At 38.5% G+C, this 72089-nt stretch overlaps 5 protein-coding genes across 12 annotated transcripts in view; 3 read left to right on the forward strand and 2 right to left on the reverse strand.

The window, feature by feature from the left end:
* The window catches only part of LOC113531283 (MOB kinase activator 3B), a 25403-nt gene extending 25041 nt beyond the window's left edge, over positions 1-362 (forward strand). For all 4 annotated transcript variants that reach the window (XM_026921896.3, XM_053230673.1, XM_053230674.1 and 1 more), the window contains one exon: positions 1-362. This exon is cut by the window's left edge and continues 1452 nt beyond it. The gene's annotated coding sequence lies outside the window, so the exon portion shown is untranslated.
* Positions 363-3336: 2974 nt separating this feature from the next.
* Positions 3337-30787, reverse strand: tek (TEK tyrosine kinase, endothelial). The gene is made up of 23 exons (XM_026921895.3): positions 30423-30787; positions 18910-19209; positions 18027-18137; positions 16868-17056; positions 16612-16743; positions 15738-15875; positions 15528-15653; positions 15174-15319; positions 14547-14691; positions 13508-13666; positions 12240-12374; positions 11466-11759; positions 10320-10631; positions 10097-10233; positions 9097-9307; positions 8191-8301; positions 7753-7943; positions 6712-6825; positions 6524-6594; positions 6383-6423; positions 5120-5216; positions 4934-5033; positions 3337-3891 (listed from the first exon to the last, which is right to left on the reverse strand). Exons 1-23 carry the CDS (start codon positions 30517-30519, stop codon positions 3817-3819), a joined length of 3432 nt encoding a protein of 1143 aa, XP_026777696.3. The 5' UTR covers positions 30520-30787; the 3' UTR covers positions 3337-3816.
* Positions 30788-37915: 7128 nt separating this feature from the next.
* ift74 (intraflagellar transport 74) lies at positions 37916-65424 on the reverse strand. Of its 2 annotated transcripts, none has more exons than XM_053230671.1 (20): positions 63749-65424; positions 59557-59687; positions 57908-58043; positions 57777-57825; positions 57136-57234; positions 56989-57049; positions 56708-56767; positions 56544-56605; positions 49394-49532; positions 49106-49168; positions 48638-48781; positions 48496-48536; positions 48338-48417; positions 46197-46250; positions 45983-46080; positions 45672-45798; positions 41412-41575; positions 40392-40517; positions 39435-39495; positions 37916-38364 (listed from the first exon to the last, which is right to left on the reverse strand). In XM_053230671.1, exons 2-20 carry the CDS (start codon positions 59674-59676, stop codon positions 38249-38251), a joined length of 1800 nt encoding a protein of 599 aa, XP_053086646.1. In that variant the 5' UTR covers positions 59677-59687; positions 63749-65424; the 3' UTR covers positions 37916-38248. The 2 variants fall into 2 exon arrangements, with proteins under 2 accessions (XP_053086646.1, XP_053086645.1); XM_053230670.1 differs by lacking the exon at positions 63749-65424 and adding an exon at positions 60041-60297.
* Positions 49559-56217, forward strand: LOC113531107 (leucine-rich repeat-containing protein 19). The gene is made up of 5 exons (XM_026921604.3): positions 49559-50495; positions 52060-52135; positions 52318-52687; positions 53531-53761; positions 54853-56217. The coding sequence occupies exons 2-5, from the start codon at positions 52064-52066 to the stop codon at positions 55215-55217; spliced, it is 1038 nt and encodes a 345-aa protein (XP_026777405.3). The 5' UTR covers positions 49559-50495; positions 52060-52063; the 3' UTR covers positions 55218-56217.
* fsd1l (fibronectin type III and SPRY domain containing 1-like) overlaps positions 62067-72089 on the forward strand; it is a 29228-nt gene continuing 19205 nt past the window's right edge. For 3 of the 4 annotated variants that reach the window (XM_026921600.3, XM_026921601.3, XM_026921602.3), the window contains exons 1-3: positions 62067-62225; positions 71117-71212; positions 71346-71477. In XM_026921600.3, the coding sequence (XP_026777401.1) occupies positions 62211-62225; positions 71117-71212; positions 71346-71477 (243 nt within the window). In that variant the 5' untranslated portion in view covers positions 62067-62210. Of the gene's footprint in view, positions 62226-71116; positions 71213-71345; positions 71478-72089 lie in introns of those variants that run through there. The other variant, XM_026921603.3, reaches the window with a different exon arrangement.

The following is a 72089-nucleotide window of genomic DNA, read 5'->3' on the forward strand; positions in this document are numbered from 1 at the left end:
CTCAGTGCTCAGTGCTCGCAGAAGTGAAGTGCTCTGTTGGTATTTTCACACAGTTTGCAGTGCGCTTTGCTTCGATTGCCATCATTAATTGTGAATTATGTGTAGATCACAGTCATTTCGTGCCGTCTGGTCATCAGTTCAGCAATGTACACTAGACATACGTCAAATAGTACGAGTATGAGTAAATGAGCACGGTATTGGGCCGATACCTGAGAGCAGCATGAGTATCGATGCATCCCTAACATAACCGTATGCTAAAATTAATAGTGAAGCAACCAAAATGAGATTTCTGAATTTATATAAATGCAGATTTTTTTTTCAATTCCAGTGCTGTTTGTGAATCTCTGCCAGGTTTTTTTTTTTTTTTTTTTTTTTTTTTTTTTTTTTTTAAGTTATCTTTCTTTTACGTGTTGGTGTCTGTATTTCCTCCATGTCCGATTTGTTTTCATTGTTGGTAACTGTGTTCCTCAACACTTCTTTTCTTACAATGTGTGGTCCATATTTTCTGATTTTCCCAATTCCTACTGACTCTTGACTGTTTAAGATTTTGAGAGTGTTTGAACTCTTCATGCCTTATAAATATGACTTAATGAAGTAAAGAGATTGTGTTTTAAGTCATTAATGAGGTACATTTGAATGAATAAATTTATTAGAGCCTGAAAACAGAGACGCAAATGTTTGAGCTTAGTAATAAAGATAACTATGTTTTAATGACATTAAATGAACATGGAATCAAAATACAGATTCTTCTATTCTTCACTCAGAAACTGAGGGGTGTAAACTTTTGCACTTGATCGTAGCTAGCCAGCTAGATACCACACAAATAACATCTACTCAGTGGTTGAACTTGAGTGACCTGTATGGTAGGTTTACCTAATTAAATGGCTAGTGTAGCTTTTAGTGTGGGTCCTTAACCAGCTTAACATTCATGACCCATTTTTTAGTCTGTATTGATGTTCTGAACTTGCTAACTAGCTTGCCAGACATTATTAAAGTATGCTAGGTACCACTCTTTCACCTAGACAGTTCAGTTTCTGAGCAGCCAAGTCATGGAACTGGGCAGCACACTGAATCTTCCACTTGCTCTAGCTAATAAATGTATCATTTGTCCATCTCTGGTCTGTTTTTATCATGTGAGTTGTGCTAAAAATATCTCCACTGCAAACAGTGTTCTACTGATTATCCTCTAAAACTTGCCTCCTAGCAGTTGGGCTAACGCCTCTGTTGCGTCACAAGGACAGAAATAAGGAGCCAGCGTTTCTATCTTGCGGGTTAAAATCTCTGCCGTGTCTCCTGTAAGCTCTTTAGAGAACACACTCTCACTGATTGCCTGTTTGCTCTGGATAGTGTGAATATCTGCTCCGTAATCCCTTCTAGGGCATTTCAGATGATCCGTCTACGCTTTGAGAGGAAGATTAGACCTCAGACTTACCTTCAGCAGGTTTTCATGACAGATTTGTAAGCTGAGCTGTATATAAGGCCAAGTTTTCCAAAGCAACCAGACGGGATGGAGATTCTCTCCGTGTGCTAGGAAGTCAGCTCACGCTCTTCGTGAAGCGATGCTCTGGAGAACACTTCTCTCTCTACAGCTGCGAGCATCAGGACGTCTGTGACTCAGCGATGGGGGAGAAATTGGCATCATCCGGGCCACCCCTGTGCGTCCAGATCCTCTCCACCGTGGCCCTGGTCTGCTTCGGGCTCTACTGCATCGCCAAGGGCGTCTCCTTCGGCTTCTTCAACTGGTGGTACATCCTCGGAGCCGCCAGCCTGGTGGCCACCGGCTTTGCTGCGTTCCGGGTCTACGAGGTGTTTGTGATCCTGGCGCAGAGGGAAAAAGCCGAAGCTGACTTGTGCAGAAGAACGCCCTGAGATCAGTTTGGATGTTATGATCCGTTATGATTATAGTTCGAATGGACTATGGACTGGGATGGAAATTCATGAAAGGACATTTTCTTTAAGCACAATTTATACAGAGGAACTTTCTTCAGTTTTGAACTAATTTCCCATAACCTACTGCCTTGTTCATCTACTGTAAAAATGTTAAGTGTAGAGGTTTTGATTACTGTAGATTGGAAATGCTCATTGAAACCTTAAATCCAACCAAAGAGATAGCTTATTAAATTCATAAACTTGACTTCAAACACTTAGAAATGTTATACATCCCTTTATTGTCTTAATATTTATTTAACTAATGTTTCATTACTTTTGATTTTTACTCAACACTGATCAGCAATTTAGATGAAGCCTTTGAGTCAAAGTGCATTGCTTCTCGCTTATTTTAAATATTTTTGCAGCATTTATCTAGAAGGCATTCTTCAACATGCTTTTGTGCTGCATTGTGTAACTTTGTGAAGAAATAATTGGAAGTAACGTGACACGTTCAACAAATCATGTTATTACCCACCTAACAGAGAACATCCAATAACATATTTGAGTTTCTAGGAAGAACTAACGTCCCTGCAGTGTTCTGCAAGCATTCACTGTAATAAAGGTTTGTGTCAAAGTGTTCTTGGAACAGTGCTTACATTTTCTCGAAATGGTTTAACATTCTTAGAAACTTTTACCATTTTTAGGACAAAAAGTTCGTCATTTTTAGAAAAAGATAGGCAGCTGAGTCTTGGCTTTGGGAGCAGATCCATTTCACACATGGTGTGGTCTTTCTGCAAAAAAGTGCAACTGTGGAAACACTTAGAAGTGAGACGAAAGTCTAAAATTTCACAATGTCATTCGAGTTTGAATCCCACATCTGAGTTTTACTCCTAAAAGGTATAAATGCCACAGTCTCTGGTTGGAAATGACAGCTTTGTTTCATCAGAACCACACGGGCCAATCACACACATACACACATCACACACTCTCTTAGCTCTTGTATAAAAAATAAGGCAGTTAAAGCTCTCCTCTGCTTGTGTTGAGTTTTCCTATCATGTTCTGTGGGTTACTTTGTAAACATTTTTGTCATACAAAAAAAATGAGAGTTGAAATCCAAACAGTAGCTCTCTGGCAGTCTGTGGCTTTGAACTTACAACCTTCCGGTTATACATTTCATCTTAACTGCTGAGTAAATGCTGAGTTAGTAGCACTAATCATAGGTTTTGTCTCGATGTGCTTAGTCAGCTAAAAAATCCAGAATTAATGAGGCACAGGTCTGTGCAAAAATAACTGCAGTGTGAACGACAATAACAGGAAAACATGAAATGATCTACTGCTATGTTTATGATCCTTGAAGAATTTTTTTTCTCAAGATTTTGGATTATTTGATTAATAAAGGAAGCAGAGGATGATTTAATATCGTTTTAACATTCACTGTTTGCAAAAACAATCATTCTCACTCTCTGAGTGATTCATTTCTTTTAATCTGTAGTGTTGCAGAATTTCACAATCCTCTTACCCAAGCGACAGCGTTTCATAACAAGAAGTTTATTGGTCCGTTAAAAGCCATTGAAAGTTATCCAACATGTTTGCACAATGCCCAATATACAGCAACCAAAACTTTCAAAATGGCTGCCACGTCCAGCTTCGGATTTTGAAAACACATCTACAGTTTTCATACTGCAGAACAGCACACTCATTCACTCACTCATTCACTCACTCACTCACTCACTCATTCACTCACAGCATCACAACACAACACAAATGAGAATACACAGCTGTATGAGCCAATACTTCAGTAAGTAATCACAATAACAAGGAAGGAAGACACAATGTGTGCAAAAAAGAGTTCTAGTCCGTGAATCCTGATCACAGGATTGCATAAACTTTATGATACATGTCCGCTGCGCAGCGTGAACAGCAATGCAGGAGCACAGGGAGGTGAAATCAGCCAGCCTCTTCAGCAGAGCAGTCGATTCCCGCATAGGTGAATTTCTCATACAGCGTTGTGTTCACATACGTCTGCAAGAGAGAGAGACGACGAATGGGAAAGGTTAGTTTTAATAACTAATCATTAGGTTAATACTGTGAACGCAGTTAAGAATCGTTTTCATGTTACAGAGTCCAGAGTTTCACTCTTTTCGCTATTTATTACTTTTCCCTTCACTTTTTATCACAATCACGTGACAGCTACCAATCTATTAGGGTGAAGGCTAACACTTGGCTTCTTAAACTCTTGCTCTTGCTACTCAATTATGACATGGCAAAAACTCAGGCTGTTTCTCCACCGCACATTCCAAAACGAAATAAGAACTGGCCCACGTAGAAACCAGCGTACCGTGGGCTTCAGTTTCTAGTTTTCCATCAACGTGGGAGACAGCTAGAACTGGAACAGATGGTTGATTAGTTTCTATAGCAGCAGCTCTGACAAGAGTTTTATTGTTCTTTTCAATTACATTACTGTTTCTACAGTAACAACTCATTCATAGCAGACACGCCACATAGGCTAAGATTAAGGGAAAAATTTTTTTAAATCCAGCCTGAAACATCAAACAAAAACATGTAAACATATAGACATTGTAAAGTTTTCTATTAGGAGATGTTTATTTAACATTTATGGAAGGAGTCTCCAGTGTTAGCGCTTCTCTGTAACAAGCTGCATCTTTTTGTTGTCATTAATTTGAAGAGAGAGAAAAAAGAGGCTGGTGAGGAAATGACTGTATATACCATATATAGCTATAAATAGCTATTATAACATAACTGATACCAGGATCTAACTTTTCTTGCAGTCATTCCACAACATTAATACACAACTATAAATGAATAAAAAGTGTCATATCATGTATCATTCTTTAATTAATGACAATTAATTAAATGACAATTTAATTAATTAACGGCAATTTGCTGTGCTGTAAGAGGAATAAAACTCTTCAGAGCATGCTGGTAAAGGAAAATAATCAGGTCCAGCTTTCTGGTACCAAAAGGTTTTGTATTGTGTGCAGTGGAAAAAGGCCAAAAGGAGTTGAAGAATATCATGATGTTGCACTGTGTGCTGCTGCTTCACCTTTCTCTCCTCCAGCATGCGATTGAGCGACACCAAGATCTGAGCGAACGACGGTCTCTCATAAGGCTTCTCTCTCCAGCACTGCCTCATCAGCTCATAGCTACAAAAAAGAAAACAGAAAACTGATTATTAATGTGCTTATTAAGTAACTGTGAGGTAGGATTAATGTCTGAAACACACACTTACACTTCGTCATCACAGTTGAGTGGTTTCTCCAGGCGATACCCCTGAGGCAGTTTCTCATAAAGCTCAGCACAGGTCATGCCACAGTACGGCGTTCCACCTGCAAAGCAGCGTCACTGTGAGATAAACCTTAATAATCAGTATTAACACTTTCACTGAGATACATATTAATAAAAAGATTTACCTTTAGCAAGAATATATATGGAAGAAAAGAGAGACTGTCCTGTTTTTACGTCTGTGTTATACACTATATGGCCAAAAGTTTGTGAACGTCTGATCATCACACCCATAAGAGGTTCTTCCCCAAACTGTTACCACAAAGTTGGAAGCACACAATTGTACAGAATGTCTTTTTATGCTGTAGCATTACAATTTCGCTTCACTGGAACTAAGAGGCCCAAACCTGTTCCAGCATGACAATGTCCCTGTGCACAAAGCGAGCTCCATGAAGACATGGTTTACCAAGTTGCGAGTGGAAGAACTCAAGTGTCCTGCACCTTAAACTAGACCTAAATTCCAGACCTAAATCTGGAATGGGATGTTCTTTTGGCCATATAGTGTATATAATATCACAAACCAAGTAAGAAAGAAATAATACACAACAGGGCATGCTGTTATAGGAAAACAATCAACAACAGGGTGGTGTGATGCTGGTACTGCCCTGAACTGTTTTATTACTCTTACACCACAACAATTTGCCAACCTTAAAAATGTGTATTTATTAAAGGCATGTCTTACTTTTTATCCATTTAAAGTTGCATTTGTATTTAAAGACAAAATAACACAGTCATGTTACTGAGATACCAAAACTTAATACAAACCTGTGAGCTGCTGTTATTGAAAACTAAGCACCTTCTGACCAATCAGATTCGAGAATTCAACAGCACTGTGGTATAAAATAAATGCCACAAAACTTGTAATCGTTGGCAAAATGTTGTGGTGTAAGAGGAATAAAACACTTCAGGATGTCCTGTTATAGGAAAATATTCAGCGTTGATTGTTTTCCTGTAACAGCACACCCTGTAGTGTTTTATTCCATATTTGTATGTCACTGTTCTTACACATATTATAGGGAAAATTATTTAAATGTCTTTTGTTTTCTCAATATTACAACTTTCCTCAAAGAAAGAAAATAAATCATCCTTTTTTCTTTTCCAATTGGACTATTTATTAGAGATTGTATCATACGATTCTCTCATGTAGTCTGGGATCATGTTGTATAATAGTATTGTTTTAATATAAAAAGATCTCCCAGTGTGAACACACCTAAACTCACCACCTCCCAGAGAAGCACTCCATATGACCACCTACAAGTCAGAGAGAGAGAAAGTAGGACCAGTTTCAATCTCTACTACTTGTGTTAAAGGTCTGAATTATTAGAAGCTAGAAGGATGTGGAGTATCTTACACATCACTGTTGGTTGTATACACACTGTAGTTGAGAGATTCTATGGCCATCCATCGCACAGGTAATCGGCCCTGTACACATAAAACAGCGATGATTTGTTCTCCAGTTAGCTCCATATGTTATAAGCAATTATATGACTATATGTATAAATATTATCACAGCAAAGCAGGAATCTAACAAGACGTTACCATGGTCTTCTTCACGTACACCTCTTGTCCTCGCGAGAGCCCGAAATCGGCGATCTTTGCGACGTAGTTTTCACCCACCAGGATGTTTCTGGCTGCTAAATCTCTGTGGATGAACTACAAGAAGCAGCAGATTATTCTTATTAAAGGAATACTCTCACTCTAGTAATTCAACCTGTTCTTTACTTACAGCATGTATAAGCTAAGTGTGATTAGCACAGATCATCATTTTGACACATTTCCCTGTAGTGAGAAAATAACTGAAAACATTCACTTATTTAATGGAAGTCTAAGGGCAGTTGTTGCAGTACATAAACATTTATGCAAAATTTCTTTTCTTTCTTCACAGTTTTTCTTCAGAGATAGGACTACTTTTTCAGAGGGTAGAATTTGTAGTTGTGAGTGTAGGCTGATTGCACATGATCACCATAAAACCTTCCGGAAAGTGCCAAGCAACCAGAATTTTTAGTGCATTGTGCCGGATAAGACCACATACGAACTGCTTTACTAAGATTTTACATCATCTCTTTCTCAGATTTTTTACAGTTGTAGTGACTTTGTGTCATATTGTTGTGTATCGACAGAATTCAACAACTGCGCTTAGACTACCATTAGTTTCAATGGGTTTCATTTGAGTTTCAAGTAAAGCATTTTTTTTTCTCATTACAGACAGATGTATGGACGCTCTCACCTGTGGTATTCATATGTAATAAAATACAGTAAATCCTTTAAGCAAATTTAGCTCACATTACACGAGTATGAATGTTTCACGTTATCATATCATGTTATCTGGATTTTTGAAATGTTGAAGAATATTTCTACACACTGTTTGTACTTCAAATTTTTGTCCTGTCATTATCGGTCCCGGTATGGCATAGAGTTAATGATTTAATTATTTCAGATCACAAATCCCATCTGTAGCTCACAGCCTAGGACATTCAAATATCTTATAATATAAAGACGGCATGTTTTCAGAGAATCTGAGAATTTCCAAGAATTCTGCTGGCTCTGGATTTCCCATAGAGACACTGCTGGATTGCTGACCTGTTTCTGGCTCAGGTAGTCCATGCCTCGAGCCACGTCTGCAGCAAAGTGTAGCAGCTGCTGGGAGGAGAGCGTGGAGGCTGTGCTGTTAGCAATAGCAAAGGCTGGGTCTGTTTCCAGCACACGACTTTTCCTGAGGAAATCCAGCAGGTTGCCATGAGGAGCATACTCAATAGCCAGATACAAATAACCTGAGAGAGATGCAGAGTTCAGCTGTTGTTAGTCTTCATCAACTTTGAGGTAATTCGTTGTTTCCTGACTCATACTAGCATTTGCTGCATCCCCAGTGTTTAGCTGTGGATCACTCTGGGCAACACAGCAAAGTGAAAGAGCAGAACTGACTGCTCAGGTGCCAAATATTTTCAAGAAATAGGAAGAGGAACATGGGAAAATAGGAAAAAAACAATGCTTGGACCCTGAAAAGCGAGGGATACACACCTCGGTGCTCGCAGGCTCCCAGCAGGTTAATGATGTTGGGGTGATGACCCAGTTTACACAACACCTCCAGCTCACCTGCAAAGTCTCTGTGATCATCTTTAGAAGCGTATTCTGAGAAACAGAAGAGTTGTTGAGTAAGTATTAAAAAAGACGCCATGCTAACACCTTTTTTTCCCCTGATTTTTTTAAACTCTTGGTCAATTCTCTTAGGGGACAGAGAGTATGAAATTTCTCCCACCCAGAGAGCGTGGCCAGTTTCGCTCAGTTGGACTCCCGGCCACAGATGGCTGTGGCATCATCGGGATTTGAACTTGCAACACTTTTTTAATTCTTCTGATGATGTAAAATTTTCTCAACAGCCTCTGATGAAGGGGGATGAAGACACTGCAGTGCACACACCCCTTAATTGGCCTCAAATAATATTCTCTCCCTGTACAAAGTCTGGATGGAATGATGACCGATCAATCTGGGACAACCTGTCATCGTATGTAGCTGTGGCCAAATTCTGGCCATTTATTTTTAATAAAAAAACTTTGGCATTTCACTTTAAGAACACATAAATATAGTTCCTCAAAATGATTTATAAAAATATATTGAGAGAAAACACCATTTCCTCTCAAGTTTGCTTGGGATGTTTGATCTGATAAGTTTTAAAGCCCTTGTAGCATATTCCAAGTCACTCCCTGCCTAATATTAATGGTGTTACTACTTGATATTTCTTATTTCTTGCACCCACATTGGTATCAGTCACACCCTGATCACAGCTATTCACCCTGATCACACACTTTCTTTATTCCCAAGAAGAAAAAGACCATTGAAATTTTATTTAACACAAAAACAGATTTAGATTTTTACCAGTCTAAAGAATGAGCACTAAGCCAGCAGAAGAGTTTAAAGACTCCTGACCTTTCATTCTCTTGATGGCCGCGTCCATCCTCAGACCGTCCTTCTTGATGCGAGCCTTGAGCACCTGGCCGAAGTTTCCCTCTCCGATCACATCCTGGAACTTGATGTCGTTCCACTCCAGCATTGGGTAGGACACGGCCTGCGTCGAGCTCGTCACTTTCTTCTGAGTGTTTAAAGACCCGGAGCTAAACTGGACCACGGGTTCCTCTCTCTGAGAGACAAGAGACACCGCTGTTAGATGTTAGAGACAAAACGTATGTGATCTTGTGACAGCTGAGTTTATGTGAAAAACTCTGAGGGGTGGTGGGCTGTTAGGAAGGGTGTGGGTTCAAATCTCAAATATGGCTGACCCTGCGTTCTGACTCCTTATTCCTTCCAAGTTGGGATACAAGTAGAAGTGCATACAGTTACGTGCAAACGTTTGCATACTCTTAGGATATCACGAAGAAGGTAAATTGTTGAAAAAAGTAAAATGAACACAATTTTATAAAATACAGGAATATTTTCCTTTTTTCATACAGAATCCTGGTGGGGTGGGGGCTCAAACTTTTGCACTGTCCTGTATATATATAATGATAGTAAGGTAATTTTTTTTTCATTCTCTTTAAAAGGAAACTGACATTAATCTGTTTGTAAAATATTTGTACATGATCACAAAACAACAGAAACAAAAATTTTTTTCTATTAATTTTAAATGGATAAAATGAAAATGGTAAATTTCTTCCATAAACATGAAAACTGTTAAAAAAAATCTGACCCTAATTATGCCACACTATCCAAAATGTGCTTTTAATTTTTTAAATAAAAACTGTCTCTTTTTCTGGGTGGGGGAGCAGCTTTCCTCAAGGGGACCAGCCAAAGGTTCCCACAAGGTCAAAACTGTCAGATATTCCATGCTTGTGGAAACACTTGGTCCCCACCAAGAAATAAAAACATGCCCACACACACACACGCACGCGCACTCACACACACACACACACACACGCACACGCACACTCACCATGCGTCTCTGAAAGGAGGCTCTCTTCAGCTGGAGCACGATGCAGAAGGCCAGCAGGATGGTGAGACAGGTCATTCCAGCAGAACCCAGAATGGCGTAAAACAGCATGTTTCCATCAGCTCTGAACCCGTACCGGCCTGAGAGAAAATATAAAGCTACCTTAAAGAAAACTACTGTGTGCATGCATTCTGTGTGTGTGTGTGTGTGTCTGTGTGTGACTCACGTGAGCTCTCCTGTGGTGTTAGCGTCCTCAGAGAGACTTGCTCCTTCTTCTTGCTCTCTCCCATGTTATTAATAGTCCAGATCTCCAGTAGATACTCAGTGTCAGCCCTCAGCCCTCTCAGCATGAAGTGCATGGAATTCTGGGACGGCTGCACCCCAAGATCCACCTGCTGGCTGTACACCGCCTCCTCCGTCTCCTGGTAACGAATGATTATCTTGGAGACAGAATGGCCCTCGGCGATGGACCAGCTGAGGATGGCCGAGGAGTCGGTGATGTTGGAGGTGGAGACATCATACGGAGCAGGAGGAAGTTCTGAGTAAAAAAGGGAGGAGTTTAAAGAGAAAAGAGGTTCTGAGTTAATGATTATAGATCTTTTAGTTCATGTTATAATGTTGGCTAATTTGCCAATAATTGGTTGACGTGTGATAAACTAAGTGCCTGTTCCTTGACCTCGTGTATTGTCTGCTGTTTTGGATCTGTTTGCAATTTGCCAGCTCTTTTAACAAAATTTCCCCCAACTGGCGCCATCTCTGCCACCTGACAACCACCCTGATAAAAACTAATACAGACAGCAAAATGTATCTTTAGCTATCTCGTTTTGTAAAAAAAAAAAAAAAAAAAGAATTATAATAAATTTTCAAATATTACGAATTTTATTGCTAAAATATTTAATATTTTTACTGAAAATGTTGAATAAATGTACTAAAATAATTCCATTTTTTAAAAATTATTTTCTTCCATTTATTTTCTTTTTTCTCCTTTAAGATTTTATCACTACTTCCCAAATATGATGCATTCTGGATACTAGTGTCATTATTACATTTAATAGCGTATGTTATTATGTCTATTATTTCCTTACTTCTTCTGGGAAATGTTTTGAAACTTATTATGGATTTAATAATATTAAGGAAATTGGTGCAAGACGTTGAATGGAAATGTGTAGATATAAGTTAAAACATTACTTGATGGAGGTCTCAAAACAACAAGCCCATCTTGTTTTTGATTCATTATTTCATATATCATATTTCCATCTGCACACTGTTCTTCAGAGATTGTATCTACCGCTATGATCCTAATATCCTATTAAAATGTCTCTCCTCGGACTATTACACGTTGGTCCAAATTCATACTGAGCCCCTAATTTACCATCACTGAGGGTCCAGGCGCTGACCGTGGGACAGATGTGACCCGCTGCCCTGCTGCTCAGACTGACCCTGCACTTGTACTTGTGTCTGGGTCTCAGTTCGTTTAGCTGGAAGCCGGTGGAGTTCAGAGGCAGCTTCCACCTCCATGCTCTGCTGGCGTCCCCTGCCTGTTCACACACCACCTCGTAACACCAGTCGTCTTTAGCCAGATCCGTGACAGGGGCAGAATCCCAGGACAGGGACAGAGAGGTCTGATTCAGCGGGGTCAGTTTCAGCCCTGTAGGGAGGGGCAGATCTGCAGGAGAGCGAGAAATGGGTGTCAGTGTGGCGTTACATAAAACATAACACTCTAAATAAATTTTAAATAAGTTTAAAGATGATGTTTTTTTTTAAAATAAGTGTGAAATAAATGTCAAGAGATAAAATCAGTCCCCGAGGAATAAGCTGGAGCGATGCAGAAATATGATTAATTATGAATATAGGTCTAAGGATAAAAAAACAGCAGCAACAAAGTAAATAATAGTTTACAGATAAACTATTTAGTGGGTAAGTGTGAAGTACAAAATTATTGGTAATTATTTTCTTTTTATTACTTAAAAATTTAGCTAATTAATTATTAACTGACCTCCTTTTCTAACATTAGCTAAAGTTTTTTTAGCTAGCTTAAAGCATATTCACTAACATTAGCTAGCTTTTGTTCACTTTTGGGATCAATATGTCATGAAGTGATGGTTCCGTATGCGTGTGTGTGTGTGTGTGTGTGTGTTTGTGTTACCAAGCTTCTGTGTATAGAAGCTAGCCTCAGGTCCTGGATATCCAGTCCCTCCAGGTCCTCGTCGACTTAACTGCACAAATGCGATGTACTGAGTCATGGGGGAGAGATTCTCCAGCTTCACCTGAGAGCCAATCACTTCACACACACACACACACACACACACACACACACACACACACACACACACACAAACACACACACACACATACACATCCAGGTCTAACTACATTTCTAGGTTTCAACAGTCATCACTACACTTGAATATTGAAATCAATCTTTCCCTAGCCCTTTTGTCCATTAAATCTCATTCCGTGCAACACACAGATACACACATGTTCACTATATGGCCAGACGTTTGTGTACACCGTACCATCACACACATACATATGTGTTTGTTGAACATCCCATTCCAGATTTATTCCCCCTTTGCTGTTACAATAATCTCATTCTTCTTGGAAGGCTTTCCACTAGATTTTGGAGCGTGACTGTTGGGATTTGTGTTCATTCAGCCACAAGAGCATTAGTGAGGTCGGGCGCTGATGTCAGGTGGGGTTGAGGTCAGTGCTCCAACCTTGGTAAACCATGTCTTCATGGAGCTCGCTTTGTGCACAGGGACATTGTCATGCTGGAACAGGTTTGGGCCTCTTAGTTCCAGTGAAGGGAAACTGTAATGCTACAGCATACAAAGACATTCTGTACAAGTGTGTGCTTCCAACTTTGTGGCAACAGTTTGGGGAAGAAGCACATATGGGTGTGATGGTCAGGTGTCCACAGACTTTTGACCATATAGTGTATATACAAATATACATACAGATCTGACTGAAAATACAATCTGAAACACATAAAAGACAAACAGTTCCTGAATAAGGAAATCGTCCTGGAACTAACTGTCCTTTTTTTTCTCCCTCAGACAACAAAAGCACCATTACGGAAAAGTGACATCATTCACATTGTTCTTCATGGCCATCATTTATTTTGGATCTGAGACTGATCAGAAAATGTTTAGCTCATCAGACAGATATTTTTATACATTGTTTTGAATCTGGCACACAATAGAAATCAGCCATAATGTGTGAGCTTTGCTGATTGAGCTCTGGCCGGTGGCATGAAATATTCCAGGGAGGGAACTGGCTAGAAGGGATTTACTGTGTTTGTTATAGTGACAAAATAACACAATACAAATAACAGCTACATAAAAAGTGATTAAAGTTTCTCATTAAACTTTCTGATATAAAATGGCGAACACGGTGAAGAGAGAAGGCTGCTACCTTTCACCGTCTCCCATGTGGACGAATTGGCCTGCTTGTAGGTCACATTGACTGAGGTGATAGGTCCATCCCCGGTGTACGGATCCTTATTGACCAGCACTACCAGATGGTACGGCCCACTGCTGTTCAGGGAAGGGGGGTACTGAGGCTGTGGAGGAACTGAAACACGAAGGAACATCAGGTTTTTGGCCTCTGAGCTCAGATCAGTTATCTAGTCATGTTGAGCAACACTTCATTAGAAGAACTGCAACAAAAAGATAAAATCTGAGATCAGTCTATCATCCAACAGCTCCGTCTGGAGCCTTTCGCCATGCTTACGGTTGGGATTTGGTTAAAAAACTGGAAGACTTTCGACCAGATGATAAGGATAAGGAACAGACCTTTTGTCTTGATTAAGCAGTAGGGCTGGGACAGGGTGAAAAGTTCAGTGAAATGTTTTTAGTTAAACTACAAGAAACAAGTTCAAGTTAAATCCTCCAGAATTAGAAAAGCTAAGGAAGAAATAGATCTAAGTGAACTGAAAAATATGTGAAAAAAAATTACCTCTAACAGAAAAAGCTGCATCGTTTAATACTGTTAAACACGGATTTGAAGCAGTTTTAAATAATGTCATCCTAAATAGTATCAAATGAATAAGACATTACAAAATTATTGTAATAAATTTTTGGGTTTGGGTTATCTTTTCATTTTTCATTCAGCACTCAGTGTTTTATTCAATAAAACTAGACCAATGTTGATCTGAATAATATTACATAGACACCATATTGTATTTTTAGGAATCCTATTAAGTAAAACAAGACAAAATATTCAATAAAAAAATTCACTTCTGCAATTTTAACAAGGGTGTGTAGACTTTTGATATCCACTGTAGCTAGGTAGCTCATCTTAGATCTTCTAATCTAAGATCAGATTGGACATTTTGTCTTGTAGAGGACTGAACACAATGAGGTTCAGATGATCTCCATGATGACTTCCGAGCTTAGATCAGTTAATCCTTCATTGACGGTCACAGTAAGGCTTTGGATGTGCAGGGTCTCACCTCTAACATTGACGATGAAGTCTTTCTCCACCTGAACGCTGGTGGTCTTCACCTGACAGACCCAGCGTCCACTGTCAGCCACCGTGATCCTGTCCACCCTGAACACGGACGTACTCTGGTCTTCCACTGTTTCTGTGTCCATGGCCTGGTCCAATATGAACACAAAGACAGGAAGAGTCTCTATGAAAAGCCTCTATAGAAACCAACCAAAACAAAGAACAAAATCTATTCCACCTCTAGCATCTCTGTCGATCAAGCATATCTTGTTGTTAACTGACTGTATTACTGACTGCTTTATGTCTTAACATTGAGAATTAGTTCCATGTGGCCTACAATGGCTTTAGAACCATTCAAAGCAAATTAAATCTAGCCAACATGAGCCAACTATCCAGAAGTGTATTTCTTTTTTTTTTGTTTTTTTTTTGTTTTTTTTGTCGAAGCTGTGTGACATATTGGGCTTAAGTCATTTTTGATTTGTGTTGGAAAAAGTGATTTTTCTCCCTTGAGGAAAATTTGAAAAAGCTTGAATTTCACTTTATGAACCCAGTTCTGGGTAAAGCCAGCTTCTAAATGGAAAAATAAAGCCATGAGGCTGCTCAGAAGTTAATGAGGATCGCTGGATCTTACGTATACAATGGTCTTGTCTGGCTTGAGCAGGATGATTTCTCCATGTAAAGGTGCTGGTTGGCCGTGGACAGAGCAGTTCACGGTGTACGGTGCACCAGAGTTCAGCTCTGTATCTCTCAGACTGCTTATGATGACTGGAGCTTTGTCTGGCAGGAACCAAACAACAAAAATACGCTTTTATCACAAATTTAGGTTGTTAAATAGGTTCTAGTTCATCAACCAAAGAGAAAATCTCAGTTTATTCCAGTGATGAGAAATTCAGGATATTGTAATACATATAGGGTATATGTCTTTTTTCCAATGACACCAAATTCAGTATAATGTTATATTAATGTTAATTAGTTCTGCTCTTGCCTTCTTTCTCACATCGGGCACCATGTCTCCCAGGACACACACACCCTCTGAAGCGGTCACACTTCCCGGCCTTGTCACACACACACTTCAGTTTGCAGCCAGCGCCGTAGTACCCAGGTGCACACGCTGCAGATATGGACAGTATGAAGTTTATATATGATCCAAATGAACATCTAATTAGGAGTATAAAATAAACCTAATTGTTGTTACCCTCACTGCAGTTTAGACCCTTCCACCCAGAAGCACACGAGCAGCCATATGGGTCTCTGAGGCAGAACACCAGAGAGCGACACTTTCCGTCTATACAGCGCTCCTTACACGTCTTCCCAAAGCGGCCCTCACCACACACTGCACACATACACACAGTACACACAAATATCAATCTTCAAATCAGAGCAGGGCCATACGGTGATAAGATATTAATATCATGATATACAATATGAACATGACACTTTTCTGAATATCAAGGACATCATCAGGTGTCAGTCGTTTTCTTACTCACTATAACATGTAACTAAATGTAAAAACTATCCCATTCTTTTTCCCATTTTCTCTCTTTTTTCTCATTATATGCTGCAATGTTTCAGGAACACTGAGTAAAGTCTCAGAAAGTCTATTATTTTTAAATAATTCACAAATTCACAGAGATTTGTAGGATGGATATGCCAAATAATTTAAGAATATTTCTGGAAGGAGTCTCCAGTGTCCGTGCTTTGTAATGGTCAGTAAGTTTTCCACCATGGCAAAGTCTTCAGGACTTTCTGGTTTGTCTGTAACAACTCATGAGAGAAAAGAGAGGCTGGAAAGAATGTTTATAGCTGCTATACTAATAACTTGGTTTGTGGATGTTTCCTAACATTCAATTTAACTACAACATGGATGTCATTTACTGACTAATAAAAAAAAAATCATAATCGTTGGTATAAGAGGAATGAAACACTTCAGGATGTACTGTTATTGGGTAATGATATTTTTCGTTCCGTATTTTATTCTTACTGCTATATTGCCTCTTTAATATTACATTTAATCCTTGAGCCTGAGCCAAACTAAATCTGTGGTATATTTACAGCACTGAGTGTGTTACCTGTCTCACAGGTGGGACCCTTAAAGCCGGGCGGACAGATGCACTCTCCTGTTTTATCATCACACACTCCTCCGTTAGTGCAGGCCGGGCATAGCTTAGTGCAGTCAGAACCCCACATGCCCTCCATGCAGCCTGAAAGCGCACACACATACACACACACACACACATATGCAGAGTTAAATGCAGTATTTTACCACCCCACGCTACAGAAAGTTCTAGATGCATGTGTGTATTGTATACTGAGTGAAACACTGACTCCGGACAATGAGGTGAGTGATGGCGGAGGTGGGCAGGACTTCTGACATGTAGCGGATGGTGTAGAGTCCTGCATGTGACTGCTTCACGTCGCTGATGAGGTAGGGAACTGAATCTGTGATATCCCCTTTGGGCACGGAGTGTGCGAAAGATGGGTCTTTGTTAATAACATCTCTGAAGGATTGTAATGCTGTTTAAGGATGAGAAGAGGAGAGAAGTTAAAATAAACAGCAGGAATTGCATTAAATGTTTTTTAGAGAGCAGGGAAAATCTGATTTATTCATTAAAACTGAACAAATCTGAGCAGACTGTGTTTGAATTTGTTCAAATAAACTTATGGGTTGCTCTAAGTGTGTGAACACTGGTGTGTGAGTGGTGTGAGGCACCAAGCTAGCTACCAACATGGAGATCTCACTATGGGTTATGTTTAACATAAGATCCATGTTCAGTTACAGTTCTCAGTGTGTATTCCACAAACAAAAGCAAAAAAGACAAAAGGTTTTTAAACCAAGAATGGAAACAGACCATATCTTCACTGTTCCAGGTCAGAGTACACTCTTACAACAACAAGGCTAAATCTATAAGATAACTCTAGAACCTTAAACGGTTCTTTGGGTTGTCCATCTTGGGGAACCTTAAATATTCTAGGTAGAACAGAGTGCTTTCTATTAAGAAAATGTGGAACATCTCTAGAAAACTAGGACACTTAACTACCCAAAGAACTCTTGAAGACCCCATTTTTCTAAGGCTGTATGTATCAAATAGGTACTTGTTTGGGACAAACTCATTATGTAAGCAATTATTATCAAGTAATAATCAAAGCAATTATTTTCTTCTTAGTACCTAGGACATGTTTTTTGTTGAATTTGTTGTCCCTGTTGCAAATTTTCAACAAAATGACAAATATGATAGATAAAAAACATGAAATCATATATGCGTGTCCAGGAATTAGACTTTAATCAGAATTCTTCATAAAAAGTCTCAATTTAAGTCTAGAATTAAATGTGAAAAATGTGGGAAAAGTCACTCTTTTTCTCTTTTTGTGAAATCTAACTTTAAATCTGATTCGATTTGTTTTGAAATCTCTCCTGCTCAAATCTGAAGAAAAAAAATCTGATTTGAGCTGTCTTTCTAAGCAATTACACTGCTTGTGCACATACCCTCCTTGTAGATGATCGTGTCCTCTTCGGCCACTTTTTTCCGCGTGTAAGAGATGGTCACGTTGTCTCCAATGCTAGCTGTCACCGTGAGTGCCTCGGGAAGAAATGATGCTGAAAGATTTAACGAGTTAAACATTTCTGAACATGTTAAAACTTCCCATTATAATAAAACGGAAAGGCTATTAAAATAAACAAACCAATGCAGTGCTTTCTGTATGGCCAAGAATGACTATACAAAGAGGTGCTTTTTGCCAGGAAATCCAAACCTACGGAATGACAGATTTCATAAACCAACCCCCCCAGTCAGAGATGTTCTCATATATGCCACGTGGGGGCTAAGTACAACAAATTGGATCAGGAATAATCCAGCACTCCGAATTGGGCAATTTAGGAACATGATATTGGATGTAAACCAGGGCTTGCCTATTTGTTTTTCCATGCTTACTCTTTGCCCCTTAGCACATTCCAGTTTTATTACAAAAAGAATCCCCTGGAAATGTTGAACATTGCTTATTTGTGGACAAGAATGTGACAACTGGTTTATAGAAGAAAAATAAATACAGAATTGCTTCGATTGCCAAGTGATATCATCTTCAAATTAATCTTTCAGATGTCACTCCTCCTCTTCTGAACTATGTGGATTAATTTCTGCTAATGAGCTACATGTTCAAATCCAAAATCCTTAATGGGAATAAACAGGTAATCTGAACTGATGCTTTTTTTTTTGTTACTACTCATTTTCACCCCCCTTTTTTTTACCAGAGCATGTCCACATTACAACACCGAAATGAAATTACAGTGGCCTCAATCAATTCAGTAATGAATGTACTTATTCACATAAACTGATACATTTGAGGTTTATCAAGCTCACAAGCATACTCACCTTCATTTAGCATTTTGTATGTGTACACCTTGCGACTGTCTGAGTTTTTAACCTTGCAAAAGAAAGCCCCGAATATGTCACTGCGCGTCCTCCAGGAGACTTTGGCTGCAGAGCGATATGTCTTGTCTGCTGTGGAACTGAGCAAGTCTTGCTGGGGCAGAGGGACCTCACGGCCCAGAGTGAGCGAGGCCGGACCAGAGGACGTCCAGTCGCTGCTCACACACAGAAGAGACGCATCTGCTGAGGACACTATAGGATCTGGGTTTATCAGCGTCACGTCTGAGATGTCCAGAGCGCTGCCTGAAACACAGTTAATGATGTATATATTTATACCACAGCACTGTTAGATTCCTAGATCTGATTGGTCAGACGTTGTTGGTTAATGTTCTATAACAGCACACTCTGACAGTAGTTCCAACTGTATAACTGTATAAGACTAATAATAAATGTATTAAAACATGCTGTTATTTAACAAACATTACAGTATGCATTGTATGCACACCACAGTATGCATTGCTTAAATAACTTACATCAAGTGATTACACATTCAAAATAGCCACCACTACAGTTTCAGATGATTTATCTCCACATCTTAAAGGCCATTGTAATGACTTTGGCTTGTTAACTGGTAAACTTCCACAATTTGTTAGCAAAACTAGCCTTGTAGCTCTGAAGCAATCCCAAATAAGCAAATTAGAGACACCAAATATATCTGGCTGATTGACATCTGAACTATTCCTTTAAATACCATTCCAACTTTCCAGGTTTAAAATTAAAAGCAAAGCCACAGATCCGAACATTAAAGATGTCCAGAGCAAATACAGATTCCTGGGAAGGATCATGGGTCATATCCCATATTCCATATCTAGTGGGCAGTAAAGCACCCAGTTTATCTGATTTATTGACTCTGTGAACCGCATACAAACCCCCAGGCGACTTACTGTGGTCTGGCAACTGATAAGGTGCTATAAAAGCCTCTACAGCCACAGCCACGAGCCAAATCTTGGAGCTATAATCAGGGTTTGGGTTCGCCCATGGCAGTTTAACTCTTTAAGCCCCAATAAAGAATTGTTTAGGATTACTACAGCCAACTGAACAAAACTTCAGTGTGAAGCTAAAGTCTAAAATGTTATGGAGGCAGCTGTCTTTTTGTCTTTATTTATTATCATCCCATGTAAGAGGCTACTATTTTAGAAAAATTATAAATGAGAATGTGTAGTTTTGCAATGTTGTTTGAAACAAGTCCACAAAGATTTGGTTATTAGTTACTAGTCATAAGCCTCATAGAAGAAGCAAAAGTCAGAGACACTGGCTGATCAACAAAGTGGAAAACTGTATGTATATTTCTGCTGGACTATTCCTGCTCTCAAAGTGGGTTCTGGGGATACCCCATAGCTATCCCAGGGGACTCTGGGCACAAGGCAGGGGACACCTTGGACAGGGTACCAACCCACTGCAAGGCACAATCGCACACACACACTCACACACCCAATCACACACCACGGACAATTTGGAAATGCCAATCAGCCTACAACGCATGTCTTTGGACTGGGGAAACCAGAGTACCCGGAGGATACCCCCGAAGCACAGGGAGAACAAGCGAACTCGGCACACGCAGGGCGGAGGCAGGATTCGAAGAGATGCAAGGCAAGCGTGCTAACCACAAAGCTACAGTGACCCCAAATCACATTTGTTCATTTAATTGTATGAGTTTGATCCAAACCCCAATAACTCTGTCAGGGAAAAGCTCTATGGCTCTAATGAATAGACAAAATGCTATTCCAAACATTTAAAAAATGTTCATGAAATAAATCTGTACTGAGGGCATCCTGGAATTGATTTTCCAGTTAAAGGGACTGCAAAAAATTTGCGGATCAGTATGTCTTTTGCTGGATCCTAGGAATGTTTGCTTCATTCCAGTCATTCCCACTGGGCTGGTGTCTAAACTGTAAGAAAAGGTTCTGTGCAATTCGACCTACAGCTGAGTTATAGATTTCCTAACAAGAGGACCAACAGTGAAAAAAGGAAATTGTAAGCTGTTCTTCTCTCTTGGGTTGGACTTAAGGCATATTGTAAACTGTTTTAATATACTATAGTTTAATCTGCATTAGTGTCACTGAAAAAAAAAAGATTAGTATACCTGCTAGTATTTACTAGTAATACATGCTGTGTGCTAATTAGAGTGATCAACATCAAGGTCTTTTAATTAATAAAACACCACAAACCTTTTCTAAATTTACTTATACATTATATTACTTATTTACATTTTCTCATTTTGTAGTATTTAAAATGAGCCCTGTGCTTGAATTTCACCCAAACCGCTAAGCTATACACTGTTAGAAAAAAAAAGGTATCATTTAGTATCATAAATGGCTCTTTTACCCACAACAGGGGCTTTCCATTTTGGAAACAATTCCAAATAAAAACCCATAGAAAGCCAGAATCACTAATGAAATGGCGTAGATGCTCACAAACTGACACTTTATGGACACATATACACAAATCTCTACAGTAGGTTATACAGGTAACTTAATAATCATAATTATGAACCAATAATTATACTACAGTACATCATGGTTTAGCTCTAAGTGCAGTATCTGTGTTATGACACACTGCACCTTTCTTCCCCATTTGAACAGGGTCCCAGTTTAAGACACACCAAGAGATCATCAGCAGTTACACAAGCGCCATTTAGACGCCTTGGCATAAACCAGCTCCCAACTCCCTGTCCTCTCTATCATAATCCACACACTCCAGTTTGGAGCTACAGGAAAAGGGGTCAGCCAACAACGTCCAAAAAAAAAAAACACTAATCAGAAAGTCTTTTGCTGTATGCCTATTAAAAGTAAACTTTCTCCACCTACTCCAGAAGCCAGTGGGTACATAGGAAACACATTCTCCTGATATCAGACTTTATAATCATGCTCAGCTTTGATCTGTTTTGATGTTGTTAGGCTGGGCAAACACCCTGGAAACCTCAAATGGATGTGCTTCCTCAGATGCTTCATGGAAACCACATGCCTTACATATTAGTTATTGAATATTACACATTGAGCATAGCTTACTAAGTATTGCTTATTTAGCTTTGATTATTAAGTACAGCTCATTGAATGTGGTTCACTGAGTATAGCTTATTGGCTATGGCTTCTTAAATATGGCTTAATGAGAATCTCTTATAGAGTATGGCTTAATGAGAATTTCTTATTGAGTATTGCTTATTAAGTATGACATATTAGCAAGGAGTATGGCTCATTGCTTTAGGCTCACTGAGTATGGCTTATAGAGTAGGGGTCATTAAGTATGGTTCACTAAGCATGGATTAAATTATGGCACATTGAGTATGATTTATCGGGTATGGTTTATTCACTGTGGCTTATTCAGTATGGCCTACTGAGTATGTTTTATTGAGTAAGGCTTATACTGTATGGCTCATTGAATATGGCTTATTGAGTCCAGCATATGGAGTATGGTTCATTGTGTATAGCTTATTGAATGTGGTTCATTGAGTATGTCTTCTTTAGTAGAGCTTATGAGTATGACTTATTGAGAAAGGTTCATTAAGGCTTATAGAGTATGGTTTACAGAGGATGGCTTACTGAGTAAGGTTCACTGAACATGGCTTATTGAGTATGGCTTATTGAGTATGGCTTATTGAGTATGGCTTAGTGAGTAAGGCTTATTGAGTATGGTTTAGTGAGTAAGGCTTATAGAGTATGGTTTACAGAGGATGGCTTACTGAGTAAGGTTCATTGGGCATGGCCTGTTGAGTAAGGTCACTGAGTAAGGCTCACAGAGTATTGCTTATAGTGTATGGCTTATAGAGTATGGCTCAATTAATACGGCTACTTTAGGATGTTGCATTGAATATAGGAGTATAGTTTATTGATTCTGACTTGCTTAATTGATTGCTTGGTTAATTGTAAAGGCACAGTTTTTGTGTCCACTTTGGTTGTGAAAATTACATAAAATCAGACATGGGACAAATGGATAACTCTGTGCTTCCTTCTTGATACCCTGGAAGCTACGTGACAAGACTACGTGACAAGACTACGTGCAAGAACAACAAGTCAGTAAGTTTGTGATTTGTAGCTAAATGTCAAAATATGACTTATTGTTTCTTTTAATCAGTTTGCACAGGCTCTGAAGAGTTTTGGAAAGTTACTAGTGTGCAAAGAGGGAAACCTCGCCCAGCTATTGTTGTGGCAGGAATAGTCCAGTGCAAAAGATCTATGCAAAGGGGTGTGGGGGTTTAACTTTAACACACACACACCCACACACACAAATGAAGGAGAGCAGAGTCTCATTTTTAGGAAGGCATCAGTCACTATGCATGTGGCATTATGTAGGCTCTGTGTCTGTTTAATGTCTAGTAGACAATAGGTACATAAACACTGTTAGATAATGGGAAATTAGAGTGTCTCTCTGACTCCTAATTGTTCCTGAAGCCTGCCAAAGTTCCCCTAGGCTTTTAACAACCTGATTGATTGTTAAGAGCTGTCAAACTGCTGAAGCCTCTCCCACTGTTTCAGAGTTCTGCAATCATAATGAAACGAAAACGAGATCCAGAAAAATACACAACGCTGTGTCACGCTCTTGGCCCCATCTTGAGATCTATGTTTCATGCATGCAAGTCAGCTCACAAATACGAGTTTACGTGCGTTCATGCCTTTTACTTGACCATCTGTCAGAGACAGATGTTTGAGTTTTTTTGTGAGCAACATTCCGCAAGAGGTTACGGCGCATCTGTGAGGAGTTACAACTGGATCTGAGACGATTCTAATGAGGGAGTTGCTGATTAGATAAAGATAAGGTTAAACAGAATAACTGCTAATCAAATAACATACGGATGATAAACAGAACATGGCGAAAAGGAAAAATACAAAGGTCATTCTCTCATTATGAGATTACCAACACTGCAAATTTTGTTTACTCGTAGGACAGTTATGAATGGTTATTATTAGAGCAAAGGCAAAGGCAGGCTTTTTGTATTTATTTAAAACTGGCTAAAGATTCACATATGCATTTGGCTAATAAATAGATCTCATTAAATGGGAATCTCTCTTTTTTTCCCAAAATGTTAGCATAATATAGCATAACTAATTTAGAATTAGTTACATTGGTCGTACTTTGCTTCTATTTTTTAATTGGTATGTTCACTTGTTATGTTTTTTTTAATGTGTGTTTGTATAAGTACCAGTGAAGCTACATTTCTTTATATTGAATGTTAATGACACTGAAATTGTTGCAACCTGTCAACAAATTAGAAATGTCAGAATTGCTGTTAGAAGTTGGATGATGCTGAATTGAACTGATACAGCTCAGAGAAATCAACGTCATCATACTTTCCTATATAAATAGGCTAAATGTAAATAAATGTGAACCATAAAGGAAAGAGTAGTATCTCTGTGTACTGTTTTGCACAGGTTTGCCATTCCACTTCCTTATATGAGCAATGTTTCCTGTTCTTGTTTCTCATTTATTCTCTTAAATTCCCAGGTTTATTATTCAGTTATTTGCCTTGAAGCATATTATTTAGTAACACAATGAATTATTCAGTAATCACAGAGAAGCTAATGGGGAAGGTAGAGAGGAATGTAAGTACGCATCCTCCAACACCTCCCAGGAGTTGAAGGTGTTCATTATTCCCACCTGTCACTTGTTACTCATGCCTAGTTCCCTTTGTGTTTGTGTATTACGTATGTTTGTATGTGTAAAAACTGCATTGTCAAGCCATAGTTCCTGGTTCCTGTTTGTTAACATTTATCATTTTCTGGCTCTGACATTTTGTGTCTTTGATAATGTTCAGTTTTCCTCCATCTGGATTTTGACCTCAGCTATGAACGTTGATTATGATTCTGGGATTTGTCCTTAATAAACAGATATTTAAAAATTTCTCCCTAACTTTAACTCCCACACTGGCATATTACAAATACCTACTAGTTGAGATGATATTAATTTTATAATTCTCACATAGAATCGTAAACTTAACTACAGTAAGAATGAAACAGGGAAATAAATGTCAGGTATGTTGTAGGTCCAAACTAAAGGCTTCATATGTCAAAACGAGTGATTTGAGGATTTGGACCACTAATTAGTATCACTGCCATTGTGACCAATTCTGACCACATGTTTCAGAATTGCTTATTTAACTTATTCATTCCTTCTGCTTTTCCTGGTGGGGGTTGTGGTGGCAACATGCTGAGAAGGTCAGCCCAGAGTTCTCTAGCCCCAGTCCCAGGCTCCAGCTCCTCCTCTGGGATCATCAGACATTCCCAGGCCGGTGGGACAACCATTTTGTAAGGTGTCCAAATCACATAAACTGGCTCCTTTCAGCTCAGAGGAGCAGTGGTTGTACTCTCAGGTTGTTCTCCTCACCCTATCAAGGAGAGTAAGCCTGGAAACACTGCAGAGGAACCTCATTTCTGCAGTCTGTACTCATGACTTTATTCTTTTGGTCAATACCCAAACCACTTGAGCATCACTGACGATAAGGATGTAGATCGACTAGTAAACAAACGGAGCTCCTGCTTCATGTTTTACTGAAAAATGAAGCCACATATGAAAAGAAAAGGGCTTTCATTTGACATGTATAACTGTTTTCCATCCAAAATATTACTTTTACACTTCTGGTTGTGGAATGGCCCTCAATATATTCTTATATTGGAATTTGTTGGATAACAAATGGAATTTGTTGCTAACAGTTTATTCCATTTCACACGGAAAACATGAATGATTTCTTAAAATAAATTATTTGACAACACATCACACACATTTTACTTCATTTGCACAGCTAAGCTAATCTTGACATGAAAGAACGACAGCCTCCTTTATTTTATGTGCAAAGTTATAGATGCAGTAGATAATTTAGTGGGGTATAAAGGATGAGGTTAATGAAGCTAAGGCTATGCTGCTGGGTCCAGTACAAACCTTTCTGAAGTATCTCAAACAAAGTTGTTAGAATAAAAAATGGCTTTGTTTCTTATCTTTCAGTCCAAGGAGTAAAACACTGGCTTGATATTGTTGTTGCTGGAATGATTAGTGGGTGTTTGGGGAAAGTACTCAAGTACACGGTTACTGAACCAGGGGCACTACTGTACACATCTGTAACAATGAAATCATGAAACTGTGTGTTTGGTACACTCTAAATTTACATTAGACTACTGTTTTAAAGATCAACTAGACTGTAAATCTGCATTGTGGGGAGTGAAGGAGACTGTAGAGAGTACGGTGGTACGGTGGTGATAATTTTGCTGTAATGTGTTTTCAGTTTTGAATTTTTTAAATAGTTGAGGTTCAAATTATAAACTTTTCCTTTGAAAAATTATACAACTGCCACCCAGTGATGTCACACAGGGCTGTAAAATTGACCAATCAGCAGTTATGCACACTATAAGTCTAACCATCAATGCTTTTTCTTTCTTTCTTTCTTTCTTTCTTTCATTTTAGCTGCTTCTGTGCACCCTGTATTTCTACTTTAAAATGTTCTTTATATGTTAAAAAGCTTAAGTTTTGTTGCCAGTCTCTAAGAATATATTCAAAAATGTATCTAATCACACAATCTGAATGAATTTAAAATCAAAGCATGGTTTTAAATGGACAGTTCAGCCAAAACTGTAAGCATCTGTTGAAAACATGTTTATTCAGATCAGCAATAGTCTGTGTGAGTAAATGCAGTACTCTCTAGAGTAAGAGATTCTGGTTTATTGTAAAAATCTTCTCCTGATGACACATCGTGACTTTGAATGTTTTGGGAATTTGCTTCCTCAGAAAAACATGCAGAAAAGCACATAATAGTAAGCAGATTCCTAATGATCACATGATGTATGGGTATTATAGTGACAATATATCGATGGATGTAATGTGAATTTTTCATTTCTGGTGATAATCTGAGGTCACAAGATACAACAGTGCACTAAGAAGAACCCTACATCAGGACTGATGGAAAGCACACAGTGTAGAAATGCACCAATCAGAATAGAAGGTACAGCAACAGCAACAAGTGCCAATATGGCAGCACGACATTGAAATTTTCTCAATTCTAGCGAAATAAAGTGTCAAATCCTTGATTGGCTCAAATGATTCTTTGGACCAATCCTCTGGCGCATGCAGTGCAACACTTCTTCAGTTCACCACTCACACTTCTTAGTTTCTTTCTGCCTTTAGTTCCCATTTACCATTTTATGCGCAAAAATGGATAACTTATCAGTAAACATGGATAGACAGATTACAAAGAAAGATAAAGCTTGGAAGGAAGTAGCAGAGATAGTGCTAGTGAATGTAAGTAGCTAATACAGCCAGCTTGCTTTGCTAATCTGCCAATGAAGCTAATACAAAGCCTTAAAATGTAAGTTAAATCCAACTAAACAATTTCCACACCAGTTAGTGCATTATTTAAGTTGTATTTAACTAGTTAGCTTTTTTACATTTTGGATAATAACGTTCCTCCTTAATGCTGGACAGGCCACACCCACAAGTGACAACATTAGCAGTTGCTATAAACCCACATGAGACAAATTATAATCGTGAACGTAGGCTGTGGGGACGGCAGATGTGCTCCATACAGCATCAGTTTGAAAGGCTCGGACACAATGTATTTACGTTTACTCCTATTACAGATCCAAAAAAAATAGAAGTGCTGCAGACAGGATTAATTGCTTTCTGGCAGTTCTGGGATTTGAACTTTCAACGTTTCACTAGAAAAACAGCTGAGCAACCCTGGGATTAATTTCAGGATTAATTTCAGGTTTTACCAATCTATTTATACTTATAGTAATTAATCTCTTGTCTGGTCCAATTATGCTAGTGACAATGCACAAAACACAAAATGGGATTTACCAAAATTATTACTTATCTAAATACTATTTAAGGATTAACTATTAATGTCATATTGTTTTATAAACATGTTTCTGTGCTATTATTGGCCCAAAGCGGTGACATTATGAAACAGAGGTGTGTGGTCATGAAGTAAAATGAAGTAGCTGAGAAAACATGGAGAAAGAGAGAGAGAAGATTTAGGTTTGGCTCATGGGGGAGGAAACAGTGAAAGCGCAGTAGTTCAGAGAAGGTCATTAAATCTCCATTCATCTCACCAAGACAGCAACTCATTAACTAATAAGTTGTGCTTTGCCTAGCTGCTAGTCATTGTCTAAAAGTCATGGGAAATGATCACAAATGATCAACACATGTTGTTTTTGGTGCTTATCGCTATGTCCAATTGCTGAGGAATTAAGGGTTATCTGCCTTGCTATTTGAGACAGCCATGTAGAACTGATGGTAGCTAATTTAATCATTCACTTACACATTAATGGTTTTAGCATGGAGGGTATGGGAAAAACAGTTACTTAGTGAAAGAGCAATACAGACAAGTTAGCGTTGGATCTTGTATAAGAAATGCAGAAATAACAAAAGAGCTAGTTCTACAAGAAGCCTGAAGTAACGTACCAGCTCAATATAGAAACTAGAAATACTCAGAAACGTTTCAGTTCGTTATTTTTAAAGGCATCCTCATATTACAGAATTATCAATTACAGTACAGTACTGTATCTCAGTAATTTTTGGTGGATTGGCTATACCTTATTTCCTAAGCCATTTTTAATCCTAACTAGCTAGTCCTGTCTTTCAGTTGTTTACATATTGTGATCTATTTATTGTCACAAAGGGACTATTAGTTACACATACAGCTAGTAGCTAGCTAGATGCAGTTAGGAAAGCCAAGAGAAATGTCCAACTGCTGGGCAAAACCATTTAACATTGCAAAAACACTTATTATATGATGCAAAATGTATGACATGATCTCAAATGAAATATGCATAGAAGTACTTTACATTTGGCGACTTTCAGAGGTGGATGTGATCAGCATTCCAAGAGAGCTTCTGCGAGGAGCTTTGACCAGATTTGAGCTGATTATATTGGGGGAGTTGGTGATAATATGGAGATAAGACACTTTAGCGTGTGTGCTAATCAATCCACATAAGGATGATGAAAAAAGATGGTGGAAAGGAAACATGAAAAGGCAACTAAATGACTGGATATTTGTTTTATTACCAACATGTAGCTCAATCTAATCAATCATTTCTTTTAAACTAATTCATGGTGACAGCCTTTTTATTAAATCAGAGATTCCTGAACTAGGGGTCATGATTTACAAATGGGGTTGTCAGAGAATTGCACATCTCATGTTTTGTTTACTGATTAAGTTTGAAAAAATTAATATTACCAATATCACTCTGTGAAGATGGATTTTGTCTACTGTTGTTTTGAAATGTTACTGGGAGTTGCAAGAGTGTAGCCCATTATTGTAGACTTTTTCGCTATGCTGCCTAGCGTAGTTAAGCAATAAAAATGGAGTTCATTCCACTGGTGTAATATCAGAACCCATTACTCTTAGCTTTCTTATGAGTAGCTCAGGAAAACAAATAGCAAAAAAAAGAAATAAATAAAATTACGAAGTGTTTTTCTTGGACATTGTATGAACAAGATGAAGACAAACTTCAATAGGACATATAAGTAGATTTTAAAATTACAAAGAAAAAAATGGTGAAGCCATAATTGACCCAAAAGTGATATTTGCTTTCTAGCAGAGACGCACACTATAGACCTACGTCTGTTTATTGATTCATTTGTGAATCAGGAAAATGATTTCCCATGACTTCTAGACCATAACTAGCAACACAGCAGTGTGATACAAATTTAAAATGAACAGACTCAGACTCAGTCCAGAGCATAGTGGCCAAGACACAATTTCAGCTTTTAAACATGTGGCTTAGGTGGTTGCAGCTGCTCTTTAGAAAAGTCCATGGATTTCCAACTCCAACAATCTGACAGCAATAAAGAACTATTCTTATCATATACAGTGCCACAGCATTATGACTATGAATTCCCACAATGGTCCGACAGAAAAGCATAGAATCACACACGCAGCACAAGTCATCAGCAGTTCTAATGCCGATCCCTGAAGCTTGCCAATACTAGTGCTAATCATTGGTTAATTAATGTCAGTCTGACCCGTAGCTGTATATAAAACTGCTCTGGCTGCACTAATAAAACATTTTCCAGACTAAGCAGTCACATAACTTGGCTTCACTGCTTCACGCAGACTATAAAGTTGGTATCAGTGCAGCTAGAAGATGTTACTAGCACAACTGTGTTCAACATCCCCATGTCTATTTGTATCACCTAATTGGGTCTTTAGTAGTCCAGACTCTTTTTTTCTGTAGACGTCAACTCAGATCTTATTTACTAAATGTACGATTAAACTAAGTAAACATGCCATGACATTTGTCCATTCATCCATGAGCAGACTTCTTCTGTAGTCATCCTAGACTACACAAAAGTCACTGATACATAAACTAAATAACTCAAATTAGACAAAACAGCAAAACAAAGAGAAAAAAAAACAAGTCAAAAGTATCCTAAGAAAAACCTTGAGTGAGTCACCCAAACCATAGAAGCTTAAATAGGTAAAGGGAAAACCGGTAGAATTAAATAAAGGGGAAAAAAACATTTTAACTGACCTGTAAGTAAGCAGCCCAGCAGACAGACAGTGACCGAGACAGGCAGATGAGGCATATTTGCCCGGCTGAGGGGCATGAACAAGTAGCGCGTCCACATCCACAGAGTTTCAGAGCTCAGAGACCCCGGGAGAAGCAAAAAGAAACATAGACATCCCTCCTCTACAACTGAAGCACTAGAACTCTCCCTTTCTCTCACTGCTCTGTCCAGGCACAGGGAGTAGAAGTTCCTTTTTCCTGTTTCCTCTCTCTCTCTCTCTCTCTCTCTCTTTTGCCAGTGAAGATGGGAAAGGCGGCAGGCCGAACAATTGCTTGTAATGAGGTGCAGCTCCTGCTTCAACCCTGAAGGGAGTGGTCCCCATATTGACCTTACCATAGAGGAGGGGACAGAGAGAGAGTGAGAATGAGAGAGACACAGAGAGACGTAACAATGAAGTAAATGTCATCAAACATAATAGAGGTGTGGCACACATCACACAGACTGACTTTAAATGAATGGCTTTACTTCTGAGGCATTTATTCATTAAAAAAAAAAAAAGACTTGGGGTGAAATAGATTTCCATTACTTTTTTGTTCCATTAGTCTTATAGCTCAGTGGTTTTCAATCTGGGGTCTGGGGACCCCCAGGGGTTTGTGAAGCATAGTCAAGAGGTCCCTGACTTTTTTTTTTATTTGGTTAAAGTAGTGGAACTCACATCGCATTTTATCAAAGTTATAATATGTAGGGGTCCAAGCACCAAAGTCAACTCAGGCCTAAAGTTTTCTGTCAGTGGAAAGTTCAGGAATAGAAAGCTCTATGGCTTTCCAAAAAATATTATTTGAAATTTTTAAAGGGGTCTCTGGACACAAAAAGTTCGAGAAACATATGTCAGACATGCCATATATGACAGTAGAAATGTCATAGCTCCACTGCAGAACTAAAGAAGCAAATGTCAGATGACAAATCTGAGGCTTAAACAATTTTTACACACCTCAGATTCATCTGTAAGGACATTTTTGTTATCTATTTCTTGCTTTCTTAGTGTTGCTCTGGACTTACAAGGCTGATATATCTAATACGTAATGAAAGTCTATCTCACTCGAATTCTTTTTCATAAATGCATTCCCAACTTTGCTGGAATCGACACTGATAAGCTCCATGTTCTCTTTTTTGAAGTCTTTTTTGATGTCCTGTGAATTTTTGTTCATTTTTACAGATGACAGTAATGAACACTAAACCATATCAGGGAGTCTGTGTAACATCAGTAAAGAATTGGATTCAGGTTGAGGCAGATATTTATGAAAAGGATTTTGAATAAGCTAGACTTTCATTACTAATGATGACCATTAGCCTCATATCACCAGTGAAAAGCTAAAGAAGAAGACATCAGACACCAAACATCTTTTCTGATGAACTTTATTTGGGATAAGGGAAAATGTACTTTTTTTTTGCCTAATCCTTCTTTTAAAACTCATATAACTCATATTTACATATAAGAAGTTTAAACTGCTTGAGCCATACATAAATCCTCACCCTGCTTCACTGTCCTCCCCATGAAAAGTTGTGTTTCAATGGTAACATTCATCACACTTTAGAGACTAGTAGCAGACTGCCTACATAACACACACACACACACACACACACACACACACACACACACACACACTACAACTGGCCTTTAGCTTTTCCCATGTGTCCTCGTAACTTCACATTTGTGTGAGTTTGAATTATTCACTACAGGCCTGAAGAATTTCACTGGCAGACATGTATTAGGTTTATTATTTTTATGACTTGGGCTAACATTATTTTTCAAATGACTTTATTTACATCTGGTTAGCAAGCCTAAAATGTAAATTCAGGAAATTCAGCTTTACAGTAAACTCAGCTCTTGAGAAATATGACCTAGTCAGTATGGTTGCAAGTTTTATATTTATGTACTTGTTCTAATACGTTATTGTTTCTATAGCAAAAACTTACATGGGGACTTGTATGGCAGACGCTCCTCATAAATGGATTTTAAATCGTGTATAGTTGATATGGTGAGGTTTTCTTTAAGGACATGTTTATGTTTCCATTGCTTTGTAACAGCCACAGGAAACTTCAAGACAGAGGGCGTTTGTGATTTCTCGGTAACATGAAAAGCTGCGGGATTTTTGTCTTATTAACATCAAAAAGAGAAAAAAACAGAGGTTGGTGAAGGAGTGATTGTTTGTAGCTGCTATAATGTAAGTGAGAACAGAAGGACCATCTACAACATTAAATGTAACTATAAACAAATAAAATGTACAATGTATTGTTCTTTAATGATTAAAAACATAGTTATGACAAATTGCTGCGGTATAAGAGGAATACATCACTGTGTTAAGTGTCTCACATTTACTTATGTGGTTTATGACACTGTATGACACACGGTTATCTATAAAAATGGACGGTTTCGCATCTCTACAAACAGTTGAAGCAGTCATCTCGAAGCCACCAGCAGCCCAAAGTTTGAAGGCAGTATTGTATATTAGATGTGATTTGGTTTCAATTTAAGTTACATATTCTGATATTTTATTAAACTATTTAGGTACAACTGGTATTACTGGGCAAAACAATGTGTTTTGAGGGAAGTATGGGATGATTTATATGTAAAACAGGATGCTGTAACCTTCTATTATGTCTTGTAGCTCAAGTGGATTCAAGATGGCCGCTTCAACTGTTTGTAGTGATGCGACATCATTTCATCCATTTTATAGAAAACAGTGTGTCATACAGTGTCAAAAACCACATAACTCAGAAATGAAACACAGATTGTAAGTTGAAAATTCTGTACAAATTCTGTACATTGAATTTTTAGCAGTGGAAGGGTTTATTTAAGCTACTACAACTTCAAAAATGAGTCTGAGGCACTGGCTTTAGATGCAACCAACAAAAGCATATTTTATCAGAAACATATGTTATGCAATTGTACTTTCCAAATCCCAGTGAACATTAATCATACTGCTGCTTTCCTAGTGAGCACAGGTATGCAGATTCTTTCTCCTCTAAATATTTCAAGAAGATGTTCCTTTGGGAGGCTAGAACAAACTGTGCAAGCAGGCTAAGGATTAGCATCTGAGTAGCGATGATATGATTGACGGTGGGTGAAACAGTCAGCTCACACTTGTGCTGTATACCTAGACCTTTGTGTTTTGTGTGTGTATAAATGTGCATTCATTACTTAATTACTTACTAACTGCACACACAGTGTCTCAGAGTAAGAGAGTATTAGAGCTTCAATGACCTTGAACCATGTTTTCATATCCTCCAACACTGGACATCTCTGCTGAAACAGAAATAAAGCAGAAACGTCAGACTAATCTGAGCAATCCCCAAATTTAGACTTCATACCAGAATATGCCTAATGAGAGCCACGAGCTAAAATATGTTGTGTTTATGTGATTGGATTTGCACTGCGAGGAGGGCAGTGAGAAACATTAGGATGTATTTACATTCATGATCAGCCCCGGGCTTCTCTCAGCACGGTTGGAAAAATATTCTCATGGACCTTTGACTCGTGAGCGGAACAGGTTTAAGGAACTGGTGTTTAGACAGCGGTCTGTGTTTCTTCCTTTCTGTGTGTGTGTGTGAGTATATAAGCTTATACTGGGAGAAAGAGAGAAAGATAGGGAATGGGAAAGAGAGAGAGAGAGAGAGAGAGAGAGAGAGAGAGATGTTAGAGAAATAATTGCAGTTATTATAGCAGCTGTGGCAACTTAGCAGTGCTAACACTTTTCTCATGGATGGTTTCCATTTTAGTGCTGACAGAGAAAATCTGTGAATGATGCTACGTTTTTGTAAAAAGAGATGAGATTTGGCTCAAAATCTGGTACTATGGAAAAATTTCTTATTTTAGATAGAGTCTACACTAAAAAAAATATCGGCACCATTTAGGAAATGAGCAAAAGGAAGTATGTATCTAAAATTAATAACATAAGCACTGAGTCATATTTTGAGCTCAAACAAATTTGTTAGACTGTTTCTAAAATAAGCAATTTTTCCACAGTGCCAAATTTTGAGCGAAACCTTATCCCTTTTTACATCAACATAACATGTAAATGAGTCATATTTTGAGCTCAAACTTATTTTAACTTTTTTTTCCTTAAATAAAGCAAATAAATAAATAAATAAATAAATAAAAATACAACTATTTTCTGCAAAACACTGGTTTCACAATTATTGGCACCCCCACAATTAATATTAGGTGAAGTTTCAATAAATAGGGAGCAGAAAAATAGGGAAAAGCTGGGGTGGATTCGGAGAGCACAAAAAGAAAATGTGATAAGGAGAACCTCCTCAGGGCGGTGCGGAGGTCAAGGCCCTCTCTTCATGGCTGATGGTGTGGAGGGAACAGTAAGTCACTCACCATTGTACAGGGTGGAGTTCCTCTCTGCTGCCTCCATCACACCCAGTGAGGGCTCTGAGCCAGAAGCAGAGCTAAAGAGCGTACGGCTGAACCTTCACTATCAGAGGAGTTCACCAGATCTCACTGTGTACACAGTTAAAAAATGTGTGTTTGGCAGAGAAACAGAGTGAGGGTGTGTCCAAAATCAAGAACTAAATTCTTATTTTCTTAATACATTATTGTTGTGGATGCTCTACATACATACAGTCTAAATAATATATATAAATGGATACTGTTATTTAACAAAGATATAATCATTGATATGGTGAAGATTTCAGGAAGGAGTCTCCAGTGTTAGAGCTTTGTAAAGGTCAGTAAGTTTTCCGATTTGTTTTGTGGACGCTATAAAAAGATAAAAAGTATGATGTATTAGTGCAGTCAAGTTGCTGTGTACTCTTATCATGTCTACTACCATCACAATACTGCATTTGAGATTACATTTTTGACTGTAAATGTTGTCATTTTAACTGTGAAGGAAACTTGACAGCATCATAAGTGAAACGTTTTAACATTCAAGAACTGCAGGTTTTCTGACTGACGTGTTTGCTAAACCCTAACGCCTTTGCCAGAAAAGACACAATGCTCCTATAAGCTTATCCAAAATAAGGAGCCTTAGGAGACGGCTGTGTTACGGCTGCATTCCAAATGGAAAATAAATATGCTGCCTACTTAAGCAGCCTCCTTTTAAATTAAACTAAATTAAATGCTCTAAAGGACTTCACAATACCAATGACAGTATAATGTATATTTACTGGCACATACGTAATTTTCTGTGTGTGTGTGTGTGTGTGTCCCAGTTTTCCCTCCTTCATGCCCTAGTTAAGCTGCACAGCTGCCTGGGACTAAGCCAGTGTGTACGATTGTTACCTGGAGGGCACTAAAACATGATATGGTTTTGGCTATTCTCATACACTATTTATCAAACTCTTAGACTGCGTATGAGTGTTTGTTTATGTTTGTGAGTGTGTCTGGTTTCTTTATGGACTGGAATACATGTTAGGGCCAATTACAATAAGTTTCAGTAGAGAAGCAAGCTACAGATGGAGTGTGTAACTGTGTGTCATTACCTCCCGGAGAACAAAATATCCAAAAGTTCCAAAAAACTCCTTAACAGTAAACATGAAAATGTTTATTATTTCAACCATTTTCCCAAGAGTCACCATAAGTCAAATCTGCTTCTAAAAGGGTACTGAAAGATAGTGTTTGAAGCTGAAGGGTCATTGCCATGTGTTTTTCCATGAGGGATCTGAAGTCAGAGAGTTGGGTAACGGTTTGACAGACAGCATTTTGTAGCAGTGGCCCTCTTATAGACAACTGTGTATTTGAACCCCCACTACCAAGTACCCTCGACCTTCCCATCCCACCCCTAGTCAGTAATCATTTTACAGCATTTTATTCTACATGCATATCACCTATCTAAAGCATGAGAGTAGTTTTTCCCACTGAATTATAAGATATAATGGTATGAGGAGTGGTTTGCCCTTTCTGCCTATTCCAAAGCAATGAAAACATTGACAATGCTTCCTTTATCTTTCAACTGACACTACCCACTCCAATAAAACTGCATATGCCATTTGAAGTTGAGATGCTTTTTGAAGAAAAACAGGTATAGCTGTTACATATGGGGGTGGGGCTAATTTCAGGGCCAGAAAAATTCTGAAAATCAAAGAATCTAGCAAGAATCATTCAATGGTAATATTGTGAAAAGGTGAAGACTCACCTCTTCACTAAACACTTAAACAAACATGAAATCTTCACACACTGTTTATTAAAAAAAACATTAAAAAAGTGTATGTGTATTTTTTTTTTTACTTTGCCATTGCATTGGTTGTTCAGTGTGGTCAAATACTGGCTGTGAATGAGGAGTCGTGGAGAATGAGCGGGTAATGGGCGACTGTTTACACCTGTGTGTGGTTTATGGCTGCCAATTTAGGTGCTCTCTCTCAGTATCTGACTTGTCCTGAATTGAGCTGAGCTGAACTTCAGCCTTCTGAGCGGTGAAAGGATTGTGCTGAATAGAGCCTAGTAAAAAAAAAATTCCTGTCTCCTGCGTCCTCATTCCCAAACCCGGTAGTTAGGGTTATCACACTCAGTCATTAAGGTTTTGACCAAAGAGATGTGAATTCAGTTATCATCCAAGTACCAAAAAATGTACAACCTTAGATTCTGGACTGATGTTCAATAAAAAGTATAATTCAGAATAAAAAGCACAGTACCAGTTTTCTGGTGCCAACTGTTTTGGTACTTTTGGGGTGAAAAAAGCCACAGTGGCAATTCTAAACTCTGGCTTTGAGGCTAATACCCCCACTTCTTGCACCACGCCTACTGCCACTATGTCGCCCACACCCCTGGCTTCTACCCACGGGAGGTGCTCATGTAATGGGGAAAGGATGAAGATCGTGCTTCTAAGGGAAAAAAAAAAAAAAAACACACACGCACACACCAGTGGCAGAAAGCAGTGTTAATGAGAGAAGAGAGAGAGGCTCTGAGTGCACATACACAAGGCAGACTACAGGGTGGGCGAGAGGATGAGAGAGTCATGAATGTGAGAAGAACACTGGGCAACCCCCTTCTCTGATAAAGCAAAGCGGAAACCAATAACATTAAAACAATAGTGTTATCGGCCACCGCTCTTCCTGCCTGCCATTAACCCCTTACTGCCCAGATGCCTGAGGCTTGCCAACATCTGGAAATTACACATCATACCATTGTTTCCTAAAGCATCATTCATCAACTAAACAGAACATTAATTCATAACAAAGTGTATTGCTGCAATCAGTGAAATAAAGTGTCATGTGGAATGTGTGGAACGTTACAAAAAAAAGAAAGAAAAATTCCACTGTCTCTTTGGAAAGCCACTTTATCAGACTTCAGATGAGGCCATGATGCATGTTAAAGTACTTAATTTGAAATGTATCAAATGTCTGATTTACTATGATGCAATTTAGAGCTTTTTTCGATGCAGTAGGGTGTAAAACACTTTAATGCAGTACATTGCAAACAGTTTTATTTTAATTTTACCAAAAGATCCAAAGGGCCAGTTCCTCATTTACCCACATGTGAAGTAACGAGACACGTTTCCACTGGAAGTGGTTAATAGCTGGATTTATTTAAGTTAGAAAGATCATCTACTAATTATTAATAGAAATATTCCAGTATAAATATCCATACAGTTGATTCAGATTCATATATTCTTAATTCTTCTCTACGCCTCCACGTCCATGTACTCACCATCAAAGAGCTGTCACAGATAAAGCTGAGAAAGACAGAGTGTGTTTTTTACCACTGGGAACGTCTCTAATCTCTACGGCACGTGCGCCATGCCTTTGGAATGTTGAGTAGGAGAGCAGTCCTGCACGGGAAGTGAGTCAGTGATGAAGTCGCAGAGCCGTAATGGCGGTCGAGGGAGGCAGGAAGCGGTGCTCAGTTTTTGGGGCTCTGCAAAGCATCCATAAGGATCTTATTGTATTCAGACAGCTGTTTGGTGACATTCTTCTTCACGGGCCGGTAATCGCTCTCCATGCCTTTAGAAGCGATGACTGGTGGTTGGGGAGTTAAAGAAAGATTGTGCGCTGCTAAAAGAAACCACCTGTTGAAAACCTGACCTGTTAACCTCTATAGGCTAAACACCAAAGATCCCACCATATCCTGGTAAAATTCAAAAAGAATGCACATTTTCAAAAGAATGAAAACACACAAAGAACAGAGTAAAATACAAATGTAAAAAAGAGTCTTGAAAATTAAAAAAGCGAGTGTGATATAATAAACATTTACATTTGTAGTCCAAAAATAAAATAAGACCAGATTAGGCACAGGATTGTTGATAGGCCTGACAAGGGAGTTTGACAGTTTTGTTTGACAGCTGATGCAGAGCAGATTCAGGGCTTTATATCAGCAGATTGTTGTGGTTATGGAACTGCTTTTGCAGATGGTTGTGGATAACATGTTGATGCTAATACTGAATACTGCAAGTTCTATAAATGGACTGTGTACAGACATCTGGGATCAGTATAAGAGTGAACAGTGCCAGAACGCAGAGGGTAGCATTGCTGCATCACAGCTCCAGGGTCCCAGGTTCAGTCCTGAACTTCGCTGTCTATGCGGAGTTTCCCATGTTCTCCCTGTGGGCTTCCTCTGGGTTCTCTGGTTTCCTCCCACCTCCCAAACATATATTATATGGCCAAAAGTCTGTAGATACCTGACCATCACATCCATATGTGGTTCTTCCCCAAACTAAGCAAATCCACACAGCCACGATCCAAAATCTAGTGGAAAGCCTTCGCAGAAAAGTGGAGGTTATTCTAACTGCAAAGGGACTAACCCTGGAATGGGATGTTCAAAAAGCATGTATGGCTGTGATGGTCAGGTGTCCACAAACTTTTGGCCATATAGTGAATGCCAGTAGGCACACTGGCTATGCTAAATTGCACCTAGGTGTGAATGTGTGTGTGAATGTGTGTGTGCAATGGTCTGGTGTCTTATTCAGGGTATATTCCAGCCTCATGCCTGATCCACTGCAACCTTGACCAGGATAAAGCTCTTGATGATAAATGAATGATGCCAGAATTGTGCTTAGCATGGATGCGGAATGAGCAGTGTAAAAGGATACATTCTTTCATAACAAAGTTGTTCTGTTCAAGGTGTTGCCACTTCCTTTCCAGATTTGTCAGCTGCAGGACAAACGATAGAAATTCATATCAGAAATCTTCCATACAGTTTATTTTATTTGAGAGATTGTCACTGGTGTTAAACGCAAATCGTAAATATCATCATGTCTATTATTTCGGATTGTTTTTTAAAATGTTATCCATCACATTTTTTTTATGTTAAAACAACAAATTGCTTGAAGTGGTGATCAGAAAACAGCACAGAAGTCTCATTAAGAAACCCAGATTATATGAATATACAACTTTCCCATGGTAAACCAGTGTTATATGTTGTGCAATTGCATATTTGTGCTTGTTACATTCTCATATTAACTCTTTCCCGTCATGTGTTTAATGCTAGCTCAGATTTTCCCATGAGTTTCCAGGAGCAGGAGCACTGCAGTGACACTCCCTAAAAGGTTTTTATCATAAGAAAAATGTTTCATAAAGATTAAGGTGACTTTAAGTGGGCATGTGAAATGTGCCAGCTAATCCCAGCACAATGGGTATGTTTGGAGTATCTAAGGACATGATCGTCGCCCGCTCTCTCAACAGAACAACAGTGTAAATTTGCTGGCTGGACAGAACTGTTTCCTCCATAGATAGGCACAGAGGTGTGTTGCCAAGACTGTTGTGAAGACTGTGAGCCTGGACCTTTAGCCTGTATAGGAGCACAGGCATCAGGAAACGATACCCCACCCAGAAATAATGCAGTGGTGGGACACAATAAAGTTGCTTGCTGGGTGTTGACACAAAATACAGTAAAGGAATTGGTTTGCCAACATGGCAGGGTTAGAGGGAAAATACCTACAAAATAGTTTAAATATTACTATTAAAACTGTAATGGTGCTGCCTGTCCAAGTGTGTGTATGTGTGTGTATGTGTGTGTGTGTGTGTGTGGATGTGTGTGAGAGAGAGACCTGTGCGTGAGTCTCGTTCTCCTGTAACTGTGCTGCAAGAGTCTCGTATTCCTGATTCATCTTGTGATTGATCTTCTTAAAGGCATCTCTCCTCTCTGTTAGAGACACTCGTTCTTCCTGCAACATCTAAAAACACGTACAGAACAAATATATTCTTTGGGAATTCATATTTCTCAAATCTGATTGGTCAGAACATGTCTAACAGGACCTCTGACAACAGTGCAGCTGCACATTCACAGGGACTTCAGAATCTGGGAATTTTATGTTCATAGCTTTAAGATGTGACTTGTTTTTTGGCCAGTCTCTGCAGTCTCTCACGCAGTTACCAGCACCGTTAATCTATCCCTGCTGATTTGGCAACTGAACTTTTAATCTAATTTTGCTGGATCTGTGGCCGTGTCCTTGAAATGTCCTGTTATTTTAGAAACATATATGCCACATACTATCAGAACAATAATGGTAATTAAATCTGACCATGAAACCACAGATTTCCCAAATCAGTCAACTGTAAATGTAACTTGTAAAATATGTCTTTATCAAAATAAGTATTCATTTATTGTTTGTCTTAGTTTTTCTCAAAATTGAGCCAGGTTATCTGACTCTGCATAGGTCCATGTATACCTGACGCTTGAGCTCATATGTGCTTTCCACAGAGGAAGAATCGTGAGCTCCTAAAGGGAGACATTTCAGTAAAAAAATGGTGCATCCTGTTTTAAGCAAAATGCCCTTGGTCAATTAAGTGCACCAGCTCCTACAGAAAAGCTCGAGCAGCTGATATCCATGTTTATGCTACAGAGAGCTTGCATTACTATCAGAGGAAATGGGTGTCACTAAACACTGCCTGCTAACGAGAGGAAAAGGCATAATGAAATACATATTCTTCCTGAAAGGGCACAATTTATGAGGAGGGAGATGCTTATCTCAGGTCATTACAGTTAAACTATTATACTTTTAAACATAAAGACTGCCAATCAACATGTAAAAAAATATTGTTGTCCCACATAAGCACAAGTCAGCTACCTTCATCTTCTTCTCTCCGGAGGCTTTCAGGGCATCCAGGTCCCTGTACGTCTTCAGTCCTTCAGTCATCACCTGGATCTTTTCTTGCAGAGAGTTCATCTCTGTCTGCACTTTCCCTTCCAGTCGCTCTACATTCAGCAGGTCCTGCTGCAGACGCTCACACTCTGCACATACACACACACGTAAACACTTAGTTTATTGGTACACTTACGCTGGTCATTTTTATCAACTACAGTAATCTAACCCAGTGATGGCTCATGTATGATATACAGTACTGTGCAAAAGTCTTTTTTTAGTACAAACTTTGTTATAGAATTTTATTTTATGACTTCTACATTATTGATTCAGTACAAAAACATTTTAGATTCCAAACATTAGTTTTCCAGCACGAAATTAAATGTTACAGAAAGATGTTTGTATGTCAGTAAAGAAACCAGTATATTACATAAGAGACACTTTTCAGACAAAAAACATAATGAAGGCTGCTGGATTTTGCTGCAAAAATAAGAAGTGAGTGCGACAGTCAAAGTCTGTGGCTGAAGAACTGCGGCTGGTTCTGCAAGATGCTCAGTAACACTTACAGCTCATTTCCTTATAAAACTGCACACACTGTACCTGAGACTACTATTTTTTTTTTTAAAGTGAAGGATCATCACACCAAATATTGACTTTGTTTCATTTTTTACTGTTTACTGCTCTTTATAGTATTTTTTTTTAATGTAGAAACATTTAATTTCATTATTTTTGAAGGCATCTTTGCTCTACAGCATTTCTTTGCATGTGCCTAAGACTTTTGCACAGTACTGTACATTGTAAAACATTAATATTGTATTCATTTTTAAAAAATAATATTTTTTATTTAATATCATGTTTAACATCATGTTTTATTCCTTACTTAAAATTCCCTTTCATTTCTTTAAAAACAATTCCATTGTTACTCATAGTGAGAAGTACTTCGTTGGATGTTAAAATTAATCTCTGTATGAAAAGTTTTCTACTGTTTTTTTTAATCTGGCACTATCATTCTGCTGGCACTCTGTCATGATAGATCTTTTATACCATAGACAGTATCTTAAAAAAAAAAAAAAAAAAAGGAAGATATTCCATTGCAGCTGAAACACAGATGTCACCTTTCACCTCAGCCTCTATTTGAACTATGAATCTCAGAATATTTCTGTTTGAAAACTTGAATTATCACAAGTTTCTTTTTTTCCAAAGAGTATTTGTGCTGAACATGCATTTCACAAGCACTAATGTTTTCTGATATAGGGCAAAAGGACACAAGGCACATGGGAGTGTCTGTGTGTGTGTGTGTGTTAAAGTACAAGGACAGTTATACAGAGCTAAGCAAAGCGATGATTCAATGCTTTTAGAAGCAGCTAATGTGTGAAAGCACTGTTATACAACATGGAAGCTAAGCAAAATCATTATCTGTAGGCATTTTCCCACTGGAAATGCTCTCTTGTGGCTGGTTCTTCGGTTTGCACAGCACTGGTGGGTTTGGGGAGACAGGAAGGGGAAAAGGGCCAGTTCCTCCTGATAGGCAACAGGCCCGGTTCTGTGTTTGGAGAGAGTGGTGCATGTGTGTATATGTGTAGCGTGTAGTGTGTGCTCAAAATGCCCTGTCAGCGTTTCTGAGCATTCTCTGCTGCTTCCTCCTCTTGGGGTTTTTCTTTTACCTACCACCCGAGCCAGCCATCACACACACACACACTCACACGCACCAAGGCAAAGGCCACTTTACAGAGACCCTTTTGTGATGAATATCTTAGACAGGGTTTCAGAAAATATTTACACAGCAGCAATGCAGCATTCCAGTTGTATAATAAAGCTAATCCTGTTTGTTCTACACATTTACCTCTGCACACCCAGCAGCTGTATTTTTTTCAGAATCGGTGAACTTCCCAAGGCCTTGTATAGACGCACACACTACAGCTTTAAAGAAATAGCTAAATATTAAATTTATATAATTTTCCATTTAAATTTTTATTTATTTGGCAAATGTGCTTATCGATCAGTCAAGACATATGTAGTTCCTCTAAAGCGTTTCTTCACTTTTGTATTGGATTGAATTTTTTTTATTTTTACTTTTTGCCTCAAACAGCACCCTGTTCTTATTAATGTCACACAGTCTTGCCAGTGTGGTTAAGCAAGTAGTACGACTTACTGTAATCTATAAAAATGAACAAAAACTGTAACGCGGGGGCCATCAACTTGAAAAATACTGCAGCAGAGCAGATCAGTGTATGAAAAAACTTGCTGTCTTTCAGCCACTTTTGTTTTCGAAATTAGCACAGCTTTTTCAAATGCATTTATGTAAATTATTTAAACGAAGGCAGCTCATCAGACCAGAGACTAGCTACAGGGCTAGAGACATTAAGTTATAAACAAAAACATTTTCACAACTTTTATGTATTTATTTATTTGTGAATATATGTATTTATGATTTTACGTTTAATTTAATTTACTCTAATTAGCGACCTAACGAAATGACTTGTTTAAAGAAAAGTCAACAACAGGGCTCCCGAGTGACGCAACAGAAAAGTGGCCACCCTATTTTTAGGAGATCGCAAATTCAAATCCTGAGGAAGCAAAAGTGGCCGTGCTCTCTGGGTGGGAGGGATGGCATATTCTCTCCCACAGTAATCACAGTGAGACTAGCCAATCATGTGCGTCTGTGAGTTCATATCTGCCCTCTTCTTCATACATTCCTCCAAGTGTGTTACGCTGCTCTTTGGCGCAACAACACTTTGAAAAGATGTAGCTGGCTAGCTTTACGTGTCTCAGAGGAAGTACACGTTTGCCTTCACTCTCCCCAGCTGGTAGACCAGAAGATTCATCAATTGCCTCTTCAATTCAGGGTCCAAGACACTAGCCAAAATAACCACTATGAAACAAAACATAACCACTTCGAATTGTCTTATTATAGCCATAAACAAACCATTAAGTGTTAAAAGGTAAATCCTGTCACTATTCAGTCATGTTTGTTGTTTATCCAAAACCTCATAATTCGTAAAAAAAAAAAAAAGATTATGATATTTAACAATATCTTTGAAGCATGTATGTGAAGTAAAACTCAAACGTCAAACATGTCTTGGCTGATAACTGTAAATTCATTTTCCACCAAACCATTCATTTAAAGAAATACACCATCCTGAAATGTTAACTTTGCTAATGAATGCCATTACGTGCATTAGCATTACACAAATGAGTCTCGGCTGGTTTTCTTCTGGTCTCCAGCAGCCTCTTCCTTTAAAGCCAAGCTGTACGGCATTCCCCTGCACTGCTTTTCAGCAGGCTATGAAAGTGCACTGCTAGAAGATAAACAAACAGGGTGCGGAGGAACAATGCCTGGTGGTCCCGAGAATAGAGCGCAGTGGAGGAAATGGGGCGGCACAGCGGAGATAAGACGATACTGAGGAGTGGGAGGGATACCGCAGCTCCAAGGTGTCTCACACAAAGGAAGGAAAGCCTCTTGGCTGAGCTTCAGCCACTATTTAGACACACATAGCAGGGAGTGAAGGAGACGGATGTGGAACTGGGGAGTGGACACGAGCAGTGTAACTGACCGTTTGGTCACCTTGATTCATTTGGAGTTAGCTTTCTCTGGGGACTAGTGCATGTGTGGCCATTCTTCCTTTTTTATTACAGGTCATGTGCAGTAACAGCAGAGATCTATTAACACGCTAATAAGACGGAAAACCTTGCCTGCAGTTAGTCACTCCACTAATTATGACAGTTACAGCTTTTAATCCATGAAAAACTTTTCATGCAAAATTTAAAGCCTGCTGTCAAATTATTTACACAATTATCTGCTTAATTCTGATTGGTCAGCAGCTCTGACAGTAGTTTGGCTGCAAGGTTTATATTAATGTGCTCGTTCTAATACATTATTGTTTCTTTAATAACTTAACAGCAGGGACTTGTGTGGGGTATACGCTCCACATAAACAGATTAAAAAAATCTATCAGTGTTTATATGGTGAATTTTTCTGCAGGCAGATGTTTATTTAGTATTTTTGTAAGGAGCATCCAGTGTGAATGCTTTGTAACAGTCAGAAGTAAAGCTGAAACTTAAAATTTTCCTACACAGGAAAGACTTTGCAGTTGCTTGGTAACATGATAAGCTGCACTTTAATTTATTCTTATTAACTTCAAGAGAAAGAAAAAAAAGAGGCTGTGAAGGAATCACTGTTTATAGCTGCTATAGGGTAAGCGTATATGTGTATAATGTGTGTGTGTACGTGTGTGTGTGTCTGACCAGAAGACAGTCCCTTGGCTGTACTCTGAGATTTCTGCATCTCTGTCTCTTTAAAGCTGAGGTCTTCCTGCATGGACTTGAGCTCATGGGGACTGACGGCTGAAAGCTGATTCATACGATTCATCATCTGAAAGAAAAACAGAACAATTTTATCACCCTGCCTAAGTGACTAACATTTCACCAGAAGCCAAACAACTGATCTATAAATCACTGAACAAAAACAGTTTCTACACTAAAAGCTTGTAGGCTTCACGAGCAAGCCTGAGTGATAGAAGAAAGTCAGAGCACATGCTGAGTGTGCAGTTTTCTACCCTGCTACACTGCTCCAGCAGAGCCACGATGCTGGCCTGAGTGTCCTGAATGTGCTCCATCTCCTGAGCTCGGTTTGTGTCAAATGCCTCCAGGTAAGCTGTGAAAACATGCACAATAAAAAAATACTTATAAAAACAGTGAAATGACCTCAGCAGCCACTCACACAAGTCCCACATGTTACACTGCAAGTGGAAGCAGGAAGATTACACTCACTGTCGATTTCCTCTTCTTTTTTCTGCAGCTCTTTGTATTTTTGAGTTCGTTCACCTGTTAATAAAGCAAAGATTACACATTTGTGAAAAAGATTTGTCAAACTAATCTTAGTCTGACATCTCCATAATATCTTGACTGATCCACTGCATTGTGTACATTTCATTTTTATTCAAACTGATCCTTTAAGATGGAGACAAAAGCTACCTAACTATCTGGAATTTTAATAGACACTGGCACATAGACAGGAAATATCTCACAAAATGATCCAGGATCATTTCGAGGATCAGCTTGTCTAATAATCATATACAATTCTATATTTTTATATAATGTAGAATTACGTTATCGGTTCCATAAAGAAGGATATAGCTTACACAAAACAATTCCTTATGCTCTAACCCAATTTTTATAAAGATAATTACATTCATTTTTTGCCAAAGGTACTGAAACTAACACATACAGGGACATAATCTTACCGTCTTGACATGAACACAGAGAGAAATAGAGAAGGAAAAAAGACAAACACAATGAGAAAAAGAAAGGAGAGGAAACAATAAGAAAACCAGCGAGACAGCTTGACATAAACCAACAATACAGAGCAACATGCTGCGTGTGTAAGTATGCTTTGTGTCTGTGTATTTTAGATCATGCTGTACAATGAGCCTGCAGTGTCCACTTCCTCTCTACAATGGACAGATGGGGTTTGGCTGTTCACACACACACACACACACACACACACACACATACACACACAGATCTCCATCTCTTCTGTTTCACTGTATCTTCCATAGGCTTCACCCTAGACACTATCCAGGAGGGATGCTAAAGTTTTTGGAACACATCCAAAAGCACTTAAGGATTTACAGTCCGTTCAAACAGACCCTAGAGAAAACAAAGCCTAATTGCGTAGTGCTTACACACTGAAATAACTACAATATCTGTCCCAGGGGATTTCCCAGAAATTCTGACAAAAGCATGAATGCATACATCATGAACTCTGTTGGAGCCAGGGTTGTCTGCACTTACGGAAAGTTCGTTTTCTGCGTCTCTGTGTGCTACCGATTAGGGATAGGCGTGAGTCTCAAAGCTCAGACGCTTCGCTCATGGCCCACAGGGTGTCTGATACCTTTTGTACACTTAGCCTGCCTCAGCTTCAGAATCTTACAAGTTTGAAATCTGATTGGCTATTCACATTTCTCTATATGACGGCAAAAACTTGCTTTTTGGAGACAAGATAAAATAAACATCATGGCAACATATCTTTAAAAGTTATTTAAAAGTTTTGTCTTTTGCTAGTGGGTTTCATAAAGGGTCTGTGGTGACCCCCCCTCATGTGAAGGTCGGCAGTTTTTGACCACATTAAGTGATGAAATGATTAAAAGCAATGATTAGAAGTCTGGCTTGCAAGACTACCTCACTAGTGGCAGCAGTAATCAACCACGACAACATGCTAAATCTGTAAATCTGAACGTTTATTTACTACTCATTTCCAGATGACAAACAAACGCTTTAATCATAGCACTTCTTGTACTACAGCAATTTGCTATCTCTAAAAATTCTGTATTTATTAAAGAGTGATACTTTTTATCCATTTATAGTTACATTTAGTGTTGTGGAACACCTGTGAAAACAAGTTCCTGTTATCCATTACATTGTGACAGCTACAAACAGTAATTCTCTTACTAGACTCTCTTTTTCTGATACTGGAGACTCCTTCCAAAATTGCTAAATAAGCATATTCTCACAGAAAACTTCATATCAACAATTCCACATTTTTAAATTTGCTTATTATTAAATGCAGAATATGTGATTTGGCTTACAGTTGGAACTGCTATCAGAGCTGCTGTTATAGAAAATTAATCAACACTTTTTTTTTCTTGTGATTAATCAAAATTACATTGTGTTTTATTGGTAATTACCCACAAACAAGCTAGACTATGTAGAATCGTTGCACAATTTCCAAAACTGTTGAAATGATCAGATCCTTACTACTGGTGTGGTATAGCTGATGAGGCACTTTTAACACAAAAGGGTGCTGTTTCCAATACACACACAGACAGTCCTCAGTGATCTGAGTCTAAAATATCTCACACAGTAGACACTTAAGATGTTTGTCTATAGGAGATGATGCGGTTGTACCATACCTTGATGGTCCTCCATGTCCATGTCAAGTTGTCGCAACTCTTCTGTGAGGCGGTTTATTTTTTCCCGCGTTTCAGTCAGTCTGAGGAAACGAGACACCTTTTCAGCTCAACTAATGTAATGTTCCACTCATGATCCCATCAAAAACAAAGATACTTACTGCCGCTCCATGCTGGCAATTTCCTGATTATCTTCTTTCACCTGAAGGGGAAAGAGAACGTAAAGTCAAGGTGTAAAAGTCCTACGTGAATCTGTTATGCTGGCGTTAGAGAGGTTATGAGGAGTACAGGGTGCGTGTTGACCTGTTTCAGCAGACGTTCTCTTTCTTCCTGTGGAGAGATCATGCTCTTGTCTTCAGCCTGCAGGGCGTCTCGGCGCAGCTCCAGTTCATGCAGCCGCTCATACAGCACCACGGCCTCCTGCTTGACCTGGGAGTGCTCCAACTCCTAAAACACTCACAGAGAGCAACAGAGAGAGAAAGAAGGAAAAGAAAGAAAGACGGAGAGTCAAAAGAAATAGTAAAAGGGACTGAGACATCAAGAAAAGAGGGTACTAGCACTGCTACTAGCACTGCTGGAAAAGTTAATCTGGGATTCTTTTGGGTTTTAGGTCTAAAAGTGAGCTTTGTGTGTGTGTCTTATTTACAGGATTCTACTGCCACTGCTGTAATCATTTCAGCTGCTGGCTTTATTACAAGGTCAGTGCAATAGGTGAAAGCCAACTGATGTGTGTGTGTGTGTGTGTGTGGCAGGTGTGAGGAGTCCACTCACAGCCTCAAATGTTTCCTTCCTGGTCATCAGTGCGTCCAGCTCGTCCTGACGAGCTGCCAGTTCCTGGAAACACAGACATTTGTGTAGACGGAGGAACAGACGCAGCCATAAACTGCAAATCATTTACAATAATGAAGCTTGCACTTGCATACACAGTTCCTGTAGGACACTCGATCCTACTGAGCTACTGTCCTCCCACATATAGCTGCTTGCTACTTATTCTGTTGGCACTGAGATATCAGTGGTGTAAATCTTGTTATCAAATCTTTTTTTTTCTTTTAAGCCAACCTGTAGCAGCTCCTCGTTGACGGCTTTCATCTCGGCATACTTGGCTTGTTTCTCTGGGGGCATTTTTTTCACTATGTCATCTGCTGCCTGCTTCTCCCTTTCAATCTCTTCCTCTATAGCATGGATCAAATCCTCCTTCCTGAGACAGAGGGAAATGTGACCATTTGCATTAGACACATTAATCTATTCATACACTCAATGCATTGCCAGTTAGAATCAGGAGTAAGTGAGCAACAGCTAAGCCCTCAACAGCAATGTTAAATTCATAAAATGAGAGCTTCCAACATGAACGATTTGGTGACTAAATCTTATTTATATAGTTTCTATACAGTATGTGTGTCAGCCATTTCAACAACAGGCACTTGATAAAAATCCCATTCCAGTCCATGGGCATTAATATGGAGTTGGAGATGTCTATAGCATACTCTGAGACAATAAATGTAATATAAATTTTACCAAAACAGCATGAAAATATTTTTATTCAAACGCAATAATAAAAAGTCAGCCTAAAGATGTCTAAAGCTTTGCTAGCTAAGTGTGAATTCCTCATACATTTTATGAGTTTAGATCAAGTTAGATCAAGAAACATAAGCCTATTCATTGCAGTTTGTAATCAGATACCAGCTTTCAAAATGTCCGCAATGCTCCTGTGCTCACTTTTGAGAGTAACCAGGTTTAAAATGCTAGAATATTACATGCAAGAGAGAAACAAATTTCAGTTGTTTCAGAACTATGTATAGTATAAAGTGTGAAAACTTCACCAAGGTTTTCCCAGGTTGCAGCACATATATTACATACAATTTTAAAAAGAGAAATAAAGAAAAAAAAATAAATTTCTTTATCAAAACCACAGACCAAATCACATGATACAATTTAGATGATATTGCTTGAAATTATGACCAAAACATCTCCAATTAATCTTTTACAGCGAGTTCTCTCTAGTCGGCTGACACTTTACAGTGAATCTTTAGCCAGGAGGAAATTTCTTACTTTTATCACACAGAGCAAAGGTTCTTTATGTAGCTCAGGTCCTTGAAGAACTATTTCAACACTCTATATTCCAGAGTCACCACTCTCTGCCTGTTACGTTATCAGCTTAAGGGTAAGTCTCATACATTTAAAAGCTTTTTTTCCATAAATCATGTATTATTTCTTGAGTCTTGTTAATATTTGTTTATTCAATAAAGTACATATTTATGTAGGATCATGTAGATTTAGATACACAAGTGTAAAGAGATGTATCGAGGAAACGACAAAGCTGCTGAGCAGATGGAATTAGGTCAACGATTCAAGGGTTAGAATATGAAAATGTCATCAGGTTCAAACAGTTAACCTGTTATTTGCTATGGTCATGGTCTTGGCAAAAGTGGTATCATGGGATTTATACTCATGATGATATACACATTGTGATTCTGATGTGCTTTGTTAAATCAAACTGGTGATGTGTCACATTTAAAAGGATCACGGCTTGGGTCAAGATTAGCCTGCAATAACTTGAAACATCTAAATGCCAGACATGACTTGGTTGTAATATTTACTAAGCAAAAAAGAAAAGAAAATGTGACGTACACATCCATGTAGTGTTCAGTATATTTATAATAAAGAAAATTTAACATAATGCATATTATTGGTGAAACATAAATCTGAGGCTGTTTGTCCTAAGAGTTTGGTATTTGGATGAAAGTTGAAGCTGGTTTCAAACTCGAGTGTGGTTTCAAAGACACATGAAAATGGTGGTCTTCAAATGGCCGCTGAATTTTGGATAAAAGTGAGCAGCTTCCACTAACCACTAACTAAATAAACAATACATTAAATTAAATAATCATTAAAGTAATAATATTTTGCACCAATTATACCCTAGTCTGCATAATATTAGCAAAAGTGATGTATAAAATCGTGCAATAAAGATAAAGCCCATAACTCTTCCTGGATATGGACTTGAAAGCCATTATAGTCTGGTAAATATGGCAGTTAGGCTATGCTGCAAGATCTTCATTCTGTCTTTATATCATATATCCTGAATTTCAGTGATAGACAAGTTTTGTCCTGTAACCTTTTCACAGAATATCAGTTCATTATTTCAATAATTTGGACAACCTGAATATGTTTATACAGAGGTCATGTAGAAAGCAAGGCTTGTCATATGATATGATGCCACATTTGTACATAGTGCAAAAGAAAGGTCTGATATCCAGCAAGTGTCCCAATGTGTACAAATTCACACAATTATTCACTCCTGACCTCCATGTTCATGCAATGCAGCAACACAACCTACCCCTTCAGCCAAGGGCACAGGTCTTGTACTCATTTGGGCTTCCTTTCAAGTGGCTTTGTGGCTAACAGCAGAAAGATAACACTTTAAAAAAATAAATAAAAAAAAAAGCCCACAAGCTGAGGCACACGGGAAGACAGCATGCTCTAGCATGCTCCTACAGGACCAACCCATGCGCACAAAGCGTCCCTTTGTGCTCTCTTCATGGCCTCATACTTAGTGAGTTTGATTATTATTCTCATAGTCATCCGTCTGAAGCAGCTGAGCTCAGTAGATAAATAATAACGTCTTTGTCCGAAGAGATACACTGATGTGTGGTTTTGCCTAATGTGTGGACTGGCGGTTGTTTTTATGGCGTGTTACATGCAGCTCTGATTCTGGTGAGTTGTTGCAGGTAAATGATCATGATGGTGAAAGAGGTGGTCTTGCTGTGGACAGTGGCTCTATGGGCAGCTTCAGCTGAAATGCTGGTGAGTATTTCAGAGAAGCTTTTGAACCAGTTTAAAGACAAATGCAGATTATCATGAACACTGCATGCAAAGTGCTTGGACTTCGGAAAAAAAAAAAAAAATCACATGATGCGTGATGTGCTGTATGTTAATGTATGCCTCAGTGCTAATTCACTCAATGACATGTTTGCCTTTGTTTCAAGGTGAATGACAGCAATAAGACACTGGCAAATATTCCTGCCACCTACTATGCAAACATAACCCATTTAATCCTTCAACACAACTGCATTGTGATGAACAGCTCGGACACACAGACTTTGAGAAACTACTCCAAACTGACAGAGCTGGACCTCTCATACAACCTCATAGTGCAGCTGCCTGATGGAGCTTTTTCTGCTCTCAGCAGTCTGGAAACTCTCCGTTTAACTGGGAATCAACTACAAACGATAAGGAATGAGACTTTCACAGATTTGAAGAAACTCAAGACACTGGATCTGGCAGAGAACCCATTGAATTGCACGCAGGAGTTACTGACGCTCATGAAGTGGTTGAATGATGCGGGACTGCAGACAGGTGGGATCTGCTCTAATTAAACCTGGGTGCAGTGGAATTTTTTTTTTCACATTTTGTAGTGCAAAAACCTGGAACTGACATGGACGTAATTGGGATTATATGCTGTGAATCCACACAAAATAACCTATAGTATTGCATGATTATTTAAAAATAAAAAACATAAAGCATTGCATATCGCCCTGAGACCACCACAGCAACAGCGAAGCATAGTGACGGTAGCATCATGCTGAGAATTATCCTTAGTCTCTTGGTTGCTTCTCTGACTAATCTCCCCTCTTTACCCAGACGGCCTCCTCAGGGCTAAGTCACGGTATTCTTTCCATTAATGGTGCTCTGTGAGATGTTTAAAGTTTGGAACTTTTTTAGAGCCAAATCCTGATCCATACTTCCTCCTTGATCTTCAAACGATGTCATTTGTTTAGGTGTGTTCTCCAACAATCTCTGGGGTCTTCCAAGAACAAGTGTATTTATATTAAGCTCATGTGTCACTTTAACTGCACACGTCAACTCCATGCTAATAAGGATGTGAAGGCCACTGGTTGCACAAGAACTAATTTAAGGATTTCACAGCATTGAATACTTATGCAGTCAAGGATGAATACTTGTACAATCACTTTTTTTATTTGTAAATAATTTTGCAAACTATAGTCATTGTCATCCACTTCAATATTATGGATTATTTTGTGTAGACTCATAACATATAACCCCAATTAAGTGCATTTCAGTTCCAGGTTGTAACATTACAAAATGTGGAAAAGTTCAAGGGGCAATTTACTAAAGACTTAAATAGAAATGTTTTTGCTGATTAAGTAATAATACACATTACTTGTTTTGCATTTCAAGGACCAAATGCCACCTGTGCCACTCCAGAGAACCTGGCTGGAAAAAGAATCCTGGATGTGCTCAAAACATCCACAACACAGCTGCCTCCAGTGACAAGCAACACAGTCACTACTACAAAAACCACTTCTACTTCTACTACAGTCATGTCTTCTACAAAAGCATTTATTACCATCCAAAGTCCACCACGTGGAACGTTGACCACAGTAAGCAGCCAGAACGTTTCAAGCAAAGGTGACTACGTTTTTTTGTTTTTTTTTTGTATTTCTGCCACATACTGAGCATATTGATGCATCAAGACATATTTTTGCATATGAAATAACCTATATAATCCTAAAAAAAATCAAGTTTTGGTGTTTACATTCACTTATGTAGTCTACTAATGAGAAAACTTTAATCTTTCTAAATACATAACATATACAGCTAGCGTAATTGTCAGGCTGCCTACATTTTGACGTTGATACCAATACAATATATTCACTTATGTGTATATATTGCTACATAGAGTCTTCGTGGTACCAACCCTTGATGTTAAAGCTTACAAAGGATATGTACAAAATCCTTGAACTCCACCTTTTACCATTTTAGTCATTTTAGCCTACTTTAGCAAGCAGTTTGACTCCTTTATAGACACAATAAAACATCAAAATGGCATTTTCTAATGAAGACTTCTAATGAAGTATTGAAGGATAGCTGCAAAAGTAGCAAACTTTTGATCTCATGTGCAATACCATATGCATCTCTATAGTTGCAGTGCAATCCACCAGAAGCAAGTGATACCAAATTTACTTCCTGACATGGTTTTATTTGGAATTTGCCTTAAAATCCATTGTTTTTCTTAAATAAGAAAATATTCCTATTTCCTGCCATTTTGGAGGTGTAGTGTAGCCTTTTGCTTCTGTGGCAGCTGTTCTTTATAAAGTTTTATCATAATGTGATACTGTAGCATGGCGTTTACGTGAATAATCTGATATGCGAGCAGTGAATTTAAATAATGAACTGGGACACAGAGATATGTGACTCTTCTTAGTATCTCCAAAAGAACATTTTTCTATCTGCAGTCAAACAAATGCTGCTGTTCTAACCATTCAAGCAAACAGAAGGAAAAACCAAGATGAACAATGATGCTCTGTGTACATACTCTGATAAGATGTGACAGGCATGAACTGCCCAATAAAAATACGCAATTTACTGTGACAGAAAGAGTTCAACTACAGTACAACACTCATACAAGACTATTTGACTATTAGTTGGGGGCATCTAAAAATTGATGAGAACCATTAGTTTGAAACATATATATAACAGCAGTATGTGTTTTGCTTTAGACACTCTGATTGAAGATGAACAAAATGGCAAGCCAGTGGTGACCAACAGCTGGAAGTTCCTCACTGGAGTGATCGTGATCATTCTCTGCACATCCATGGTCATCGTTTGTGCGGTCAAATCGCCCACCTGGTACAAGATGCTCTTCGACTACCGACACCAGAGGCTGCACGAAGCCGAGGAGCCCAGTATCTTTAACACGGGCCGCTACTCCAACTTCAGCCTGGACACGGAGCAGACGGAGACCAGTGCTCATGAGCTGGACCAGGGCCTTACAGAGCCAGCCGAGGATGAGGACGGCTTTATAGAGGATGGCTACATTCAGCCTGAGGACTACAAGGAGCATGTTGACGTTGATGAAGTATAAACTGAGTGACCTCGCTAAAGGGGGGACAATGACTGATGTGACTGTTTAAGGTTTAATTAAAAAGCATGCATAAACAGGTCCATTTGAGGCATGCTAAGCAGAAGACAGAAGTCTGTATGTGCAAACATACAAGAAGCCGCCACTGTAGAAATGCGTGTAGAAACCAAATGTGGTGAAAGACAGGAATCTTTCTTTCACAAACCGTACAAATCCTTGTTGCCATCTTGTGACTATTATTCTTTCCAGTGAAACCCCTACACTTATTCGTTTATTACAGAACAAGCTTCACAGGTTCTGAAAGTAAACTTTTATCACTTTTTGATTAATCATTTTCCCCACCTCGTCTACAGGCTTGCAGCACAAACAGCATCACTGTTTAAATGTGTGTCAGAAATAGTCATGACAGAGCTTAAACGTTGTACAAGTTGTTCCTATGCATCTTTTTTAAAGCACAATGAAGTTAGACTGTCATTAACAAGCTGTGAACTTAAACCTGTGGTTTAAATCTTTAACCACACTGTACAGCTGACATCTGGGATTTATAAACTCTTTATACCACAGCACTGCTGAACTGTCTAATCCGACTGGTCCGAAGATGTTGATTAATCTTCTCTAATAGCAACTTTGACAGTAGTTTCAGCAGCAAGGTGTCATTTCCATAGTGACGGCTCATTCAATTGGACGTGTATGGTGGACACTCCACATAATTAATAAAGATTAATATAATTAATAAAGACTAAACGTGCTGTTATCTAACAAAGATAAATATAAAATTGTGGATATGGTGACATTTTTTGTATGGAGATGTTTACTTAACGTTCGCCTTACGCTTTCCAGTTTCTCAGTAACATGATAAGCTGTGGGGTTTTTTGTTTGTTTGTTTGTTTGTTTTTTGTCTTGTTAATGGACATATAAATGGTTTAAAAGTATGTCCTGTCATTTAATTAATAAAAAAAATGATAATTTTTGGCTAAAAGGAATAAAACACATTGCGAAGCCAGCTTCTGTGTGGTGACCATCATTGACTCTGGGAACTCCATCACTGATTATTTTTCCTATAACAGCACATGCCTTTGTCTTTTATTCCTTACACAGACCGCTAAACCATTCAAAATATATTACGTGTATGAAAGTGACCAAATAAATGTTATGTTATGTTAATAAAATTAAATGTACATGCTAAGAAAAGCTAAAAACAGGATAGCGTATAGAAGAGGGCAATCAGATGAACAGCAGCGTCTTTTGTACTGTAATAGAAATTTTTCGCTGTTCAAACAGCCCTAATGTTGAGTGGTTATGAGGTGTTTCTGACTCTAAGGCACTTACTCTCTTCTCTCTGTGAATATGGCGTCTATGCTTTGGGCTTCTCGGTCATTCTGTACTTTCAGCTAAACATGCGAAGAGAAACGTGACATGAAAACACTGAGATGTAAAAGTACTGCAATGCTACACAAGTACTGAAAATGAAATAATAATGTAACGCTGCTCACCATGCTGATTTCATTCATTACTTCATCCATTTCTGTGTTGGTGTTCAGTTTGTCAACCAGCTGAAAGTTTCACAAACAGTACGCAATCACCTTAAATGTAAAACACCAATAATTTCTACTCTGAGAAAATATTCCCATATATCCAACCACACAGGATTCCTGCACTGTTATACTTGTTAATGTTTTGAACTGTTCAGCTCATTAGTGAAAATGATTTACTCTGAAGTTTATTTATTGCTTAGTTTAGTTCTATCACTGTAACTGTTCGTGTTCGTGTGTACCATGTTGTAGTCCGCTAGTTGCCCCTGTAGCTCCTTTATTTCCCCAGCAAGGCTCTCGGCTCTGTACGAGTGAAAACTTTTCAGATGAGAAAATACATCATAAAGAACAAACCTACTGCCATAATACTGTAATAAAACGTATTTGACCTTTTTTCATACGACAGGTAAACCGAGTTCTCCTGGTTGAAGACGTCAATCTCTTTCTGTAGTTTGCTGTTCTCTGTTGTAAGCTCATTTATTTTACTCCTGTAAGGAAAAGAGATTATACGAGTATACGATAGAGTAATTAAACATAATCGACTGCTGAGCTTAGCTAACGTTAGATAAAATGTAATTTTTTTTTTTTTAATTCTCTGTTGTGTATTAAATCATAGGATTCACACTTACTGTATATGTTTTAATCTAAATGTCTGTTTTGTTGCATAATGTCGTGGCATAGCGTAGTTATTTATTTATCAATTATTTATTTTAAGATAAATAGCTTTTAAAAATGCACTCAATTAATGTAACACAAAATAAGAATTCAATGACTTATACTTCTGAAGAAATATTAGCTTTTAATGTAAAGTACAGTGTAAAGAAAAAAGGCTATTTTGCTGTTGCTTTAAAATGATAAAATGCTAAATGTACAATGACTTGATTATGATTTTAAAATTGGCTGAATTGTGATGCATACTTGTGATTTTAATTTTCATTTAATTATTAAGAAAATATAATCCTTTCAGACATCATCATTAATCATCCCTCTCTACATTCCAGCTAGAACGTTTGGATAATAAATGGCTCACCGGAGTAAACCAAGGTAGTAGGACTTATCCAGGATTTGTCTCTGGGGTCCTGCAGAAGGAAATGAACCACAAAAGGCTTGTAACACAGTTAGAAACTAAGGAACACTAAATGCTGTATTTTAGAGAAGCACCTTTCCCGCCGGTCTTCATTCCACTGAGACCCTGCTGAGTGACAGGACGATCGGTCACTTTAATCTGAGCTGATAACACACCCGGGCTGGCAATGGGCCCAGCCCTGGTCCCTGGACGTCCAGTACCTGGCACCATCTGGAAGACATAACACACACGTAACTGGATATGGTGTAATTAGTGAGCTGGCAGATTTTTTTAACCTAATCTCTGTTCATGGCATCTGTAGCATATGAGTAATGACCACAGACACGAAATTCAACCCATATCTCTGTACTGAGAAAATAACAGACAACAAACTCTTTTATAATGTATGTTTTACGTACTGTCGTTGAATATATATATATATATATATATATATATATATATATATATGTTTAGAAATTCTTTAATCAATACATTAATGCAATTAATTAAGGTTCTCTGTATGGAATAAAACACTTGAGGTTGTGCTGGTATAGGAAAATAATCAGTGACGGGGTGGTATGATGTGGCACAATGCAAAGTGAAGTTACTGTTACCATAACAGCACAAACCCAGCTGTGTTTTATTCCTCTTATGCCAGCAACTGCTGTTTTTTATTAATTAAAGTACATTGTGTCATACGTTTTATCTGTTTATAGTTACATTTAATGTTGTGGAATGTCCGCAAAACAAGTTATCACTCAGCTATAAACGGTCCTTCCATCACTTTAAGGTAGTAAGGGAAAAAAAAATGCAGCTTGTTATCGAGAAATATGTACACTCCTCCTTTTCCTGTGGCAGAAAGCTTTAAGTTACGGCCTTACCTTTTACAAAGCACTGACACTGGAGACTCCTTCCTTAAATGTTAAATAAATAAACCTTTCCTTACAGAAACCTTCACCATAACAATGATTATATTCTGTTCAATATCAGCACGAATTTTAATTTGTTTATTATTAGACTTAGAGCATGGATTGTCTGCTGCACATGTCTAGGTGAATGAGTTGTTACTATAGAAACAATAAAGTTTTAGCACATTAATATAAACCTGTGGACTAATGTTAGAGAATTAATCAGCACCTTCTGACCAATCAGATTTGAGTATTCAATAGCGATGTGGTATAAACCATCAGGTCGAACAGGGAAACATTTGTGGTTAAAGGTTATCAGTGTAGTTATTTGAGCCTGATTGTGCACTGATCCACAAATAGTTAGATAAAAACTATATAAGAACATCTCTGATAGGACTTTCTCTTACTGTATATTACTTTTTTTAACAGACACACATTAAATGGTTACTGACAGAATTTAACAACTGCAGAATTTAACAAGGACTTTGAAATTGCAGTGAACAAGCTTTCTCTTTCTTTTTTCAGTACAGGGAAACGAGTAAAATGTCAGTCTGATTAGATTTGTGTAATATTCATGGAATACACTACAATTGGATGCTCAGGACAATACAAAGTCTCACAGTTGCAAACAGTGGGATATTCCAGGAAAAACAATTTTCTATTAATACCGTTGATCTGGGTGGAAATCTTGAATGAGGAGGAGTCTTTTGGACGCACACCTTACATACTGACACGGCTGTTTTATACACTGAAACATCACAGTATTTATGTTCACCATTTGGATATGTAATCCGATGTTTTCCCATTGAACTGAGATCACCGGTTGATCCACTCACCCCTGTTCCCACTCTGATCGCTGTCTGCGGAGGTCTGACTCCAGTTGGTGGTCTTGCAGTCCCCGGGACTAAAGAACTCCGGCTCATGGGCCTGCCTGATGGGGGTCTCTGACTTGCCATAGTGGTTTAATCTGTTAGGAGTATACAGTAACAATCACCTCAATTATTAATGTATGAAAATAGCTTTCTGAAGTCTGTGATTGGCTGATAAAAGCACAAAACCTTTATTACGGATATGAGTGTCTACATTTCATATCATTCACTGTCAAACATAATAAAAAAAAAACACAATAATTTCTTTAACATTAGTCATCTATAATTAACCTCATACAAAGTAAAAGAATTCAATTAAAATCAACCAGCTAATTCACAGCTTTGCTTTGCAACCTTGAAACTTAATTACTCATAAGTTAAGGCTAGTAGAATTACTAAAATCTGTTTTAATACAAAAATAATTTTAAAAAAATAACTATAATTTACCCACCTAGTTAACGGTACGCTAGCTAACTAACTAGCTGTTTTGGAGCAAATCTGCTAAGCTAACGCCTCATTTAGCGTTAGCACGCTTTGCTATCCTAAAAACACGCCTTTTTTTCTAAACAAGTTAATTACAAATAATAAAATAATAATCTTTCTAAATATAAAATCCTGTGCACCGATGTTGTACGGTAAACTGGAGTATTTTGTAGCCGAAAGCTCCGGCTGCTTCTGTAGAAGTAGAGGACTCTTCTGTTGTTGCCAAGCAACCTACAAGAGTTATCGCGAGATTATACGTGAAAAACGTTCGACTCCTCTTGGCAGACATTGAAATGTGGAAAAAATGCATACTAGTGTACTAAGTAGACTGATAGTCCAAAATAGCAATCAATTTGTCGTATATACTAGTTAATAAGGTAGTATGGATTGTTTCTGGCTTTATTTTGGGATCAGTCCACAGTGAATTCGAACTGTATTTAGAAAATGTATTGTTTGGGAGTACTTATTTTGAAACAGAAATGAAATAATTTATTATTTATTATGTAATTTTATTATGGAGAAGTATTAAATAGTCTGCAAAGATGTAAGGTGCTAAATACTAAATCCCATTTTTGATCTTTTTAAAAAAGATATGTAATGCTATATGCATTAACTACCTCATGCAACAAGAAAGTTAAGGCTGTTAAAACATGGAGGCTGAGCTCCAATTTTTTTTATGTGTGTGTGTAAAATCTTGTATTTTTATTCTGATGTGTGATGTATGATATCCTTATTGTGCTTTATTGTGCTTTTATCTTTGCTTTATTAATTTTTTAAAATGAAACGTGGTTTAATCCAAAATAGCTTCTTACGCATCATATAAGTGCACTATATAAAATATTAATATTTTAGATGAACTATTCAAAAATGTATAATGTACTACATATACTAATACACTATACTGAAGTCCAGAAAATTTGCATCCTTCATAAAAAAAACTAAATGCATTATATAAATAACATGAAATGAGAGATATTTTGAATAGACACTAAATATTTATTTAAATGGAGTATTACATGAGACTTGGGTCGTGCATTACTTCTGCAAAACACTGATTTTGATTATTGGCATGCAACAAAGAATATTTGCCTAATCCTCCCTTGGAGAGAATAATAACACTGAGCCTCTTCCTGTAATGTCTAAAAAGATAAAAGAGCACATCTAGATGGATGCTGAACCACTCCTCCATTTAATCACAATCATTTTTGCCAATTCTCTTGTGTGTTGCCAGTAATAATGAAGTTGACTAATCAGCAGCTCAACTAGTCAACTACTCCCTGTCCTGCATATTTTAGTGCAGTCCCTGCTCTAACACACCCACTTCAACTCAGGAAGGAAGGTTAATTAGCTGATTAATTGCATTAGGTGTGTTAGAGCAGGCAGAAATTCCAGAGGGTTGGGATTTGGAATTCCTCTGCTGGGATTGGAGTCTGTTACAGCAACACTGTGCCACGTGGAGGCGCTAAAAGACCAGCTGAAACCAATGAGACACACCAATAGGAATCAAATCCGAGTCAGTACAAAAGTACAAATGCAACACCACACAAGAAGGGAGGATAGCATACAGGTTGGAGATTATAGAGAATAAATGAAAAGTATTATTTGCATAGATTAGGATAACATAAGGGTTCGGTCTACAGCATGCAAATGCTTGTATTTGCAAACTGCATCCCTGAGATGTCACTTCACCCGGATCTCCTGTCTGTGCATTGCGTCCTTTATTAGAAAGCGCACGTGAAAGCATATTCTAATTTTAAAAAACGCAATGAAATTTAAAACTTTTAGGTAAAACTTTTATGCAAACTTAGTGCACCAGTTTGGGGGCTCTCCTCATGAATTTGTTGCCATGTCACTTGTCAATGATCAGTTATTGCCAAGCACGTTTAAGAATCTCCAGCGCGCTCATGCACAAAAATACTCCAGCTCCCCGAAGCCATTTGTAGGGAACATAAAGGACGCGCGTGCGTGTGTGTGTGCGTGCGCGCGTGCGTCCCTGATGCACTGCGCATGCGCCCAGTGCTCCGCCTTGTTTCACAGGCACAGGAATAGGGATCATCGCCTCGCTCGCGCGGAAACTTGGCCGCTCCATGTAACATTACCGAATCCGGGTTGTGTTGTTTTTGTTTTCAGTCCTCGGTATGGACTCTCAAAAAGTAAGTAGCATCACAGCCTTGTAGTGTGTAATGAACGCTCTTAATGCATGGTGCGTGATTAATAACGTGCTTATAACGCTGAGACGCTGCACCGTTACATTGTATCCTGTCCAGTAATTTGATCAACTCTGACATGGGAGTGTCATTCTTCATTCTCTGCCTGTGGGAACCTTCCTTACATATTGCCTTTAATTTCTACATCCGGGACGCTGATTCAAGGTCGATGCAGTTTTGAATTGCAGGTTTTATTGCCCTGCTTGTTTGCTTTAGAGTTTCGTTGCCAGGAGGTTACAAAATATATAAAAGGACTGTTATAGCATAATGACTGGTATATCATGCATGTCATCCTAGTATACCCTAGGTACCTTAACCCATGGGGAATACTAAATAGCATTGTCCTGATGCATATACATCACCATTACAAAGTTGCACTGCTGAATCCAGGATAACAAGTGATGATAACTCTTTAAGAAGATTACAGACACTAATATCTGATGGACTAGGCCAAGGGTTTTCGAACCTTTTGGCCAGGGACCCCCTGTTAAAGGTGCAATAGTGAACACTTTTTTATTGGATTCAACATTATTGTCATTGTGCAGAATAGGAGTATGAAATGCAGTTTTTTTTTTTCTTTTTTTGTGCATATCCTTGCTTGCTAGAAAGCTGGGGTCAGAGCGCAGGATCAGCCATGATATGGCACCCCTGGAGCAGATGTGGTTAAGGGCCTTGCTCAAGTGCCCAACAGTAGTAGCTTGACAGTGCTGGGGCTTGAACCCCTACCCTTCTGATCAGTAACCCAGAGCCTTAACCATTCAGCCACCACTGCCCTAATATGTGACACTAATATGTGTTGGACTAGGCCAAGGGTTCTGAACCTTTTGGCCAGGGACCCCATGTTAAAGGTGGAAAAGTGGATACTTTTTTTATTCCTCCTTACTTAAATAACCAGGAAGATGTTGTGGAACATGAAAAAAACAATGGGTTAATCTGTGGCCTTAGCAAAAGTTTATTAATTCATTGAGAAAACCTGTATGAAAAACTGACTTTCAGTCCGGAATGCTTGTGTGTGTTTGGATGCACTTCATGTCAGTCATTTTATAGGCACAATAGGGGCCACTTAAGATCCTGGGGCGGAGCTTTCTGAATATGGGCAGGAATCATTTAAATATTGAACCCGCCTAACTTTTAGAGACCTAATCTTGAAAAAAAAAAAAAAAGCCTAATCTTACCTAGTGCACCTTTAAGGGCCTGATAATGAGAAATTATTAGCCTGTTATTTAAAAAAATTCAAATTGCATTACTGCAAATAGATACACAAGCCACAGAATGATGGGTAACTCAATATAAAACACAAAAATATTTTTTTAAAAATCCACATATATCACATTTGACATTTAATTGTTGTACATCAAAGAGGGAAAGATAGCACATGGGTTCTTTATATTTACACATTCATGGATTCTTTTATGGATCACTCTATATAACAGCCTACATGTCTACAAGCAATCACTCTGTGTACTCACTGTGTCTAATGAGAGGACTGGGATTGTGCGTCGCACTGCAGCTTATCAAACTCAGGAGATGTAGTCGAAAGCACACTCACTGTTATGGCCAAAATACATCAATACTTTGTTTCTATGTACACAAGGGCACTGAACACTGTGTACCAAAACTAGTGTTTGCAAATGGTTGGGTTCACTGGGTTTACGTATTGTATTTCATGTAATATTTTTCAGACTTTTAGAAGATGAGATTGACGGAATTGTTTGAGAGATGTGTTATTTAAAGCAGTCTGTTTATAGTCAGCAAGAATGTACAGGATGTGAATAATTCTCTTGAAGTAGCTTATGATAGAGATTAATGTGTTATCTTTGTAAATATGTACGTTTGAGAGAGAGAAGTAGTTAGTGGACCACTGTATAACTGTACAATGTGCGATGTGCGATAGATGACATCTAGATAGATGAGATCTATCAATGAAGTCTGAATTTTTTTGTTTAGACTATTTAAATCAACAGTTTAGTTTATACTGTATTTTCCTTCATCACTCAGAATGCTGTTCAACTGCCTGTTGATCGTGATGCTAGTGGGGTTTAGGATTTATTCCTTGCTAAATCTCCACCTAAAGACAGTGATGCAGTGGCGCTTTATTCCATTAGTCTGTCCAGCTTTCTCTCTCACCTCCTCATCTGGACACTCAAAGTTCACTAACTAGCTTTCCTTTCCGAAACATCTTTTAAGGTGCTTAAAGTGTTAAAGCGCTTAAATAATCCAAGTAACTTACTTTTAAAAGTGGCGGTGGATTGTGTAACTGTGTGATTGATACAAAATTTTGTGACTCATTTTGATGTACAGTGTTTGTTGTTTAGGATACTACGCACATCTTCCCATACTGTTAGAGATGAAGGTGGCTCGGTAGGTAACTTGATCATGTGTTTAGTCAGTGAGAGGACTGAAGTGTAACATTACAGGTTTGCATTAGCTTTCCTTGAGGCTTTATACCCATTCACTTATGTAGAGGAGAGAGCACCCGGCAGGAGAATTGAATTTCACTGCCATTCTAGGTACTAAAGCATCAACATCTTCAGGTTTCAGTAATATATAGAATGTTAGAGTAGAGGGTTGTGGGTTGACGAGAGAAGACACAGGTGCGTAATCTTAGTGTGATATTTATTATGAGCAATCCAAGAAACATAGTTATAGTGTGGGTTAGAGGACAGACATCCATCCATCCATCTATCCATTTTCTTTCGCTTATCTGGAGCCAGGTCGCAGGGGCAGCAGTCTAAGCAGAGATGCCCAGACCTCCCTCTCCCTAGCCACCTCCACCAGCTCCTCCATGGGGATACCCAGGCATTCCCAGGCCAGACGAGAGATATAATCTGTCCATGTATTCCTTGGTCTGCCCCAGGGTCTTCTCCCCATTGGACATGCCCGAAACACCTTCCTAGGGAGGCGTCCAGGAGGCATTCTAGCCAGATACCTGAACCACCTCAACTGGCTCCTTTCGATGCAGAGGAGCATCGACTCTACTTCGAGCCCCGAACCCTCCTGAATGTACGAGCTCCTCACCCTATCTCTAAGGCTGAGCCCAGCCACCCTGCGAAGGAAGCTCATTTGAGGGTTGGGGCGTAGATTGACCAGTAAATTGATAGCTTCACCTTTCGGCTCAACTCTCTCTTCACCATGACGGACCGGTACAATGTCCACATAACTGCTGACGCTGCACCGATCCGTCAGAGGACAGACAGCCAACATCAAATGGGGAATATTCATAATCAAAAAATGGAGAAATGGGGGAAGATCAAAATCAGGAACTATGAAAACTAAGCATTGAAAATAAAGACAACTAAGGCTCGGACATAAAGCTCAGACATAAAGCACGGGGCAACAAAACACAGAAACAGCAGAATATAAACAGACAAACTAATTATGGCCTAAACACAGAACACATGCATACCTTTAGGGAAAAAACCAATGACATGACATCGACAGAGATAGAACCCAAAACCAAAACAAAAACACATGGCAAAACAAAGAAAAGCTCAAGCAGCGCTCACTGCGCTGGGAACCGTGTCGCATGCTGAGAGGGGAATTAGGATTACGTTTACTTATTTGGCAAATGTTTACATCCAAATGGACATATGAATGAGGTAAATACAGTCCCGGCATAAGGTGGAGAGTTCTCTCTGGCAGTCTTGGGATCTGAATCAACTGGCTTCATGTCTGAACCACTGAGCTGGCATTGGCTTCAGAGGAAGCCCTAAAAATCGAATTCTCACAGTATAATGATGTCATAGGCTTTTAAGGAACAGTCAGAAAAATTTAATTTATACAATTTTCCACTTACCTCAAATGTATTCGATTAGCCGAAAAGTTATTTGGTGTGTGCTTCTTTAGTATTACATCGGAGCTACAAGGCTAATAAAGCTAACATAATAGTTAGTCTTTCTCATCAAAATCATCCATACCTTTATGCCCAAATCAAGTTAAACCATGTTAAAATATGGTTTTGGAAAACGTTGTTAATATATATATATATATATATATATATATATATATATAAAATATGTATATATATGTATATACATGTATATACATGTATATATATATATATAGTAATAAAGAATGATAACAATAATAATAATAAATTTTATTTATATAGCACTCCTTCATAACAGTCATCTTAATCTGCTTCACAGAACATAAATAATAGATCCAAATTAATTAGCTAAACCAAAAAATGAAAGTGAAAAGGAAAAGGAAAAATATTAGATAAATTCATATTTACAAACTTGGAATAGTGTTATCTTCTGCATAACTTCCAACATTTCAGCTTTAAACTTTGTGAGACAAAGTTTGAATTTCGCCAAACTGTGCTGAGGGAAAATTCTGGTTAGCTAAGATGGTCGCCTCCGTAGCTTTCCAGCATTCAATTACACTGAGAAGTTTTATTCATGTTTGTATAGATTACAGTAAGTCTCACTAAACCACACCAGGAAGAAGAAATTGAAGGGGCTTGAGGCAGACATTCACAGAGATTTTGGGTGAAATACACTTTAATGGCTCGTTAGCTACATAACTTTAGTGCAAAACTAAAGAAGCAAACATTGGACAGTAAATGTGCCTTCACTAGTTGGTGATATGTGAGGTAAACATAAAACTGTCTGAATATTATTTTTAATTTGAATTTTTTTAAAGATCATCCCTTAAAAGCTCTGCACTCAGTCAGCTTTGGCGATTCGGTTGTGATCTGTGGCTGAGGAAAGTGAGCACCATTGCATCTGATTTGTACTGTTGGAAAATCAGATGCAACGTGAATGTGTGTGTGACACACACCAAGGGATAGAGGAAATGTGTGTGTGTAAACAGTGTATGTGTGTCCTTTGCTTTGGTTACAGCAATGTAACAGTATATCATATGCCAATATGTCCTGTGATACACATAGTAAAACTAAGCCTCTGTCGTATTTTAGGAAACTGCTGCGTCATATTTCCACACTTTTTTTTCACTGGAACTATTTTTAATTCCTGTTTGGAAGAGTGGGACGCAAAGGAATAATTTCAACTTTCAGAATTTCTTCATCCAGCCATAATTTTACACTAGCCTTTTTACATCAAATGGCTAGTCATGTTGTTTGCTAACATTGTGTTAGCAAACACTCTCTAAACAAAAAGCAGCTTCAGCAAGGATACTACTTACTGCCAGAAAATTATACCACTGTAATTACATAATCATAGATTAATAGTTACATGGATGAATTGTCTTCAATGCTAGATAGCTTTCTTTGTAGCTGGCTAGCTGCTAATTTTAATAATCTCCAATGTATTACAAACATTACAAAAAATCTGAGCCTGTCTAGTGTTAAAGCAATTAACTTTTTTTTTTTAATTCCTTACAGCCTTGTAAAAATTATAGACAAAATGTCATGGCAAAGGTTGTAGTGTCAAGTAATATTATTTAGAGGCTGTATTTGCTAACTGGATAAATAGATTTTCTTGTAAGTCAACAGGGCTCAAGGAGAAATTTTATTCACAACTAATGATTAACGTAAAAAGTGCTTTGAGGATAACATGATGAAATGAGAAGCTAATGGCTGATGAGGAACTATGACCCTGAAAGCTAATTGACACATTCATATGTCTGTCTCATCATTAAACTTTCAATAATTCATAGCAGTTACTGATAAACATGGTTTAAGACTGAATGATAAGACAGGAGGTTATAGGCGATAAGGGATTTTTGGGGTAAAGAAATGGAGGTAAAGGGGTTAAGAGTCTTTCCTGAAGATTCAACCCTCCCTAGGTAGCAAACTAACATTGGCCCAACATCTATTTTGGGTGGCTACTTTGGCCCTCCTTATACAGTGTTGTGCCCATGGTGGGTCAGTGTTGGCAAAGGCATACTTTTTTAACAACCCTGCCAATTTCGGTGAACGTTGTTTAAGGAGGGCCAACATAGCCACCCAAATGGATGTCGGCTGTGCCAGTATTGGGCCAATGTTGTCAAATGAGCACTTTTTTTAATAACAACCGTGCCAACGTAGGGCCAACATTGGTCATTGTGGATTTGAAGTTGGCTGAAAGATGGCCCTGGTGGCCTGATTTTGATCCACTGGACAAAAATATGTTGGGCCAGTGGAATGGCTGAATACCTGGGACTGTTCCAAAAAACTTGTGAGACCAGAACCATAAGTTAGAGCCCTATTCCAGTGCTACCTGTGCTCATAACTTATCTCTTATTTAATGCATATTGTAAACACAGGGATAATAAGGTCTGGTCCTAGATTAGCACTTTTAATAGGACAAAGTTGAGGTCAGGAAGAGGTCAAGAGAGATCCATGTTTAAGTCGGTGCCTAGACCTTGGGTGTTCTGTATTATTGGTATTATTTCACAGGTGGAAGTAACCGTAGAATTGATTTTACATTCATTTTTACATTATTTGGCACATGCCTTTATCCAGAGCGACTTACAGAAGTGCTTTGTAGTCTCCATCAAACATGTTAGTACAATTTTATAGATATATTACGTTGGCTTTTCAAAGGTTAACACTTTGGTACAGTGATTACAAAGAACATGAGACACAAGAACATAAATTAAATAATCAACCAATCAATCAATTAGATATTTAGGGTTAAATTAATACCAGTTTTAGTGTTTCTAAATGAAAACTGTCCTCTAATTCCAAGTCTGCCCTATCCATATTTATTGTGTCCTAGGTTACTTGCCCTATTCAAATCTATTCACTTGTATTACTCATTTGTACTGCAACTTTCTTACAGAGCAGTAGTGTCTTGTTGCGTCTCGTCTAAAGATAGCCGAGTAGACTAATCCTTAAATCTGCCTAGTATAGGAACATCTCTTTCTTTCTCTCCTTTTCTGGTGCACTACAAGGAAAGTAAATTGTTATCCTGTCCCCTGGTCTACCTAACTTGCACAATGTGGATTACGTTCCCCAAATTATCTGTTGTCTGCTGTGGGAACACTGAGGTCCCCAAAAATGAATAATTAAATAAGGCAGCAGGAACACCGCAACCCTCGCATAATTATTATGGGTGTGTCCCAATCAGTGTAGCCTCATGGTCACAATGGGCTTATGGAAAAATTTTAGTCTACTTGAAGTGAAGTGACTTGTGGCCAAGTATGGTGACCCATACTCGGAATTTGGAATACTCGGAACCCATCCAAGTGCACACACACAGTAGTGAACACACTAGGGTCTCACCTCAGTCGTGGTATTGAGGGTGGGAGAGGGCGCTGGTCATTCACTCCCCCCACCTACAATCCCTGCCAGACCCGAGACTCGAACCCACAACCTTCAGGTTCACCTTCGGGTTGCAAGTCCGACTCTCTATCCATTAGGCCACTATTTGAGATTGACTACTTCAGTGTATTTGAGATTTATTGCCCTGTATGTTTGAATGGCATTGGGATATACACTGTTTGTGAAGTTTATGTTATAAATCAGGTAAATTTAGAAGGCTGTCTGAATACAGAATGCTTTGAGGGACATCTGTAGTGCCTGACTTTCAGTGATATATAGAGCTTATTGACTATAAACAGCCAGACGAGTACAATTTATGTGCTACGCCTGTTAACTGAAACCCCACTGAGTATTTAGCATTTACAGTTTATGCATAGAAACATTATATTCACTGGGCCATTACTCTAGAAAGTTCAGCAGCACCTTTACCCCGCTTAAAGTAGCATTGACAATGTTTACATGTTGTCTAATAAGTTATTGATAATCTAATATATAGCTTATTATATATAAAATAATAATACACACTTAGAATAAGGGTTCCTCAAGGGGCCATGGCTTATGAAAAGTGGGTTTTTAGAAAACAGTCATAGATCTAGATGCCAGCTTGCAGTGAATCATGGAAGATGGCCGCTGTCTTCACCACCGGTACATCATTAGAGGAGGTGGATAAAATTATGAAAGTGCAGGAAGATGATAATTAAGCAGTTATTTGCTACACTAATATCTAAAACATATATGGATACCAGGCCATCATACCCATATGTGTTTGTTGAACATCCCATTCCAGATGTAGTCCCCCTTTTGCTGTTGTAATAATCTCCACTCTTCTGGGAAGGCTTTCCACTAGATTTTGGAAAGTGGCCGTGGGAATTTCTGCCCGTTCAGCCACTAGAGCATTAGTGAGGTCGGGTACCAATGCGCAGTCGGTGTTCCAGTTCATCTCAATGTTGAGGTGAGTGGGGTTGAGGTCAGGGCACTGTGTAGGACACTGGAGTTCTTCCACCTTGCCAAACCATGTCTTCCTGGAGCTGGCTTTGTGCACAGGGGCATTGTCAAGCTGGAACAGGTTTGGGCCTCTTAGTTCCAGTGAAAGGAAATCTTAAAGCTACAGCATACAAAGACATTATAGAGAGGTGTGTGCTTTCAGTGTTGTGGCAACAGTTTGAGGAAGGCCCACATATGGCTGCGGTGGTCAGGAGTCCATATACTTTTGGCCATATAGTGTATTTTAAGCACTTGAGCATGATGGCAGATTTGTGCGTCAGACGGACTTTACTCTGTGGGTCTTCCGGATGAGTTAATATATAGGACAAGCTGCACATGTCTTGGAGGACAAATTTACCATAGCATTCTTTAAACAAAAACAAGCATCAGATGCTGATCATTATAATGAGTTCAGAACAAAGTGCTTGTGGAGTTTTGTTTGGTATTTATATCATTAATGTTGTGTTTACTACCTCTCCTCACATGTGCCAAAATGTAGCCAGTTAGAAATAGGAGCAGTAAACAGTATAGACTCAATTCAACACTATATCTACAAATATTTATTTTTTGCAGTTATCAGAATTTATGATGTTATTTTTTATGTATAAATCTCAAAATTTTTTTGTCCCTCCCCCCTGTACAGGAGGCCCTACAAAGGATAATCACCACATTAGCAAATAAAAATGAGGAGCTCCACAATTTCATCGAGACGCTGAGTCACCTGCTGGCTGGAGTTCAGGTAAGGCGCAGGAGGTGGTAATGAAGACTAATGTAAATAACTTGAAAACTGGCCTCTCCAGTTTCTTCTTCCCTGTGATATTGTTACTGAAATGAACATGTTGGAATTGAATATTTATGTGCTGTGTGATCAGGTTAACTCTAGCCAGGTGGTATCTGACTTAGAAGAGGAGTTCGACACACTGTTCTCTATCCTGGAAGAGACTAAAGAGAGTATGACCAACACTATTAAGCAAGAACAGGCCAGGAAATCACATGAACTGCAGGTAACGGCATCTTCTTTGGAGGGTGAAAGTAATTTTATGACCAAAAAAAGGATTTCCAGTAACTGTGCTGTTGTGTGTGTGTGTGTGTGTGTGTGCTTGGAGTTTGTTTGGTTCTCTTCGGCCCAGTCTGGATGATGTCAACATGCTGCCACGGCATTTCTCTGAGCTCACTGAGCAGAGACAATACTGATGAGTGAAATCAGCCCAGATGAGAGATTAGCCATTAGAACCCAGTCCATTCAGCCCTACACACAACATACCTCCTACCGGTCCATTAAACTCTTATTAGTTCTCCAATAGACGTCTCACAGCGCAACAGCATTCACACACATGTTAGGTGACCAGAAGCAGGACAACAAGAACTCACAATCTGCTTTTTAACTGTAATTATTAGCATAATTTCAGTGTGTGCTGAAATTATGCTAATTATGTAATGACAAGTCAGAATCAAAACACTTGAAAATTAGATGATTTTATGATATTGCAACCAAAATAGATGGATTCTGGAGCTAAATGTTAGTTAACCCGTATTTTAGTGTTGTTTGTTGTAAGCAGCGCTCAGAAAGTAAATAAATAATCAGTTTCCGTTCTTGTGAAAACTGAATTCTCTAG

Source organism: Pangasianodon hypophthalmus, chromosome 27 (assembly GCF_027358585.1).
Source record: "Pangasianodon hypophthalmus isolate fPanHyp1 chromosome 27, fPanHyp1.pri, whole genome shotgun sequence".
NCBI classification, from domain to species: domain Eukaryota; kingdom Metazoa; phylum Chordata; class Actinopteri; order Siluriformes; family Pangasiidae; genus Pangasianodon; species Pangasianodon hypophthalmus.

Coding starts and splice junctions, on each gene's coding strand:
- tek (XM_026921895.3), bottom strand. CDS start 30,519: ATGTGGACGCGCTACTTGTTCATGCCCCTCAGCCGGGCAAATATGCCT. Junction 12,375..13,507: donor CACATGGGAGACGGTGAAAG/GTAGCAGCCTTC, acceptor GTGTGTGTGAAG/TGATTGGCTCTCAGGTGAAG. Junction 5,034..5,119: donor CTCAACTGTGATGACGAAGT/GTAAGTGTGTGT, acceptor TCTTTTTTGTAG/CTATGAGCTGATGAGGCAGT.
- LOC113531107 (XM_026921604.3), top strand. CDS start 52,064: ATGATCATGATGGTGAAAGAGGTGGTCTTGCTGTGGACAGTGGCTCTA. Junction 52,136..52,317: donor CAGCTTCAGCTGAAATGCTG/GTGAGTATTTCA, acceptor CTTTGTTTCAAG/GTGAATGACAGCAATAAGAC. Junction 53,762..54,852: donor CCAGAACGTTTCAAGCAAAG/GTGACTACGTTT, acceptor GTTTTGCTTTAG/ACACTCTGATTGAAGATGAA.
- ift74 (XM_053230671.1), bottom strand. CDS start 59,676: ATGGCAAGTCAGAGACCCCCATCAGGCAGGCCCATGAGCCGGAGTTCT. Junction 48,418..48,495: donor ATTGCCAGCATGGAGCGGCA/GTAAGTATCTTT, acceptor TCGTTTCCTCAG/ACTGACTGAAACGCGGGAAA. Junction 45,799..45,982: donor TGCTGGAGCAGTGTAGCAGG/GTAGAAAACTGC, acceptor TTTTTCTTTCAG/ATGATGAATCGTATGAATCA.